The 72,089-nt window shown below is 42.7% G+C and overlaps 2 protein-coding genes and 2 long non-coding RNA genes across 4 annotated transcripts in view; 1 reads left to right on the top strand and 3 right to left on the bottom strand.

The window, feature by feature from the left end:
• The window catches only part of cygb2 (cytoglobin 2), a 116,326-nt gene extending 115,329 nt beyond the window's left edge, over nucleotides 1-997 (top strand). Inside the window, exon 3 of the mRNA XM_077199056.1 lies at nucleotides 135-997. Within this exon, the coding sequence (XP_077055171.1) occupies nucleotides 135-299 (165 nt within the window). The 3' untranslated portion in view covers nucleotides 300-997. The remainder of the gene's footprint in view (nucleotides 1-134) is intronic.
• Nucleotides 998-6,707: 5,710 nt separating this feature from the next.
• Nucleotides 6,708-9,301, bottom strand: LOC143707249 (E3 SUMO-protein ligase ZBED1-like). Its single transcript, XM_077199973.1, has 5 exons — nucleotides 8,508-9,301; nucleotides 8,178-8,322; nucleotides 7,721-7,952; nucleotides 7,374-7,625; nucleotides 6,708-7,252 (listed from the first exon to the last, which is right to left on the bottom strand). Exons 2-4 carry the CDS (start codon nucleotides 8,261-8,263, stop codon nucleotides 7,464-7,466), a joined length of 480 nt encoding a protein of 159 aa, XP_077056088.1. The 5' UTR covers nucleotides 8,264-8,322; nucleotides 8,508-9,301; the 3' UTR covers nucleotides 6,708-7,252; nucleotides 7,374-7,463.
• Nucleotides 9,302-13,695: 4,394 nt separating this feature from the next.
• Nucleotides 13,696-34,805, bottom strand: LOC143707248 (uncharacterized). The gene is made up of 3 exons (XR_013193131.1): nucleotides 34,573-34,805; nucleotides 14,394-14,513; nucleotides 13,696-13,934 (listed from the first exon to the last, which is right to left on the bottom strand). It is a non-coding gene; the product is annotated as an uncharacterized LOC143707248 (long non-coding RNA).
• Nucleotides 34,806-38,874: 4,069 nt separating this feature from the next.
• On the bottom strand, nucleotides 38,875-39,512 carry LOC143707247 (uncharacterized). Its single transcript, XR_013193130.1, has 3 exons — nucleotides 39,435-39,512; nucleotides 39,201-39,269; nucleotides 38,875-38,956 (listed from the first exon to the last, which is right to left on the bottom strand). It is a non-coding gene; the product is annotated as an uncharacterized LOC143707247 (long non-coding RNA).
• Nucleotides 39,513-72,089: the final 32,577 nt, after the last annotated feature.

Here is a 72,089-nt window from a genome sequence, read left to right as displayed (position 1 = left end):
TAAGCAGCTTTACCTATATCAATATCCACTGTAAACCAGGGGAATGCTAGATTCCTTAACAAACCAAGCAATTATCTATCTGTGCTCTCTTTCAATCCTTTTTCAACATTTTACTTTATTTCTTTTCACAACAGATCTTAAGTGGGGTTATTCTGGAGATACTTGCAGAGGATTTTGGAGAGTGCTTCACCCCAGAGGTGCAGACATCCTGGACCAAACTGATGGCAGCATTGTACTGGCATATCACGGGGGCCTATACTGAGGCGGGGTGGGTCAAACTCTCCAGCTCAGCAGTCTGACAAGGCCTGGAGCATTTGTTCCCACTGCACATGAACATTAGTTATGAACCATCAGTTTGGCTAGCCAAAAGACTGAATTATAAAGAAAAACATAAATTAAATAGAAATGGAAAGAAGTGAGGCTGAAATCTAAAATGTTTTTCATCATAGGTGTCATTTTCTTTTACCCAATTTTATACATATTATTTTTAGTATATATAATGCCAACCTCAAAGATGTTGTCTTTGCTGTATAGTGTAATGTGCTTGTGTCTTTTAGGGCTAGTATCTTGTGTTTCAATATATATCATAAAAACAAATCACAATTGAACACAATACAATTCATTATAACATTGCACCTGAATCACAAAACCTATACTAAAGCCCAATGAAAGTGAATAGCATAAACCTGCTGTTAATTTTTCACCTTTATCAAGAGTTCTTGACTCTTTCTCCAAACTGCAGACCACAAAATTCAAGATTTTTTAGTGCTTTATTCATGTTTATTGAACTTAAGCTTCTCAAATATTAGAGGTACAAGAGATCATATTAGGGTTCAACAGGGCTAAAGGCGCACCTGGGTAAATTGCGCCTTTTATTTTATTTTCCTAAAAACCACTAAATGGCACAAAAGCTTGCCATAGCAGTTTTCAAAACATCCGCTTTTCAAGATGCACGTGGAAATTTGGCTGATCGTTGACGCAATTGCGGGCAGCAGCGCAAAGTTGATTCTGTGCTTAAAAGTTGATTAAAAATGTTGTAGATTTAACAAGCAAATGAGAATCGCTGAAAGTATTGAAAATATTTTGAAACAAAGGTCTTCTTAATGATTTTTAGTTTTGTTCAAGGTAATTAAAGCACCAGGTTTATTATTATTATTATTCTTTTTAATAATGGAAGAATATGTAAAAGTATGGAATCTGGGGTAAAAGGTGGCCCTGCTGTTGGGGCTAAAGGCACAATAAATAACATGATAATAAATAGCTGGCTGACTTTTCCATTTGTTGACATGACATGGTTAGATTCAGAGGGTAAATATCATATATTAAGTTGGGTGTCCAACTTAGAGATAATCACAATATTTATGATGAAACCATATTTTAAAATGTGATATTAATCACATCATATAATAAAATAAAATATAATTTATTGTTACTACTATAAATCTATATTAAATTATTATGGGATCTCCTTCAATGCTTTCAGAAACTTTAGTTTTTAAAATAATGTTGTTTAGGTATTTTTTAAAATAGATTTTAATGTTAACATACTTTAAAGCGGCACTATGCAGGATTTCCGCTTTTGTCAAACAGCGACCCCTAGAGTTGCTGTAGAGTAATTGTATGTAATGTTGTAAATACCACTCACGCAGAGCGTATCTGCACTCATGGCCTCTGCACTTTATAATAAAGTAGCCTACTGCGTTAGGCTTACCTGAGCCTAAATGCCAGATGACATTATTAATAAAGTTACATGTACGTCGCATTATTTCGTAACAATGTCTGTTATGATGTTGTTAGACATGATTATTGCAATTTATCATAATAGTTTGCAAATTGCGCTCATTTACACTATATACAACGTGTAGGCTTATTTATGTCCTGATAATTATTTGAGATATTGACAACTGTTCTCACGATAATCGCAGGAATCAACTTTAACAGTGAAAGCCTGACCGAGTAGGACTCTTTTCCGGTTTCTCGCGCTGTCAGATTCTTGTCACCTTTTTCTAGACTCTTCCGACCGCGCTTTTTTCTTTTTTTTCCGCCATTCTGGAAACGCAGGTTCGATGTTTACTCGTGTCTGACTCCTCGCTCTGTCAGTCTGCCGTTTCCACTTTCTCTGTTCCTCCGACAATGCTTTCCTAGCTCTCTGCTTCTTATATGCCGGCTTAGCCATGATGATAGTTGTTCTTATAGCTAGCTGGATCCTGGATGGGGGTGTGTATCTTTCTTTTACTGTCTATGGCTGGCGTGTATGCGTGTATGTGTGCAGTGCCGTAAAGCAATTCGTTACATCGCGAGAGCTGATATCACGTGATACTTCCTGACGCTGAGGCCCGCGGCCCGTGCAAATGCAACTTTACAAGTTTTGCAAGTTTACAGATTTGATTTCGTCATTCAGTTCAAGTGTGTCATTGTCATTGTCATCCTCATTTATATAGCGCTTTTAACAATGTAGATTGTTTCAAAGCAGCTTTACAGAGATAAAGATATAATTTAAGGTAACAGAGATTGGTTTGGTTTTATAGTGGCTCTTGAAAAATGTTTTTTCCAGCTAAAGTTAGTTTTGATTGATTCACTTCCGTCTAAATGATAGTTTGTTATTAAATTAGGGTCCGCTAAGACGGCACCGTTCTCTCTAAACAGACTTTAAACGTGAACCTGTGATAGACGCTGATGGCGTTCACATGCGCATTAAGAATGGATTCTATAGTTATGTGCGTTTGAATATATGTGCGCAGGTTTATAATTCCTTACAAACCATGCCTAAACAAACTACTTGTCTATAAATTTTGATGCAGAATTTTTATTTTATCTTATCACTTTGGGTAGGTACGCGAACCGAAAAATTCCACAACGCTTTATCTGTAGAGTGGTATAGGGATCCTCCATAGGGAGAGGCTAGTTGTGTGTGTGTGTTTAATCATCATTGTTTTCAGTTGTGTATAAGTTCTTGTGTGCTCCCTTGTCTTTTTTATCAGGCCTTGTGGTGTGTTGCTTTGCTCTTGGATTTGGATTTACCTATGGGTATTATTAAACACTGTTTTGAACTTTAATCTTCTTCTTCGTGTGCTGCTACACAACCGTGACATAATGACAGTTTATTTATTGAACAAAAAAGAATTCTTTATTTATCAAAATAAACAGAAAATAGTACAAACTTTGCTAAAGCGATTGTTCTGAATGAGTATTAACTTAGACATTATTAAAAACATATTTTAGCTAAAGTATTTGTAACAATACTTTGTGCCTTTTGCCCCATGCTGGTGAGCCTTTTACCCTGTGTGTGTGGTGATTTATTTTCACACAAAATCTGTTTCTCCAATACAAACATACACACACACACACACACACACACACACACACACACACACACACACACACACACACACACACACACACACACACATATATATTTATATATATATATATATATATATATATATATATATATATATATATATTCTGCAATCATACACTATGGGAGTAGTGAAAAGCACTTTTTAAGGTGTGCCTTTAGCCCCGTTGTACTCTATTTAAAAAAATGTTATAGCCAAGAGGCGACCCAATATTCTCAGATTTGCACTGTAATATTTTCAACACAAAACACAAATTTCATTATTATTAAGTATTTATTGCTGATAGATAAAAATACATACACATTCCAATGCACTCACAAGACACAAGTCTTGTGCAGACACAAGTCTCACACACACCATTCCAAATAGTGGTGCAATAATACACACATATGCATACCTGACTCCATCTCCAGCAAAACAGTCTCTTTCTTTCTAAGACGACCTACTTCACTTTACCAGCTTTTCCATCACATTTCTCGTCTTCCTCCTCTTTGTCTTCACTTTCTTTCTTTTTCTCTCGTATTACCATGACATATTTTTCCATTATCTAGCCAATTCCACCTGCTGGCTGTGAGACTGTATATGTGCAAAGGGCTGTGCCAGGTTTCCTTTGAATCACACACATCCACAAATGCACACAAACAATGGTCCAGCTGTATAATATTGAAAAATGCACTTGGTACTAAAACTGACAGCAAACAAAAACCTGTTTTTCTGGGCTTATACTCATCATAGTATTTATATATTTCCCAAAATCTCACGCGCACACACGCGCACACACACGCACACACACACACACACACACACACACACACACACACACACGCACACACACACACGCACAAAAATACAGGCTACAGGACCTTAGCAGAGGGATGACATATTTCAATTTTAGCCACCTAACATGGATGTTCTGTGGTAAACTATATTTTTCTAAGTGTTATAGTTTCTGTAGCTATCTAAATTTATTAAGATGTATCAAGTATCGCAATATCGACAGACTGTGCTCTTTTATTTTCTTTTGGTACATAATACTAATCTTTGAGGAGTCATATTACATTATACAAAATAAAATGAAGATATGAGTATTAATATAATAAATACTATCTACAAGCATGTGATGTGTCATCTGTTATTACAAATTATACAGCCTTTGAATTATACAGCTCTTTTCTTTGACTTCTGCCACGTTATGAGCTACATCAAGTGGTCTTCACTCTTATCTTAGTCTAATCTTTTCATTGCTGACTCAACATTTTCAGAGAGTTAGAGAGATTAAAAATAGCTCTATTAAGAGTCCAGACAAAAATAATGTTTGGCTGCATAGCCTACTAGTGTGCAACTAAAATCTACAACCTTGTTATCTCAAGATACATGCGTACAATATCGGTTTACATATAAATTTGTATCTAACACAAAATGTAAATCAATTAAATTTTCTTTTCTGTTCTAAGAACACATATTACGGTCTGAGATGTGAAAACTGACACAAACAAATATGGAGACCCCAGGTTTCAGAGAATTTAAAAAATGAAAGATGCTTTTTATTAAGACTAACTGCCTGTTATGTAATCTTTTCACATTTTCATCTAAAAAAATTCTGTTTACTTGGACACTGAAACAATTTAATTTAGAAAATGATTTCAAATATTTGATCTGAAAAGAACACACATTCCTGTGTCAACAAGATAAAGGTGTTAAAGAACCAACACAAATATCTGATATTCAGATAAAGCAATTTCTTCTTATTATTTTTATAACCTTTATTTTACCAGGAAAGAAGCACATTGAGATTAAGAATCTTTTACAAGCGCGTCCTGGCCAAAACTGACAGACACAGCACGTTTGAGTGTAACAAATAACATCCAACAATACATACACATATACACACACAAGCAACTCTAATACAATTTCAATATCAAATACATAACTAGCTAAAACATCTACAGCTCGATGTTTCATTCTCCAAATCATTTAAAACTATTTTAAAAGTGTCCAACGAGACCAGATTCCTCAGTTTCAATGGGTAACTAAGATTCCTCAGTTTCAAAGGGTCTTAAAGGGTAACTAAACACTAAAACAACTTTTTTAGTAAATTATCTGTAAGAATGTAGCTTCATAAATGCTGTTCATTGATTCGAGTACATTTTTTGACATTTGAGTATAAAGTGTTTTAATTTTCAAATATATGGTGTAAAAACATCTGAGTTATATATTTAGTACAGTGGTTAGGATGGTACGTAGGTAGTGGTGCTGGTTGCAACCAGATTTGGAAATTAGGCACCAGTGGTTCCATGCACTTGGCCTTCAAGAACGAGAGTTCCCGTCTATCGCTCAAGGGTGCAACCTGCATTTTCCCCGGGATTGGTTCTCCAACACAATAGAGGTGGAAATGGTCTTCTCCACACAGCTCGCGCTGAAAAGCGACGCAGTGCCAAACGCTGCATGGACTCCACCACCACAGCGGCGTCATGATGTGAGTGAGCATATATTATTAATCACAATTTATGTTCCTTCCTAGGCTAAAGTTAACCCTCTGGTGTCGACAAACGCGCGTTTTGCTGGATATTTTTTTCATATAGCAGCAAAATATACTGAATGTAATAGTAATAATAATCCTGGAAAGATGCAGATCTAGATGTGGGAGTTAAGACCCCAGTTTGAGCCAGCGGCTCGAATTGATATGGCTCTGGCCCTGTGTCCACAGACAATTCAACATCCTCCACTTCAGGTGAAGGTGGGGGAGAAAAGTCCTCGACTTCAAACTCTTTTTTTTCACAGAACAAATATATTCTGACCATTACTTGAATATGCTTGTGTGTTATCTTTGCTTGTTTTTTTCATTTGCGATATTATTCGTTTGATTAAGCTATGAAAAAGACACTTATAAGCCTGGCGCGTTTAACCTCTTAACCTCGCCCTTATTTTTGAGAATTTTCTGAAAACGACATACCCAAATACAAATGTCTGTAGCTCCTAAACCATAAGGTCCACATTCATAACTCTGATATTTTTTTAAACTAGACACTTGAAACTTTGTTACCCAAGAGTCATAATAACTAGGGTTGGGTATCGTTTGAATTTGAACGATTCCGATTCTGATTCCGATTCCTTACGATTCTCAATTCCGATTCTTTTAAGAGGCAGGGTCAAAAAAGTTTAGCTAACCAGCGGTCTTTCTGAAGGAAATACTCTGACCTTCTCCATCAATTTTAATTCTATGAACTTTTTACTTTTTATTAACTTTACTATGAATTTCTCACAGGGCTGTTTTCAACTACAATATAAATATCAAATCTATGAACTTGAATATAAATATTATAAATTATGAATATATTTTCACAGGCGTACACTTTCCTCAAGAGCTTTATTTTTGAAAACACATTTACACGAGTGTATGATGCTGCAGGTACATGTAACCGTGCTCCCACTGATGGGCTAACCTGGTGCAGAATAGCAAATAAACAATAAGAAACAAACAACTTGTAAAAAACAGTCCAGATTAGCAGCAGGTACAGTCTAAATCAAAAACAGTTCTTGTTTAGGAAAATGATCATATCTGCCTTCTCAGGCAGGATGCGTGAACGTTCTGAACAGATAGTATCTCCTGCTGTGGAGAAAACACGTTCGCTGGGTGTAGAAGAAGCTTGAACGCATAAATACGAGAAAGCGAGATTTGACAGCAAAGGATAAGTATTTTGTTGGTTCCACCACCATGCAGCAGGGTCCTCAGACATAAGGACCGGTGGAACTTCCTGGTATATCTGCAGCTCTCTCTCCACTCGTTTCTTGATGGACGTGGAGCTCTGCTGTGACACTATGTTCTGTGCCTCTTCCTCAGCGAACAACTCCTCCAATGGAGTCTTCCTGGGCAGTTTGCAGGGAGGCTGTTGCTAAAAAACAAAACAAAAGGTTCATCAGTATTATCACTAAAAAAAGGGAAAACCTCCATTAAAAGCATGATCATTATTTAAATTGAAAACCTATATAATATCAGCTATATCGTACACTTACACTCTCCTGCTCATCCTCATTCTCAGACTGCATGGTGTCCCCATCAGCTCTACTGTCTTCCTCGGTTGACTACAAAGAACTTATTAGCATTTAGATCTTAGATTTTAATAGCTGAAAAAGGACAGTTGTGCATTTCACCTGTTCAATCAGATTTCTCTGGATCTGGTCCCAGATGGTGTCATTATCCAATTTATGTTTAAAGCGTGGATCCAACGCAGTGGCCACTTGGAGAAAGTTCCTGATCTCATCATTCTGCAAAACACATGTTCTTTAAATGTTTCAACAAGCCACAGGATATTTCTATTCTAGAACAATTTCTTTCCAGGTGCCCTGCCTCAGTCAATTACCTGGTAGCGCTTGGATAGGTTTGCCCAAACCTGTTTTTTAAGGTTTGACACAAAGACTGTGTCTCCCTCTTTTACAGCCAAGTGTGCCTCAAGCTTTTTGAGGATAGGCAGAATCTGTCCGCATGTGGGACTCTTTTCGGAGGACACACAGAGTGTTGAGGTGTAGAACACCTTCATCAAGTTGAGGAAATCTTCAGCTTTCCTAAAATCCTCCTCAGTTAGCCGAGCAAGTCTGTAAAATAATTAATAACATATAGATTGGAGATATAAATATTCTCTTTTTTTCTTAACAAAACACTTAACATATGACTTCCTACATTAGCACATTCACTCTAATACTGTTCTTTGAATTCGTATTTTGTGTGTACTGATATTTTTTGTCTAAACTTGTCTTAGACAAGTTTAGACAAAAAATACCAGTACACACAAAATACGAATTCTGTCTATCTATCTCTACCTGTCCATATCCATATTTTTTCTCAGCCGTTGATCCAAGCTGGCTGCTTGAATTGCAGGGTACTGCTCTGTGAATCTCTCCAGCATTAGATACAGAGAGTTCCATCGTGTTCTCACATCTAGTATGAGTGAGTGTCGGGGCAGCTCTGACAAAAACAAGAACATCAATTTTAAGTCATATAACAGATGCTTTTCATCCTAGGAGACAAACAATACTTTTGTAAAATTTAATTCTGCAGAGCTGATAAATAATAATAAGATAGATCAGACATATAAAGTCATTACGTGTCAATGCACAACAGTTAAATAAACTGAACTTTGTGTGTCTTACATAGAAGTTGTTGCTTCTCTTGGAGAACCACCTTGGCCATTGAGCACCTCTTCATCCACACAACAATGGTTCGGACCTTGGCCACCCACTGACTCACTGAATTTAGGGAGTATAGACTTTGTGCTGCTAAATTAAGTGTGTGGGCGAAACAGCACAGTTTCACAAATCGCATGTGCTTAATAGCCACATCCATGTTGGCAGCATTATCTACAGTGACTGCTACAATTTTATCAGATATGCCAAACTCTGACAAAACATCACTAATTTCCTCTGCAACAACACAACTGGTCTGTGCTTTGTACACAGTAGGGGTGGGCGATATAGCCTCAAAATTCTATCACGATATTTCAAGAATATTTGCGATGATGATATTTATGACGATATAAACATTTTTTTTGTTGTTGTTGAAAATTTTCTTATGTTTATCTCACCTAAATGTTTGCTCACTCATTGCGTTTTTTACAATGTGGTAATTTTGTTGTTAAGAGTTTACACAACACAAGGAAGCTTGATTTCAATCTTTGAATTAAATGTTAAATGTGTGTAGGTCTAACACCAGTATTCAGAAATACTACAGAAACATAATAAAGTAATCAAATGTAAAATAACACAGTCTATTAGTTCTGTTTCCTGATTAAATTAAATACATAGGCTAATAATTCTCAGTCATTACAATTAAAGCTATCTTTTGTTGTTTTGACGACAACATTAATGACAGACTTGCATAGCCTATGGCTGCGTCACTTTTACAGCTAGTGCACGGATCCATTGCTGTTTTCATTATACTGTCTGTCACATGCGTTTTATATAACCGACTGTGTTTATGAGTATACTTACCAAGACCGGAAGTTTGACACAATTTTGTGTTTTTCCCCCCATTAAAGCGATATAATCCGCGAAAAATTACTTTAATTTCTCGCGAGCTGCACTCTATGTATGCACGCAGTGCAACTCTCTCAGAGAGTGCGCGACTAGCTTACTGGATAGTTTAAAACCGCTTGAATGTTGAAACTGATACGAATTAAGAAGACTTGAAAATTATAAACTTTAGTTACGATGCACTGATGGCCCGATTGTGCAAGAGACCATTCAGTCATGTCCCGACTCCTAAACGCGCGCGAGAGAAGACGCGCGTCGGCAGCCCCGCTGAACACTCAAGCTGTTTGCGAAATTGCTAAATCGTCATCGGAGGCTGACAGGCTGCTCTCGCGCTCAGACAGGTGTTGTTGTTGTGCGTGCTAGGGAACGTAAATGCGCCATACGTCATTGCGTCGCTATATCATTGATATCGCGATATGACACTTTTTTTATCATGTAAAAATGTATACCGGTATTATCGTGGACGGTATGATATGGCACACCCCTAGTACACAGCCTTTGTTTTTAGCACTTTATGCTGCATTTTGCCCCCTGCTATGTAGTGTGCTGTGATGGTGAGGTAGTGGTCCTGTGTCAGAATCAGAATCAGAATCAGAATCAGAAAGAGCTTTATTGCCAAGTGTGCTTGCACACACAAGGAATTTGTTTTGGTACTGAGGCTTCCAGTGGACATATACAAATACAACATGAAACATAATACTACAAATTATAAGAATAAAAAATAAAAATATAAATATATGAGAATAAAACTATCACAGTTGGGTTTAGTCAGAATAGACATTTTCAGATTTACTGATTATTAACCTATTTACAGTGTTTTGAATATTATAAATAAATAAATCTACATATAAGTATCACCTGAGTTGTGGGATATTGCACTAAACAGTGGGAGTATTGCACTTACAGCCATATGCCTTGGGAGTAGTGTTAACTGTTCAGGAGGGAAATGGCCTGTGGGAAGAAACTGTTCCTGTGCCGAGATGTTCTTGTGGCCAGTGATCTGAGTCTCCGTCTTGACGGTAACAGTTCAAACAGGTGGTGTCCAGGGTGAGTGGAGTCTGTGATGATTTTACCTGCTCTCTTCCTCACTCTGGAAGAGTACAGGTCCTGGAGGTTTGGCAGGGGGGCACCAATAATCCTCTCCGCAGTCCGGACTGTCCGTTGTAGTCTCCTGATGTCTGATTTGGTAGCTGAACCAAACCAGACAGTGATGGAAGCGCACAAGACAGACTCAATGACGGCTGAGTAGAACTGAATCAGCAGATCCTGTGGCAGGTTGAACTTCCTCAGCTGGCGAAGGAAGTACAGTCTCTGCTGGGCCTTTTTCACAGTGGAGTCAATGTGATTGTCCCACTTCAGGTCCTGAGAGATGATAGTGCCCAGGAACCTGAATGACTCCACTGCTTCCACAGTGCTGTTCATGATGGTGAGTGGGAGGAGTGCTGAGCTGTTCCTCCTGAAGTCCACGATCATCTCCACTGTTTTGAGCGTGTTCAGCTCAAGGTTGTTATAACTGCACCAGGCAGCCAGCTGTTCAACCTCCAGTCTGTAAGCAGACTCGTCACCGTTTCGGATGAGACCGATGACAGTGGTGTCGTCTGCAAATTTCAGGAGCTTGACAGTGGGGTCTTTAGAAGTGCAGTCATTAGTGTACAGGGAGAAGAGCAGTGGGGAGAGAACGCACCCTTGGGGAGCACCAGTGCTGATTGTGAGTGTCTTGGATGTGTGTTTCCCCAGTCTCACTTGCTGCTGCCGGTCCGTCAGGAAGCTGGTGATCCACTGACAGATCGAGGATGGTATGGAGAGCTGGGTCAGTTTGGCTGTGAGAAGACCAGGCATGATGGTATTGAAGGCCGAACTGAAGTCCACAAAGAGGATCCTTGCATAAGTCCCTGGTCTGTCGAGATGTTGCAGGATATAATGCAGTCCCATGTTGACTGCATCATCCACAGACCTGTTTGCTCTGTAAGCAAACTGAAAGGGATCCAGCAGGGGTCCAGTGATGTCCTTCAGGTGGGCCAGCACCAGTCTTTCAAACGACTTCATGACCACAGACGTGAGAGCGACAGGTCTGTAGTCATTAAGTCCAGTGATTTTGGGTTTTTTGGGGACAGGAATGATAGTGGAGCGTTTGAAGCAGCAGGGAACTTCACACTGCTCCAATGATCTGTTGAAGATCTGCGTGAAGACCGGGGCCAGTTGGTCAGCGCAGGCTTTTAAACAAGCAGATGAGATGCCGTCTGGGCCTGAGGCTTTCCTAGTCTTCTGTTTTTTGAAGACTCGGCTCACGTCCTCCACACAGACCTTAAGCTCAGGTTGGATGGCAGGAGGGGGGAGTGATAATTGGAGAACAGGAGGTGATGCTGAATGTGTGAAGTGCAGATCAGACCGGGTGTGTGGTGTGAATGAGGGCTTTTCAAACCGGCAGTAAAATGAATTTAAATCGTCAGCCAGGTGTTGATTGTCCACAGATCGAGGGGATGGTGACTTGTAGTTGGTAATGTTCCTCAGGCCATTCCAGACTGATGATGGGTCGTTGGATGAAAACTGGTTTTTCAGTTTATCAGAGTAGTTCCTTTTAGCAACTCTGATCTCCTTTGTCAATCTGTTTCTGGCCTGGTTATACAAGATTTTATCCCCACTTCTGTAAGCATCCTCTTTGGCATGACGAAGGTGTTTGAGTTTCCCAGTAAACCATGGTTTATCATTAGTGAATGATAAGAATGTCCTGGTAGGAATGCATGTATCCTCACAGAAACTTATATATGATGTTACAGTATCTGTGATGCTACTCCAGCCATCACATGTGAGTGCAACAGCGCTGACTTTACTGAGCTGTGTAATAACATTAGACTTATCAACCTTGTACCACGATGGGATTAATGTGTTTGACAGGTAGTCCCTGGAAGGTGGTGTGTATTTGGGGTTTAGAGTTTTCACCATGTTCCTGCACACATAAACAAACATGTAATGTTGCTGTTACTGTTTAGGGGAGAGTTTCCCAAAACGATAGTTGCTAACTAAGTTAGCAATTTTGTTGGTTGCAATGCAATTTCCCATTGCCTAGCAACTATGCTTTTGGGAAACGCACCGTAGCTCAGTATCAATTACCTTAGCTCTATCGTTATTGCTTAACTAACCTAAATGTTGGTGATTCCACCTCTGAAAAGGGATGCAGCCTTTTCACGATGTGTGCAGTGACCTTTCTGTGGCACTCTTCTTTTTGCTGCACCGACATCTTCCCCCTTGCCGCTATGGCGAACGGATTAGCCTCAGCACATCGCGGAGTCGTGGAGTCTTGGCTAACGTTCGCGATCTCAGGTCGTAAATTGTCTATGAAAAATACGTGGGATAATTTGGTAGCTGCCTCAATGTTGGCGCAAGATTATTATTTATTGTATATGTATTGTTTTACTTACCGGATTCGGACTGCAGTGCAGTCACTGCGGTGCCAGGCTGGGAGTCAGAGCCAGAGGAAGAGGCAGCAGAGGAAGAGGCAGCGGAGGACGGTCGGCGCAGCGAGTCAAAGACAGGGCACACATTTATTTGTACTCCATGCAATCGGAGGTGTTTTATCATGTTCGTCGTGCACCCTCCGATGCACGAAACATTCTTGTCACAAATGTTACATTTTGCCGAGATTTAGTTATTTTTTGAAAAGTGAAGCCACACTTTGGACCGCCGACGCGAGCTATCCATGTTGGATTCGCGCGGTTATGCCAACACTTCCGGTGGACGCTTCTTCGTTGGTGTTCAACGGTTTCTTCTTCCGGTCGGCGGACTGTGAATATCGAAACTAGGAATCGAAATTTTAACTTTTGAACGATTCCGGGAAAATCGAAAAGTTAGTCCCGGTTCCAATCGATACTCGATACCCAACCCTAATAATAACTCAAAGTTGCACAGGAATGGAGTAAAACAAGGTAGAATTTACAGTAAATTGACTAATGATTTCTTTGAATGAACTTCATTTAGGGAAAAAATGATCAGACTTTTAGGTTAGTGGCCTGAAAACACCATAAAGATAAATTTGAATGTCTGACCATGTTTTGATTCAAATTTGAAGATGATACTCCCAAAAATGTAGTTTCTGTAAGCTTTTATTCAAGCGTTCGTCCTTTGCAAAAGGCCATTTGGAGACTCCAAATGGACACCTGGTAACCAAATGACATAAGGAGTAAACACTACATACAACACACATGTTGTATGAATATCAATTCAGAACTGTTCTGCCCATCAAAGCACACAAGAAAAAATTATTACAGCACAACATTTGAACATTTGAACAAAATACTCTTCATTCTGAACAATTCTAATAGCAAAAACATCCTCATCAACATTGTGCCATCTTTCACTGTCTTAGCACTGTGAGGTGCTAAGAGACACAGTAGGTACTGACTGGCTCCCTCTCTCCCTCTCCCTCTCCCTGTACCTCTGGTAATGTTAGCTGAAGCAGATTCAGATGGAGATGAAGAAGACTGCTGTGGTCTCTTTCGTCGCTCAGGACTGGACTCTGGATTCCAGTCCGGATCTGTTTCAGTTGAAGGCCTATTTTACAGCACAGGAACACACACAAAAGAGGATTTCAGTTTGAGTCAAATATTAGAGACAAACTATTATTAGGAGCATCAAGATTACATCATATTACAATAACAAATGCCTATTTGTCAAATACCTTAAGCTTATAATGCTCAGCAATATAAATGCTTTGTAATAATTATATATTTTTCCACATATCTTTACCTGACATCTTGTAATAATTTCCTTCCATTGTTGTTATATTCAATGCACCATTCATTCATATAAACCTATCACTGTTGTTACATATCTTGCTAGTCATCTCCACTGTAATTTTATAATCAAAACATCTTCACCTGACTTGTAATCCTTTCCTTCCATTGTTGTTGTAAGTTATTCAATGCACCATTCATTCATATAAACCTATCACTGTAGTCACATATCTTGCTAGTCATCTCCACTGTAATTTTATAGTCAAAACATCTTCACCTGACTTATAATCCTTTCCTTCCATTGTTGTTATATCAATGCATCATATGTGCGTGTGACATAAATATTATGTCTTTATGTATAATATACAGCCCTTTTTAATTTTTTTATTTCATTCAACTTTCATAAAAGCTTACAGTGACATTTAACATCAAACAGAAGACAAACAGATATTGGGGAAAACATAACAGATCATACATTGTACATAATACAGCCCACGAGGCTGACTCCAGCTCCTTTTTCGCCAGCTCCTTATTCGTCGAACTATTCGTTCCACCTTAAAAATGTTGGACGGTTGTTAACCCCTCCCTCTCGGTGCTTTTGGCCGTATTTCTTAAAGGAACAGTTGTATGTGAATTACAAGCCTGGGGATCGGGCAGCATTTTCCATTTAACAGTTATTTTCATTTAACAGTGAAAATAAATAGCCTATTCCTGAAAAGATTATCTTGTCTGCCTCTATAAATGGTGTAAGCTATGTGGTATATTATTATTTTGTAATTACTAAATGTTGTTTTTAAAGTATGGAAAAACGTGACATTATGTTTCCAATGTAATTTCTGTTCTTTATTAGAAGTTATCCATTACTCCAGTCTAACATATATATATATATATATATATATATATATATATATATATATATATATATATATATATATAATGTATGTTTATATATGTATATATTTGTACACACACATACATGCATACATACATATATACATTTATATATATATATATATATATATATATATATATATATAAATATATATGTATGTATATAGGTATGTATGCATGTATCTATATATATATATATATATGTATATTATATATATGTATATATTATATGTGTGTGTATACTGGACAAAGCATACTGGAGGTGTCATTACTTTAGTATTTCACAAGTTGTCAAAAAAACGGGAACGTAGAGGCATAGATTAATTCATTCTTAAACGAAATCTTGCATTACAACATTTTCTGATGTGTTATTGTTGAAATATGGTTCCCAGAACATGCCCCACCATTGCAGCTTTGTGTGCCGACAAAGCATACTGGAGGTGTCATTACTTTATTATTTCACAAGTTCTCAAAAAAACGGGAACGTAGAGGCATAGATTAATTCATTCTTACACGAAATCTTGCATTACAACATTTTCTGATGTGTTATTGATGAAATATGGTACCCAGAACATGCCCCTCCATGCAACTTTATGTGCCAACAGAGCATACTGGATTAGTCATTTCTTTATTATTTCACAAGTTCTCAAAAAAAGGGGAACGTAGAGGTTTAGATAAATTCATTCTTAAACGAAATCTTGCATTACAACATTTTCTGATGTGTTATGGTTGAAATATGGTACCCAGAATATGCCCCACCATTGCAGCTTTGTGTGCCCACAAAGCATACTGGAGTTGTCATTACTTTAGTATTTCACAAGTTCTCAAAAAAACAGGAACGTAGAGGCATAGATTAATTCATTCTTAAACGAAATCTTGCATTATAACATTTTCTGATGTGTTATTGTTGAAATATGGTACCCTGAATATGCCCCACCATTGCAACTTTATGTGCCGACGAAGCATACTGGAGGTGTCATTACTTTATTATTTCACAAGTTCTCAAAAAAACGTGAACGTAGAGGCATAGATTAATTCATTCTTAAACGAAATCTTGCATTAGAACATTTTCTGATGTGTTATGGTTGAAATATGTTACCCAGAACAAGCCACACCATTGCAACTTTATGTGCAGACGAAGCATACTGGAGGTGTCATTACTTTATTATTTCACAAGTTCTCAAAAAAACGGGAACGTAGAGGCATAGATTAATTCATTCTTAAACGAAATCTTGCATTACAACATTTTCTGATGTGTTATGGTTGAAATATGGTACCCAGAACAAGCCCCACCATTGCAACTTTATGTGCCGACGAAGCATACTGGAGGTGTCATTACTTTATGATTTCACAAGTTCTCAAAAAAACGGGAACGTAGAGGCATAGATTAATTCATTCTTAAATGAAATCTTGCATTACAACATTTTCTGATGTGTTATGGTTGAAATATGGTACCCAGAAAATGCCCCACCATTGCAACTTTATGTGCCGACAAAGCATACTGGAGTTGTCATTACTTTAGTATTTCACAAGTTCTCAAAAAAACAGGAACGTAGAGGCATAGATTAATTCATTCTTAAAGGAAATCTTGCATTACAACATTTTCTGATGTGTTATTGTTGAAATATGGTACCCAGAACAAGCCCCACCATTGCAACTTTATGTGCCGACGAAGCATACTGGAGGTCTCATTACATTATTATTTCACAAGTTCTCAAAAAAACGGGAACGTAGAGGCATAGATTAATTCATTCTTAAATGAAATCTTGTATTACAACATTTTCTGATGTGTTATGGTTGAAATATGGTACCCAGAAAATGCCCCACCATTGCAACTTTATGTGCCGACAAAGCATACTGGAGTTGTCATTACTTTAGAATTTCACAAGTTCTCAAAAAAACGGGAACGTAGAGGCATAGATTAATTCATTCTTAAACGAAACCTTGCATAACAACATTTTCTGATGTGTTTTTGTTGAAATATGGTACCCTGAATATGCCCCACCATTGCAATTTTATGTGCCGACGAAGCATACTGGATTAGTCATTACTTTATTATTTCACAAGTTATCAAAAAAACGGGAACGTAGAGGCATAGATTAATTCATTCTTAAACGAAATCTTGCATTACAACATTTTCTGATGTGTTATTATTGAAATATGGTACCCAGAACAAGCCCCACCATTGCAACTTTATGTGCCGACGAAGCATACTGGAGGTGTCATTACTTTATTATTTCACAAGTTCTCAAAGAAACGGGAACGTAGAGGCATAGATTAATTCATTCTTAAACTAAATCTTGCATTACAACATTTTCTGATGTGTTATGGTTGAAATATGGTACCCAGAAAATGCCCCACCATTGCAACTTTATGTGCCGACAAAGCATACCGGAGTTGTCATTACTTTAGAATTTCACAAGTTCTCAAAAAAACGGGAACGTAGAGACATAGATTAATTCATTCTTAAACGAAATCTTGCATTACAACATTTTCTGATGTGTTTTTGTTGAAATATGGTACCCTGAATATGCCCCTCCATGCAACTTTATGTGCCGACAGAGCATACTGGAGGTGTCATTACTTTATTATTTCACAAGTTCTCAAAAAAACGGGAACGTAGAGGCACAGATTAATTCATTCTTAAACGAAATCTTGCTTTACAACATTTTCTGATGTGTTATTATTGAAATATGGTACCCAGAACATGCCCCACCATTGAAACTTTATGTGCCGACGAAGCATACTGGAGGTGTCATTACTTTATTATTTCACAAGTTCTCAAAAAAACGGGAACGTAGAGGCATAGATTAATTCATTCTTAAATGAAATCTTGCATTACAACATTTTCTGATGTGTTATGGTTGAAATATGGTACCCAGAAAATGCCCCACCATTGCAACTTTATGTGCCGACAAAGCATACTGGAGTTGTCATTACTTTAGTATTTCACAAGTTCTCAAAAAAACTGGAACGTAGAGGCATAGATTAATTCATTCTTAAACGAAATCTTGCATTACAACATTTTCTGATGTGTTATTGTTGAAATATGGTACCTTGAATATGCCCCACCATTGCAACTTTATGTGCCGACGAAGCATACTGGAGGTGTCTTTACTTTATTATTTCACAAGTTCTCAAAAAAATTGGAATGTAGATGCATAGATTAATTCATTCTTAAACGAAATCTTGCATTACAACATTTTCTGATGTGTTATGGTTGAAATATGGTACCCAGAACATGTCCCACCATTGCAACTTTATGTGCCGACAAAGCATACTGGAGGTGTCATTACTTTATTATTTCACAAGTTCTCAAAAAAACGGGAAGGTAGAGGCATAGATTAATTCATTCTTACACGAAACCTTGCATAACAACATTTTCTGATGTGTTTTTGTTGAAATATGGTACCCTGAATATGCCCCACCATTGCAATTTTATGTGCCGACGAAGCATACTGGATTAGTCATTACTTTATTATTTCACAAGTTATCAAAAAAACGGGAACGTAGAGGCATAGATTAATTCATTCTTAAACGAAATCTTGCATTACAACATTTTCTGATGTGTTATTATTGAAATATGGTACCCAGAACAAGCCCCACCATTGCAACTTTATGTGCCGACGAAGCATACTGGAGGTGTCATTACTTTATTATTTCACAAGTTCTCAAAGAAACGGGAACGTAGAGGCATAGATTAATTCATTCTTAAACTAAATCTTGCATTACAACATTTTCTGATGTGTTATGGTTGAAATATGGTACCCAGAAAATGCCCCACCATTGCAACTTTATGTGCCGACAAAGCATACCGGAGTTGTCATTACTTTAGAATTTCACAAGTTCTCAAAAAAACGGGAACGTAGAGACATAGATTAATTCATTCTTAAACGAAATCTTGCATTACAACATTTTCTGATGTGTTATTGTTGAAATATGGTACCCTGAATATGCCCCTCCATGCAACTTTATGTGCCGACAGAGCATACTGGAGGTGTCATTACTTTATTATTTCACAAGTTCTCAAAAAAACGGGAACGTAGAGGCACAGATTAATTCATTCTTAAACGAAATCTTGCTTTACAACATTTTCTGATGTGTTATTATTGAAATATGGTACCCAGAACATGCCCCACCATTGAAACTTTATGTGCCGACGAAGCATACTGGAGGTGTCATTACTTTATTATTTCACAAGTTCTCAAAAAAACGGGAACGTAGAGGCATAGATTAATTCATTCTTAAATGAAATCTTGCATTACAACATTTTCTGATGTGTTATGGTTGAAATATGGTACCCAGAAAATGCCCCACCATTGCAACTTTATGTGCCGACAAAGCATACTGGAGTTGTCATTACTTTAGTATTTCACAAGTTCTCAAAAAAACAGGAACGTAGAGGCATAGATTAATTCATTCTTAAACGAAATCTTGCATTACAACATTTTCTGATGTGTTATTGTTGAAATATGGTACCTTGAATATGCCCCACCATTGCAACTTTATGTGCCGACGAAGCATACTGGAGGTGTCTTTACTTTATTATTTCACAAGTTCTCAAAAAAATTGGAACGTAGATGCATAGATTAATTCATTCTTAAAGGAAATCTTGCATTACAACATTTTCTGATGTGTTATGGTTGAAATATGGTACCCAGAACATGTCCCACCATTGCAACTTTATGTGCCGACAAAGCATACTGGAGGTGTCATTACTTTATTATTTCACAAGTTCTCAAAAAAACGGGAAGGTAGAGGCATAGATTAATTCATTCTTACACGAAATCTTGCATTACAACATTTTCTGATGTGTTTTGGTTGAAATATGGTACCCAGAACATGTCCCACCATTGCAACTTTATGTGCCGACAAAGCATACTGGAGGTGTCATTACTTTATTATTTCACAACTTCTCAAAAAAACGGGAACGTAGAGGCATAGATTAATTCATTCTTACACGAAATCTTGCATTACAACATTTTCTGATGTGTTTTTGTAGAAATATGGTACCCTGAATATGCCCCACCATTGCAATTTTATGTGCCGACGAAGCATACTGGAGGTGTCATTACTTTATTATTTCACAAGTTCTCAAAAAAACGGGAACGTAGAGGCATAGATTAATTCATTCTTAAACGAAATCTTGCATTACAACATTTTCTGATGTGTTATTATTGAAATATGGTACCCAGAACAAGCCCCACCATTGCAACTTTATGTTGCTATATGACCAGAAATAAGTAATTTATTATTATAATTATTATTATTAAGTTTTATATGTAATATGATAATATTTGTGTGTGTTGGTGTGTTGGGGGTGTTGGTTGGTTGGTGTACAAACAAACGTGTATGTTAAATTTTTACAGAACAATAAACGGTCATTTAGAAAATGTGGCATGGATTCAGTGCAACACATGTGCTGGATGGCTCCATAATGACTGCGCAGGTGTTGGTAATGTCGACTCTGATAGTCGTTTCTACTGTGGATGCAAAATGCAATATCCCCATCCATTTGTAAGGTTAGTTAGCACGCGAAAAAAATAAATAGATAATACACTTTGAGTAAATATGCTAAATAGTTTTTTTTTTTTTTTTTTACTTTTTATATGTATTTGTAGAACCAGAAAAGTAATCAGAAGGGGATTGGTAGCAGATGTACTAACAGATGAGGAAATAAAGGTATGTCTCATTTGTTTGGGTGATAAAGTTAAAAACATTGATAATGACAGCCTCACACAACAGTCACATATAATTTGCACTAATAATATATTGCATTGTGCTATTTCAATTTTATAAAAATTTCACAATTCATTTAAAATAAAGCTAACTTTAATTATTTTTGGGGGGTTACCAATGGCACAAAAAAAGGGAAAATACATTTAAATAAATAAATCTCTTGTCTTGATAACCAGTGTTCAAATTTGCTGTTTGTGTTATGCATTTATTAAATGATAAAAAAAAATTTCCAGAAAGTTGCTGATGACCTTAAAAAAGGAGTTTTGAGGTCAAACAGAATGTTTCTCCATCAACATCCGACATTTGACCCAAAGTTCAAGTTTAAGAGAGATTGTTTTATTTCTGTTTTTAATGAAGAACAGGTATTATTATTACTATTAACATCATTATTATTTAATATATAGTTAACTTTATATTCACAATGCATATATAATCTGGCACGTTTAACAGACTGAAGCTTTAGCAGAACGCATTAAAGGTGCTCTGGATAAAGAGGATGCACATAATGTTTCGTTTGTCCTTGAAGTGCTACTACCAGAGGTAAGATCCTTTGACCACACATAATTACTATGCAGATTCTGTTTATATTTGCTGTCAGTGAACATAGAAAGTTTATTCTGTTTGTTTATTCTCTTTATTGTTTTAAAGCTTACCATAATAATTCTGATTAAGCTTGAAGAATTTAATAGATTTCAAGCAGAAAGATGTTTCAACACTGGATTATCCCGTTATTTGTAGTAAGTAGAATATGATGTAGCCTATTAAGCAACATCCATTGTAGTTTGATGACAACTCATTATCGGTGCCATAGATTCATTGTCTGTGTGAAATAATTTATATATTTTATTATCAGATGGCTTCTGAACATGACTGCGCACAAGATGTTTGGACTACGCCTATACGCATTTATTGACTTGTTTCTTCATAAAAGATTGTGACTGTTAATTGTGTTACATTCAATATTTGTTTTATTTGTTATGTTCAATATATTTGTTTTATTTGTAATAAATGATTATGGTAGTGCAGTATTGTCTAAATTATTCTTTATTGCCTTAGAACTGGTTAGGTATATCGCTGGTTTGTGGTGATAAATATTATACAAAAAGTGTCGTCTTTCTGGCTCCTTCATGGATTCAGTGCAACACATGTGCTGGATGGCTCCATAATGACTGCGCAGGTGTTGGTAATGTCGACTCTGATAGTCGTTTCTACTGTGGATGCAAAATGCAATATCCCCATCCATTTGTAAGGTTAGTTAGCACGCGAAAAAAATAAATAGATAATACACTTTAAGTAAATATGCTAAATAGTTTTTTTTTTTTTTTTTACTTTTTATATGTATTTGTAGAACCAGAAAAGTAATCAGAAGGGGATTGGTAGCAGATGTACTAACAGATTAGGAAATAAAGGTATGTCTCATTTGTTTGGGTGATAAAGTTAAAAACATTGATAATGACAGCCTCACACAACAGTCACATATAATTTGCACTAATAATATATTGCATTGTGCTATTTCAATTTTATAAAAATTTCACAATTCATTTAAAATAAAGCTAACTTTAATTATTTTTGGGGGGTTACAAATGGCACAAAAAAAGGGAAAATACATTTAAATAAATAAATCTCTTGTCTTGATAACCAGTGTTCAAATTAGCTGTTTGTGTTATGCATTTATTAAATGATAAAAAAAAAATTCCAGAAAGTTGCTGATGACCTTAAAAAAGGAGTTTTGAGGTCAAACAGAATGTTTCTCCATCAACATCCGACATTTGACCCAAAGTTCAAGTTTAAGAGAGATTGTTTTATTTCTGTTTTTAATGAAGAACAGGTATTATTATTACTATTAACATCATTATTATTTAATATATAGTTAACTTTATATTCACAATGCATATATAATCTGGCACGTTTAACAGACTGAAGCTTTAGCAGAACGCATTAAAGGTGCTCTGGATAAAGAGGATGCACATAATGTTTCGTTTGTCCTTGAAGTGCTACTACCAGAGGTAAGATCCTTTGACCACACATAATTACTATGCAGATTCTGTTTATATTTGCTGTCAGTGAACATAGAAAGTTTATTCTGTTTGTTTATTCTCTTTATTGTTTTAAATCTTACCATAATAATTCTGATTAAGCTTGAAGAATTTAATAGATTTCAAGCAGAAAGATGTTTCAACACTGGATTATCCCGTTATTTGTAGAAAGTAGAATATGATGTAGCCTATTAAGCAACATCCATTGTAGTTTGATGACAACTCATTATCGGTGCCATAGATTCATTGTCTGTGTGAAATAATTTATATATTTTATTATCAGATGGCTTCTGAACATGACTGCGCACAAGATGTTTGGACTACGCCTATACGCATTTATTGACTTGTTTCTTCATAAAAGATTGTGACTGTTAATTGTGTTACATTCAATATTTTTTTATTTGTTATGTTCAATATATTTGTTTTATTTGTAATAAATGATTATGGTAGTGCAGTATTGTCTAAATTATTCTTTATTGCCTTAGAACTGGTTAGGTATATCGCTGGTTTGTGGTGATAAATATTATAAAAAAAAGTGTCGTCTTTCTGGCTCCTTCAGACACAGAAACCGCTGATTAAAGAGAGTCATATGCTGTGTGTGCATACTCTTTAGTGAAAGTTTATCTAGACCTGTACAGGCTCATTTTTGAGAATATATGAAATCATTAATTACTCAGTCGGCCCATACAGTTGCATGGAGAGGCATGTTCTGGGTACCATATTTCAACCATAACACATCAGAAAATGTTGTAATGCAAGATTTCGTTTAAGAATGAATTAATCTATGCATCTACGTTCCCGTTTTTTTGAGAACTTGTGAAATAATAAAGTAAAGACACCTCCAGTATGCTTCGTCGGCACTTAAAGTTGCAATGGTGGGGCATATCCAGGGTACCATATTTCAACAATAACACATCAGAAAATGTTGTAATGCAAGATTTCGTTTAAGAATGAATTAATCTATGCATCTACGTTCCCGTTTTTTTGAGAACTTGTGAAATAATAAAGTAAAGACACCTCCAGTATGCTTCGTCGGCACATAAAGTTGCAATGGTGGGGCATATTCAGGGTACCATATTTCAACAATAACACATCAGAAAATGTTGTAATGCAAGATTTCGTTTAAGAATGAATTAATCTATGCCTCTACGTTCCTGTTTTTTTGAGAACTTGTGGAATACTAAAGTAATGACAACTCCAGTATGCTTTGTCGGCACATAAAGTTGCAATGGTGGGGCATTTTCTGGGTACCATATTTCAACCATAACACATCAGAAAATGTTGTAATGCAAAATTTCATTTAAGAATGAATTAATATATGCCTCTACGTTCCCGTTTTTTTGACAACTTGTGAAATAATAAAGTAATGACACCTCCAGTATGCTTCGTCGGCACATAAAGTTTCAATGGTGGGGCATGTTCTGGGTACCATATTTCAATAATAACACATCAGAAAATGTTGTAATGCAAGATTTCGTTTAAGAATGAATTAATCTGTGCCTCTACGTTCCCGTTTTTTTGAGAACTTGTGAAATAATAAAGTAATGACACCTCCAGTATGCTCTGTCGGCACATAAAGTTGCATGGAGGGGCATATTCAGGGTACCATATTTCAACAAAAACACATCAGAAAATGTTGTAATGCAAGATTTCGTTTAAGAATGAATTAATCTATGTCTCTACGTTCCCGTTTTTTTGAGAACTTGTGAAATAATAAAGTAATGACAACTCCAGTATGCTTTGTCGGCACATAAAGTTGCAATGGTGGGGCATTTTCTGGGTACCATATTTCAACCATAACACATCAGAAAATGTTGTAATGCAAGATTTCGTTTAAGAATGAATTAATCTGTGCCTCTACGTTCCCGTTTTTTTGAGAACTTGTGAAATAATAAAGTAATGACACCTCCAGTATGCTCTGTCGGCACATAAAGTTGCATGGAGGGGCATATTCAGGGTACCATATTTCAACAAAAACACATCAGAAAATGTTGTAATGCAAGATTTCGTTTAAGAATGAATTAATCTATGCCTCTACGTTCCCGTTTTTTTGAGAACTTGTGAAATAATAAAGTAATGACACCTCCAGTATGCTTCGTCGGCACATAAAGTTGCAATGGTGGGGCTTGTTCTGGGTACCATATTTCAATAATAACACATCAGAAAATGTTGTAATGCAAGATTTCGTTTAAGAATGAATTAATCTATGCCTCTACGTTCCCGTTTTTTTGAGAACTTGTGAAATAATAAAGTAATGACTAATCCAGTATGCTTCGTCGGCACATAAAATTGCAATGGTGGGGCATATTCAGGGTACCATATTTCAACAAAAACACATCAGAAAATGTTGTAATGCAAGATTTCGTTTAAGAATGAATTAATCTATGCCTCTACGTTCCCGTTTTTTTGAGAACTTGTGAAATTCTAAAGTAATGACAACTCCAGTATGCTTTGTCGGCACATAAAGTTGCAATGGTGGGGCATTTTCTGGGTACCATATTTCAACCATAACACATCAGAAAATGTTGTAATGCAAAATTTCATTTAAGAATGAATTAATATATGCCTCTACGTTCCCGTTTTTTTGAGAACTTGTGAAATAATAAAGTAATGACACCTCCAGTATGCTTCGTCGGCACATAAAGTTGCAATGGTGGGGCTTGTTCTGGGTACCATATTTCAACAATAACACATCAGAAAATGTTGTAATGCAAGATTTCGTTTAAGAATGAATTAATCTATGCCTCTACGTTCCTGTTTTTTTGAGAACTTGTGAAATACTAAAGTAATGACAACTCCAGTATGCTTTGTCGGCACATAAAGTTGCAATGGTGGGGCATTTTCTGGGTACCATATTTCAACCATAACACATCAGAAAATGTTGTAATGCAAGATTTCATTTAAGAATGAATTAATCTATGCCTCTACGTTCCCGTTTTTTTGAGAACTTGTGAAATAATAAAGTAATGACACCTCCAGTATGCTTCGTCGGCACATAAAGTTGCAATGGTGGGGCTTGTTCTGGGTACCATATTTCAACCATAACACATCAGAAAATGTTGTAATGCAAGATTTCGTTTAAGAATGAATTAATCTATGCCTCTACGTTCCCGTTTTTTTGAGAACTTGTGAAATATTAAAGTAATGACACCTCCAGTATGCTTCGTCGCCACATAAAGTTGCAATGGTGGGGCTTGTTCTGGGTACCATATTTCAACCATAACACATCAGAAAATGTTCTAATGCAAGATTTCGTTTAAGAAGGAATTAATCTATGCCTCTACGTTCCCGTTTTTTTGAGAACTTGTGAAATAATAAAGTAATGACACCTCCAGTATGCTTCGTCGGCACATAAAGTTGCAATGGTGGGGCATATTCTGGGTACCATATTTCAACCATAACACATCAGAAAAGGTTGTAATGCAAGATTTCGTTTAAGAATGAATTTATCTAAACCTCTACGTTCCCCTTTTTTTGAGAACTTGTGAAATAATAAAGAAATGACTAATCCAGTATGCTCTGTTGGCACATAAAGTTGCATGGAGGTGCATGTTCTGGGTACCATATTTCAACAATAACACATCAGAAAATGTTGTATTGCAAGATTTCGTGTAAGAATGAATTAATCTATGCCTCTACGTTCCCGTTTTTTTGAGAACTTGTGAAATAATAAAGTAATGACACCTCCAGTATGCTTTGTCGGCACACAAAGCTGCAATGGTGGGGCATGTTCTGGGAACCATATTTCAACAATAACACATCAGAAAATGTTGTAATGCAAGTTCTCTTACGAGAGGTTCTCTCGTATTGCGTAAGTTTAGCTTACGCTACGGGAAAGATTCATCTTCTCGAGATACTGAAGCCAAAAAATTATCCTTAATTTTGTATTCCTTGTCAACGCAGTGCAGCAGCTAGCAGACCTAGAGCAGGCCATCTCGCGTGCTCATTGGCTGCCCTGCGGGCAACTGCTGCAGCCTACCAGTGAGCCCGGCGTGACGTCACGCCCAATGAAGGGTGCCCGCGCCTTCATAGCGTCACAGCCCGCCAGAATGGGCGTGGCTTAGCGTATAACACTAGGGGCTGTAGGCTGAATTCCCTGATTTTCGTCTCTTCAGCGAGCTCTTCGCATCGCTGGATCTGAGAGAAGCCACCGCCGCCGTCGAACAGCGGACAGCCAGCTTAGGAGAGCGATGAGGAAGCCGGCCGTCTTCGCCACCTTCAGCCATCCGTGCGAGCTACGCTATCCGGCGACGTATCCTTTACCTTGCTAAAACCTATTCTAAAACCTATTCTAAAAGAGCAGCGAGTGTCTTTTTTAAGACGCCTCGCACTTCCGGCTGTGAAGCGCTTCCGCTGTCGACCCTGCGGACTCGACTCGAAGCCTTCAACACCCCCCGCCTCTCATCACCGACGCGCAGCTGCCGCTCACGAGCCTCACTGCCGTCGCATCTGAGAATGAGGCCGAGGGACACGTACGAGCACGCGGCTAGCACTCTTTACGTTACAAGAGAGCTACCCCGCCCTCGTGTCCCCGTTCGCGCGTCATGCAGAGCCCTCTCGAGCTCTCTGCATGACCCGGACGGGCATCATCTGTGTTACATGTAGGTCCCGTGCCCACTACTCGTGCGCGCGCCCTCGTACAAACACTGTTCCAGTTCTGCTCCCGAGCACGCGGCTAGCTCTCTTTACGTTACAAGAGAGCTACCCCGCCCTCGCGTCCCCGTTCGCGCGTCATGCAGAGCCCTCTCGAGCTCTCTGCATGACCCGGACGGGCTTGCGCGCCGCCGTCGAAATGTCTCGCCATGTCAGTCCCCTTAGATAAGGCTACTGCAGTGGTGTATTTGGCAGCCAACGAGCCGGTAATGCAACCCGCTCGCCTGCACACATCCGCCGTTCTCGCGGCGACCCAGAGAAATCTCAAATGAGTATAATGTCAGATTAAGAATGTAAGTTACGTGCCCGCTCACAAGCGCTCACGCTTACTAACAGACACATCGCCTCCGAAAAGACGTGCGTGTTTAAGTTTATTCCCTGTCAGTCCCCTTCAAACAGGCTACTGCAGTGGTTCAATTAGCAGCCAACGAGCCGGTCTGCTGACCCTCTCGCCTGCACACAAACGCCGTTTTCACGGCGACCCAGAAAAATCTCAAAATGAGTAAAATGTCTGGTCCGGCTCATGCCGTCGGTGTTGTAAGTGTAATGAAAGTGCCCAGGCCCCAGTGTTCACCACTACACATAAGCACTCCGAACCTCGCAGAGCACACTCTCATGAAGCGCAGAAAAGCCGCTCGAGTGTTGAATGTAAGAAATGTGTCCACAAGTCTGTGCCCACTATCTGCCCGCTCTGTTACACGATCAAGAAAGCAGGTTATGAATGTAAGTCTCGTGCCCGCCAGAGTGCGTTCACGCTTGCTAACACAAACCTCCCCCCGGGCTCCGCCCGCGCGTTTAAGCGTTATCACAAAACGCAAGGCATTAATAAAACGTTCCCCATCCATTATGATCGGGGCGTCAAATACACTTGTAAGTCTAGTGCCCGCGCTCACGCTTACAGGAAGCTTTTCCACCCGGAGCGCTGCTCGCGCGTCAAAGAGTGAAAAAAGAATGTTCCCCATCCCTTATGATTGGGACATCTCACATAAATCAGCCGGTCTCGGCTTTCAGCGAGCAGCCATTGCCCAGGACCGAGAGCGCGCGCGCCGCGCTTTCGGCTCCGGGTCAGTTTCACAAAAGAAAGCAGGTTATGGATGTAAGTCTTGTGCCCGCCAGAGTGCGTTCACGCTTGCTAACACAAACCTCCCCCCGGGCTCCGCCCGCGCGTTTTAAGTGTTATCACAAAACGCAGGGCATTAATAAAACGCTCCCCATCCATTATGATGGGGGCGTCAAATACACTTGTAAGTCTCGTGCCCGCGCACACGCGCTCACGCTTACAGGAAGCTTTTCAGCCCGGAGCGCTACTCGCGCGTCAAAAAGTGAAAAAAAAAAAAAAAAAAAGAATGTTCCCCATCCCTTATGATTGGGACATCTCATATAAATCAGACGGTCTCGGCTTTCAGCGAGCAGCCATTGCCCAGAACCGAGAGCGCGCGCGCCGCGCTTTCGGCTCCGGGTCAGTTTCACAAAAGAAAGCAGGTTATGAATGTAAGTCTCGTGCCCGCCTGAGAGCGTTATCGCTTGCGTTCACGCTTGCGTTCACGCTTGCTAACACTAACCTCCCCCCGGGCTGCGTTTAAGTGTTATCACAAAACGCAGGGCATTAATAAAACGCTCCCCATCCAGTATGATCGGGGCATCAAATACACTTGTAAGTCTCGTGCCCGCGCACACGCGCTCACGCTTACAGGAAGCTTTCCCGCCCGGAGAGCTGCTCGCGCGTCAAAAAATGACAAAAGACTGTTCCCCATCCCTTATTATTGGGACATCTCACATAAATCAGCCGGTTTCGGCTTTTCAGCGAGCAGCCATTGCCCAGAACCGAGAGCGCGCGCACCGCGTTTTCGGCTCCGGTTCAGTTTCACAAGCCCGGAAATGGCGATTTCCCCCCTAGCGGCTCACATAGCTGCGTGGGAAACTATCCCAGGGATTTCAGAATGGGTGTTGAGCACAATAAAGCAGGGCTATACACTTCAATTCATTCGCCGTCCCCCGCGCTTTCAAGCCCGGACCGCGACGATTGTGAATGCGTAAGTAACACACCTACTTCACGCAGAAATAGCAAAGCTGCTGTGCAAAGGGGCTATAGAAAAGGTACCGCCTTCTCTGAGCGAGTCAGGCTTTTACAGCCGATATTTTCTCGTACCCAAGAAGGACGGAGCCTTCAGACCTATCCTAGATCTGAGATATTTGAACTAAGTGCTTGCGAAAAGACCGTTCAAAATGCTTACGACCAGGAAAATCCTCACGCACGTTCGCCCGAGGGACTGGTTTATTTCTCTAGATCTGAAGGATGCCTATTTTCAGATTCAGATAGTACCCCGTCACAGGCAATTTTTGAGATTCGCCTTCGACGGTCAGGTATATCATTACACGTCCTGCCGTTCGGCCTGTCCCTGGCACCCTGTACATTTACGAAGTGCATGGACGCGGCGCTCGCCCCCCTGAGAAGTCAGGGGCTGCGAATAATGAACTATCTGGACGATTGGCTGATATTGGCACAGTCAGAGACAGAACTGCTATCTCACAGAACAGTGCTTCTCAGTCATCTGGAAAGCTTGGGTCTCACGATCAACTGGACCAAGAGCTCATTACTGCCCAGCCAGTCAATTTCCTTTTAGGAATAGCACTGGACTCGGTGACCATGACGGCTCGTTTATCGACACAGCGCGCGCGCCGTGTTCGCCACCTAGCCGCATCTTTCCAGAAGGGCAGCTTTCTCCCTTTGAAAACATTTCAAAGGATGTTGGGCTGTATGTCATCAGCTGCAGCGGTGCTCCAGCTGGGCCTACTGCGCATGCGCCCGCTCCAACGCTGGTTGAATGCTCGCGTGTCCCGCCGGGTGTCTGGCGGCCAGAAAATCAGAGTGACTCAGGCCTGCATAGCAGCTCTGCAGCCCTGGTTAGTGGCCGACTGGTACCAGCATGGAGTAATGATGGGAACCATCTCTTATCGTAAAGTCATCTCGTCAGACGCGTCCAACTCGGGTTGGGGCGCACTGTTCGAGGGCAGACCGGCCTTTGGCCAGTGGTCAGACCAGGAGAAGGGTTTTCACATAAACTGTCTGGAAATGATAGCGGTCGAGAACGCGCTGAAGTGCTTCCTCCCGTTCATACAGGACCAGCATGTTCTTGTCCGCTCGGACAACATGTCTGTGGTATCCTATGTAAACCGTCAGGGCGGTGTCAGATCCAGAAATCTCTGCAATCTGACGGAACGCCTCCTTATTTGGTCTCCGATGCACCTGCGCTCGCTGAGGGCGGCGCATGTGCCTGGCCATTTGAACGACGGCCCAGACAAACTGTCCAGGGACAACGTTCCCCCAGGGGAATGATCCCTGCACCCCAAACGGTCCAGAAACTGTGGCGCCTATTCGGCAGAGCGGAAGTCGACCTATTTGTGTCAAAAGACAACGCTCAATGCCCGACGGTCTGTTCGAAGGATGAGGATGCGCTGGGCCAGGTTTGGCCCAGCCTCCCGCTATATGCTTTCCCTCCGGTCTATCTGTTGCCACAGGTGATCAAGAGAATCAGGGAAACGCGCCACTCGGTGCTCCTCATAGCCCCGCGTTGGGAGAATCAGATTTGGTTCCCGGAACTAGCAGGGCTGTCACATACAGCTCCGTGGCCGAATCCGGTGAGGGCAGATCTCCTCTCTCAGGCTCGCGGCACGATCTGGCATCCCAATCCAGAGCGCTGGTCTCTGCATTTATGGTTGATCAACGGGTACTCGTTGCCCTGCCAGAAGGAGTGATGAACACGATCACGCAGTCTAGAGCCCCTTCCACGAGAAGGCTCTACGCGTCTAAATGGTCGGTGTTCTCTGGATGGTGCACCGACAGAGATCTGGAACCGCGGACATGCGGGGTGGCGCATCTGCTCACCTTCCTACAAGAGCTGTTGGATAAGGGAAGTTCCCCATCCACGCTCAATGTATACGTGGCGGCCGTGGCAGCGTTCGCAGAATCGACGCACGGCCAGTTATTGGTAAGACACGAGTTGGCCATCCGCTTCCTTAGAGGAGTTAGAAGGATGAATCCGCCGCGCCCCCCGTCGGTTCCCATGTGGGATCTTTCATTGGTCCTCGAGGCCCTGAAAGCTTTTCCATTTGAACCACTAGACACCGTGGGGTTGAAATATCTATCACTGAAAACCGTCTTTCTGACTGCACTGTCGTCAGTAAAACGTGTAGGGGACCTGCATGTGCTGTCTGTCAGCGCGTCGTGTCTTGAGTTCGGACCGAATGACTCTAAAGTCATCCTCAGACCTAGACATGGCTATGTCCCTAAAGTGATGGGCACTCCATTCAGAGCGCAAATTATTTCGTTGTCAGCTCTCCCAGCATCTGACAGCGAAGGTGATGTGAATCTCCTCTGCCCTGTCAGAGCGCTGAGGTTTTACATTACGCGCTCCGCCTCCTTCAGGCGTATGGAACAGCTTTTTGTTTCGTTGGTGGGCGCACCAAGGGTCTCGCCTCCTCGAAACAGAGCCTGTCCAGATGGACAGTAGACGCTATAGCGGCCGCTTACGCGTCAAAAGGTCTGCAATGCCCTCTGGGCATCAGGGCTCATTCCACGAGAGGCGTGGCCTCTTCGTGGGCATGGTCCAGTGGAATTTCTATCCATGACATATGTGTAGGGGCGGGCTGGAGCTCCCCGTCTACCTTTATCAGGTTTTATAACCTAGAAGTTCCTGCCTTGCAGGCTAAACTGTTGTCAGTCTGAAGGAGAGGTGTATTCTGCCCAGATCTCCTGCTCAGATCACTCTCACATGACTCAGCTCTCCTGGTTGAGCTGCACTAATTAGGGTATGTGCCATGTGCCTATACAGACCGGCGCGTTGCTCTGTATTCCCTATGTGTGCTTATGTACAAGTGATGGCCCGCGTGGCTGGCCACCTTATTTTTTCCACTTATGGGGTTCCCCTGAAAGCTCGGGGTCTCATATGGATGCTTGGCGCGCACGGCGTTGACAAAGTGTTCCCGTAGCGTAAGCTAAACTTACGCAATACGAGAGAACCTCTCGTAAGAGAACGATACTCGGTTACTAACGTAACCTCGGTTCTCTCTAGAGAGGGAACTAGTATTGCGTAACCGGCCGTGCTCGCGCCACGAGCGACTTCGCTTCAGTCGACGAAAACCAGGGAATTCAGCCTACAGCCCCTAGTGTTATACGCTAAGCCACGCCCATTCTGGCGGGCTGTGACGCTATGAAGGCGCGGGCGCCCTTCATTGGGTGTGACGTCACGCCGGGCTCACTGGTAGGCTGCAGCAGTTGCCCGCAGGGCAGCCAATGAGCAAGCGAGATGGCCTGCTCTAGGTCTGCTAGCTGCTGCACTGCGTTGACAAGGAATACAAAATTAAGGATAATTTTTTGGCTTCAGTATCTCGAGAAGATGAATCTTTCCCGTAGCGTAAGCTAAACTTACGCAATACTCGTTCCCTCTCTAGAGAGAACCGAGGTTACGTTAGTAACCGAGTATCGTTTTTCCATACTTTAAAAACAACATTTAGTAATTACAAAATAATAATATACCACATAGCTTACACCATTTATAGAGGCAGACAAGATAATCTTTTCAGGAATAGGCTATTTATTTTCACTGTTAAATGAAAATCACTAGGGCTGCAACAACTAATCGATAAAATCGATTATAATCGATTATGAAAATCGTTGTCAACGAATGTCATTATCGATTAGTTGGTCTGCTTACGTCACGGGGAGCGTTTACTGGTACGCACACACACGCAAGGTCTCTCTCCCTCAGGCGCTCTGCCGAGCGCGCGCGCTACACGGTTTGGAGCAGTCTCTTCTGTCTCGCATGCGCGCTCTTGCTTGCGCGCTCTAGATTTCGGGAGTTTGAACTAATTCACGGGCATCAGGGAGCCGCAATCAATATGCGGGAGACTCCCGGGACTTCCGGGATCTTGGGATGTCTGTATTTTGTCTCGAGCATCAGGTTGCGCAATCAGTTCGCTCGCAACGTAAGTGATGGATTAAAATAGCGCTACCGCAGAAATAGGTTAAATTAAAACGGTCTTTACAAAGCGAAGCACTCAATATAAAGGCAGTTAATAGCAGCAGCAGTAAAATATTGTTTTTTAGTCACTGTACTCAGTGGTTTTCAGCGAATGCTTGTGCACTAATGCATAATTTCTCCTGTCCTTTACTCAAGCCTGTTAGCTTGCTGGGTAACGTTACCTCCATTCCGTTCTCTTTTTATAGCATTTGTCTACTAAGTTTTAATTGTTTTTCAAACCCGATCTACTGCGGCTCTACGTTCACACAATTGTTTTCAGTCTTTCTATATTTATTTAATCAATTTATCCTTATATTATTCTTTTATATATTATATATAATATATATTATATTCTTTATCCTTATATTCCTTATATATAATTAATTTTAAATAAAAATTAAATGAATTATATATTTTAGATGTTTTTAGTTTGTTTTTAGTTCAGATATTCACATCTGAACAACATGTCTGTGTAAATTTGTTTTAACAAAAATTGTGTTAAAACATAATATGTTGGATATCATTTTTTAACAATAATCATGTTTGTCAACTTGCCATCAGCAATTATCATTAAAAACAATGCAAATATTGATATTAGTAAAACTCAATGTGTGGCTTTTGCACTTTTTAAAGTACACTTTTACACATAAATACCCTGATTTACGGTTTTATTTAGTTATAATAAAAAAAAAATCTAATTTAATTTCCATCCAATTAATCGATTAATCGAAAAAATAATCGTCCGATTAATCGATTATCAAAATAATCGTTAGTTGCAGCCCTAAAAATCACTGTTAAATGAAAAATGCTGCCCGATCCCCAGGCTTGTAATTCACATACAACTGTTCCTTTAAGAAATACGGCCAAAAGCACCGAGAGGGAGGGGTTAACAACCGTCCAACATTTTTAAGGTGGAACGAATAGTTCGACGAATAAGGAGCTGGCGAAAAAGGAGCTGGAGTCAGCCTCGTATACAGCCCTGTATCACCTAACTACTCATATAGCTTCGTGTCTTTGCTAGTCATCTCCACTGTCATTTTATAATCAAAAACATGACATGAACAGGAAAAATGCCAATACTTCATAAACATAAAAAGTCAAGACAATGCGATGAAACTTACCATTCTAAAACTGGATCGAGTCCATTAACAAACAGGCCGAATCGACGCTCGACACCGTGTACTCTCTGTCTCCTCGCTCCTCTCTCCGCTTCTTTCTACTTTTTTCTTTACTGTATGTCGTCACCGCGTCCAATACACTCCCAACACCACAAAAACGTTTGTTTAGTCGACGATCCATGATGGAGACTGTCAAATTTAACGTTGGAGAAAGTCCGTGCGTTGAAACAAACTCTGTGTAGCAACCCAGCTAGAATTTTTTTGTTCTAAAAATGTTCTGAGAACATTACCATGCAGTATTCTAATAATGTTTTCAGCGGGTAGTTTTATTTTGATTCCCAGAATGTTCTCCTAAAAGCTAGGATAACATTCTCTAAAAACATTCTAAATATGTTTAATGCTAACATTGTTAGATCATTATTCGCTAATGTTCTTATAACATTTTCAGCGGGTAGTTTTCTTTTTGTTCCCAGAATGTTCTCTTAAACGTTTTAATAACATTCTTTAAAAACATTCTAAATATGTTTAATGCTAACATTGTTAGAACATTATTCGCTAATGTTCTTATAACATTTTCAGCGGGTAGTTTTCTTTTTGTTCCCAGAATGTTCTCTTAAAAGTTCTAATAACATTCTTTAAAAACATTCTAAATATGTTTAATGCTAACATTGTTGGAATATTATTCCCTAATGTTCTTATAACATTTTCAGCGGGTAGTTTTCTTTTTGTTCCAAGAATGTTCTTAAAAGATCGGATAACATTCTCTAAAAACATTCTAAAAATGTTTAATGCTAACATTGTTAGAACATTATTCCCTAATGTTCTTATAACATTTTTAGTGGGTAGTTTTATTTTTGTTCCCAGAATGTTCTCTTAAAAGATGGCATAACATTCTCTAAGAACACTCTAAAAATGTTTTGTGATGACCTTCTATAAAGGTTTAATCATAACATTTTTAGAACATTACATCCCCTAACATTCTTATAAAGTTTTTAGCGGGAAGTTTTATTTTTGTTCCCAAAATGTTCTCTTAAACAAAAAAAATGCTTAGCTAATAGCTATAACATTGTTAAAACATACAATTTTATTAATCTCAAAACTAAAACATCAGAATCTGATGCCATCTGAACCAAAGACAGGTTTATAAATGGCATCCACATAAATTATTAGAAGTTCTGCATACAGTAAATGCCCAACATTAAATGAAGAAATCAGTAAAGTCCAATGTGCAATCATGCGTCTTGACTGCAGTGTTTGCTCAGAGCGCTCATCATCAGTCTTTGCTAGTCTTGGTTCTTGCAGAAGAATAATACAGTCATCTGTATTAATATGTGTTCTACTGTTCTCTCTTCTAGTTGTCCAGCTGCTCTCCCAGTTAGCAGCAGTGAACTCTATTATCTGTGTGCATGGTAGGGTTTTTCCTCATAGCCTATAAAAGAAGATCATGCAACAGTGTAAACAGAAAGAATACAAATACATACATATTAAGATCACAAGCAATATTGACATTGAAAACTTTCTAAATTAGCCAGCCTAATTAGTAATCAGAAATTATGTAAAGACTAATTTATTGAAAGTATAAATATGATACCTTATGAGTATCTTTTTTGTTTCTGTAATTTAAAACATATACTTAATCCATATTAATAACGAAACTAGAGGCTAAATTATGTGAACAAAAGTTGATGTTGGCTTGAGAAGCCTGAACCTCGAACCAGGACTGGAACTCAGGTCGCCGTGAGCACAGCTCCAGCATGGCACAGCGCTGCCCACGAGGCTATTGCTCTGACTTAACAGCGCTTATATTGTCTATGGATCGTTACATTTCTTACAGATTTCTGCTTGTTTTAAATCAGATACAGATAAAGTAACACTGCATTTGAATGTATTGGCGATAGAACTATTTCTAGAGTGAATTAATCATACCTGTAAGTGCAGCATCTCTTTGCTATTAGTGAAGCTGTACGTTTTAGTTACTTCAAAAGCAGAAAGAAATATATGCTAAGCTAGTTATTTTAAAGCTAGTTATTTTAGTCAATACATTTTTAAATATGGATATTTTTCTTACACAAACGCATCGCTTCGCTTTAGTGCTGGGTGGTTTGACCAAAAATTTATATCACGTTTTTTTTTCAAAATGATGCCGGTTTTCCGGTTTATGACGTTTTTTTTTTCTCATGCATAATCAGGTGTTCAAAGCATTTTCTACTGGTTGAGAGAGGAATTACTGCAGTAAATTGACTTAGGATGGTCTATTTTACTGTCATTAGTGAATATTGTAGAATAGAATAGCGCCCAGTATAACCTAAAATTGTTATTTCTTAACGTTCTAACAACGTTCTTGTAACCAGGAAATAACGTTAATACAACGTTTATATAACGGGAGAATTGAACGTTCTTATAATGTTTTGAATTAAGTTCTTATAATAACCAAGAAATAACGTTAATACAACGTCTGGACGCTTTGAATGTTCCTATAACATTCAGAAATAACGTTTTTATAACTTAATGGGAACGTTATGAAAACGTTCTTATAACCTAAAATTGTCAGCTGGGGAAGAGGAGAGATTCGCAATTGCACTGAACACGTTTTAAGTCCAGGATTCTCTGAGCGAGTCCAGAGAAAATAGACCTATTCTAAAGCTTCGTACACACCGGGACGAATATCGGCTCGCGTTATTCGTCAGCGTTTTTCAACGCGTTTTTTGTGTTCACACCCAAGCGATTTTCGCTGACGATGAGCCGAGTGAAAATGCAAATTTATTCCCTGACATTAGATGGCGCTTAATGTAAAACAGAAATACCCCGGTCCACAAAGTGCTTCTGACACACGCTTGTCACTCAGAAGAAGAGAGCAAGTTTGTCGCGTTTGTCATATAGTTCTTTATTCTCGTTGGTGTCTCTTTATAAAGACACCAACAAGACCAGCAGCTCTACATTCATCTGGCCTTGCATCTTCCTCGTCTTATTTCTTCCCGGCAGAGTGTAGTCAGAGAATGTCTAATAAGTCTAATAATAATAATGTCTAATAAGAGAATGTCCGTAGACGGGCTTTGGTCATTAGACATTCTCTGCTTTGGTGTAGTAGACGCTGTATATCTTCTTCGCCATTACGTATGTGTGCTCGGCAATACCGTTTTGTGTTTGAGCGCCCCCAAGTTGTGTTTTACTGTAACTTCAGAAGCTCCAGACACGTGAGCAAAAGCGCCAATCTCATTGGTCGGATAGTTTTTGACGCGGCGCGTCAAACCAAAAAAACGAACCCGAGGCGTTTTAAAAAAAATGACGCTTTTACGCGTGGCGTTTTACGCGTCGGTGTGCACACTCACATTGGCGCCCATTGTTTAGTCACGAGGCGTTAAACGCTGCCGAATATCGCACGCGAAATTCGTCCCAGTGTGAACAGGCCTTTACGTGAGCAGCGTGTATCTGAGAGCGCGGCACATTATATTCCGCGCGTGAGCAGAGAGATTCGCGCTCGCGCATTATATTAATGTACTTTCGCGCTACAATAATGCGCTCTCGACATTTGACAGGAAAATAACGCCATAGTTCTGCAGCATCCATCTTCCCTGTAACGTAACACCAGAGCACTGCTGTTTACTCTCGCCTCGCAGTCGCTGCATAGAAGTGCAACATTGTAAAGGGTCCGTCTGAAACAGTGTCGCGTGGCGTAATGTCGTTCCGAACGTTGTGTAAATAAATACATCGGTATGGCGGTATATTAAAAATTAATATCATAACAAAAATATACACCGGTTTTCGGTATGAACCGGTATACCGCCCAGCACTACTTCGCTTCAAAAGGCCATTATAACCCCGCCAGAGCCATGTGGATTACTTTTATCATGGATGGATGCACTTTTATAGACTTAAAACAGAAACGGCCATTCACTGCCATTATAAAGCTCGGAAGAGCCAGGACATTTTTTAATATAACTCCGATTGTATTCGTCTGAAAGAAGAATGTCATATGCACCAAGGATGACTTGAGGGTGAGTAAATCATAGGCTAATTCTCATTTTTGGATGTCTTTTGGATGAGATCATTTATGGTCTGTGTTAGGTGCTTTTAGCACTAAAGCTCTAGGAGTTAAGAGTTGAAAATTTTTGTCTCAGAAAAATAATAATAATAATAATATTTAGTTCAAATAGATTAACAATATGTTGGCTTTCTTAAACCAACATAATTATTTCCTAACATTTGAACAAGATTACTATAATCTGTATTATAATATAAAGGTAATTCTGTGAAGATTTACAACAAGTTACAAAACCACCTACCAGTTACAAGTCTCTTTAGCTCCCATATCCATTCACCTCTGCAGGTTTATGTTTGACAGATTGTGTCCTTTACATTGACCATCAGCCCCAGAGTAATTACCTGAAATATTTTAAAACATGGTCTGTCAACATACAACGATATTACAAGCACATACAATATTTGCTAGAAACACAAAAGACTGAAAACGTTTTAGACTGAATGCTTTTTCCAATTTTCCCATTACCTCTTTATGAATTACTGAAATATTATTAACTTTTACTTTCAAAAGACAATAAGATTAACACTTTTAAGTTGCAAAAATAGAGTATTCATATACACAGAACACAATATTATAGTAGGCTACCTTTGTTGTAAATGGAGACTTTATTGCGTCATCGGTTTTATATTCATCTTCAAACAGGCAGTTTGGAGTCTGGATTAAAACATATCTAGCTGTTATTCAAAAGTAACATATACTCAGATTTAATGCGACTGTCATACAATTCTAAGAAAGTAAAATCTAACACTGAAAGACATATATCAAGGATAAGAGAAAGCTATATGTAAACTGAAAAATACACACAAAAAAAAAACTTACAGTTGTGAAAGAGCTCTTCCGTTGACCAGGAGTTCTGTTGTTTGGCAATTTGTCAATTTAGACAACGGGCATTTTGCGCCGATTTTTTCAACAAAAACGTTACTTTCTTTGCGCTGTTTGTCGATTTCAAATGTTCTTACGTCATGAGAAAATCACGCTGTGATTGGTAGTTTTAAACGTCGATCCACAGTGACCCCCAATCAGCTTCTCGTCTCTTCTAAACACATTTCGCGCAACAGTTCAAACAGTTCAGAGTAATATCCTCAAAACACTTTACAAATGCTGTTTTGATAATGTCCTCTTTTAATATGGAACATTATGCCAATATTTTATAGGTTAAAATAATTCTACAATCTGTTACCTAAACAGCTTCCCTAAAATATCCTTAAAATGTTATGAGCTTTTGTTACTCATCATATTATGAGATTTTGTCATCTCAGGCCAATAATGTCCTCAAAACATTTGATGAATGTTGCTTTGATAATGTTCCTCCTTTGTTATTGTGCTAATGATTTATAAAAGATAACAACATCCCTAAAAAAATCCTCAAAATGTTTCATGCAAAATGTTAAAAAGTAAATTGAAAGGAATGTTTTATTAAAAACATTTTATCATCTCAGGACTAAATAATATCCTCAAAACATTTTACGAACGTTGATTTGATAATGTTCCTCTGTCATTATGGAACATTGTACCAGTGTTTTATTGAGAACATTGTCTTATCTGTTATCTCAACAACATTCCCAAAACATCCTCAAAATGTTACAGTTGTAATGTTCTTGCTTTGTTAACACTTCAAATTACAAGAACGTTTTATAAAAAAACACTCCGTCATCTCAGGCCTCAATGATATCCTCAAAACATTTTGCGAACGTTGATATGATAATGTTCCTCCTCTGTTATTATGGAACATTGTACCAATGTTTTATTGAGAACATTGTATTATCTGTTATCTCAACAACATTCCCAAAACATCCTCAAAATGTTACAGTTATAATGTTCTTGCTTTGTTAACACTTCACATTACAAGAACGTTTTATAAAAAACACTCCGTCATCTCAGGCCTCAATGATATCCTCAAAACATTTTGCGAACGTTGATATGATAATGTTCCTCCTCTGTTATTATGGAACATTGTACCAATGTTTTATTGAGAACATTGTATTATCTGTTATCTCAACAACATTCCCAAAACATCCTCAAAATGTTACAGTTATAATGTTCTTGCTTTGTTAACACTTCAAATTACAAGAACGTTTTATAAAAAAACACTCCGTCATCTCAGGCCTCAATGATATCCTCAAAACATTTTACGAACGTTAATTTGATAATGTTCCTCCTCTGTTATTATGGGACATTGTGTCAATGTTTTATAAAAGATGATTCTACAAACTTTTACCTCAACAACATCCTGAAAATGTTACATATAAAATGTTCTTGCTTTGTTAACACGTCACATTACAAGAACGTTTTATAAAAAACACTCCGTCATCTCAGGCCTCAATGATATCCTCAAAACATTTTGCGAACGTTGATATGATAATGTTCCTCTCCTATTATTATGGAACATTGTGCCAATGTTTTATTGAGAACATTGTATTATCTGTTATCTCAACAACATTCCCAAAACATCCTGAAAATGTTACAGTTATAATGTTCTTGCTTTGTTAACACGTCACATTACAAGAACGTTTTATAAAAACACTCCGTCATCTCAGGCCTCAATGATATCCTCAAAACATTTTGCGAACGTTGATATGATAATGTTCCTCCTCTGTTATTATGGAACATTGTGCCAATGTTTTATTTTGAACATTGTATTATCTGTTATCTCAACAACATTCCCAAAACATCCTCAAAATGTTAGTTATAATGTTCTTGCTTAGTTAACACGTCACATTACAAGAACGTTTTATAAAAAACACTGTCATCTCAGGCCTCAATGATATCCTCAAAAAATTTTGCGAACGTTGATATGATAATGTTCCTCTCCTATTATTATGGAACATTGTGCCAATGTTTTATTGAGAACATTGTCTTATCTGTTATCTCAACAACATTCCCAAAACATCCTCAAATGTTACAGTTAAAACGTTATATCTTAGTTTACATTTAACCTTATAGGAACATTATTTGAAATGATAAAACATCCATAAAACATTCTTTTCTCTCGTATTGCGTAAGTTTAGCTTACGCTACGGGAAAGATTCATCTTCTCGAGATACTGAAGCCAAAAAATTATCCTTAATTTTGTATAACTTGTCAACGCAGTGCAGCAGCTAGCAGACCTAGAGCAGGCCATCTCGCGTGCTCATTGGCTGCCCTGCGGGCAACTGCTGCAGCCTACCAGTGCGCCCGGCGTGACGTCACACCCAATGAAGGGCGCCCGCGCCTTTATAGCGTCACAGCCCACCAGATAGGCGTGGCTTAGCGTATAAAATAGGGGCTGTAGGCTGAATTCTCTGATTTTTCGACTCTTCAGCGAGCTCTTCGCATCGCTGGATTTGAGAGAAGCCACCGCCGCCGTCGAACAGCGAACAGCCAGCTTAGGACCGCGCTGAGGAAGCCGGCCGTCTTCGCCACCTTCAGCCATCCGTGCGAGCTACGCTATCCGGCGACGTATCCTTTTTTGCAAATCATTCTAAAAGAGCAGCGAGCGTCTTTTTAAAGATGCCTCGCACTTCCTGCGGCTCGTGTAAAGCCCCGCTCAGCGCCGGAGACCGCCACCTGATCTGCGCTCTCTGCCTGGGCCTGGAACACGCAGAGCTCGCCCTCGCGTCCGGGGGCTGGGAGCTCTGTGAGGAGCTTCCGCTGTCGACCCTGCGGGCTCGACTCGAAGCGTTCAACACCACAGCAGTCACTCCGCCTCCTGTGGGACCGCGCAGAAAGAAGCGCCGTTCCCTGAGACAGCCGGAACCTGTGGCCACAGCGACGCGCTCGCCGGAGAACCTCCCTCGAGCCTCGCTCTCGCCTTCCCCACCTCTCCTCACTGACGCGCAGCTGCCGCTTGCGAGCCTCACTGCCGTCACTTCGGAGGATGAGTCCGTGGGACACGCCACAAAAGACTGCTGCTCTATCCTGGCATCAGACAGCGAGGAATGGTCGCTTCACTCCGCCTCCTCGTCAATCCAGGAATCCGCCCGTACCCGCGCTGGAGCTGACGCGGAACTTATGCGCCTGCTGACGCAAGCTGTCGACCGTCTCGGGCTCGAGTGGTCGCTGCCGAAGGAACCCGCGCCGAACAGGCTCGACGGCTGCTTCCTTCAAAGTCGCCGCCGCGCAGTTTCAGAAACCAGGCCCGCTCCATTCCTGCCGGAACTTCATGCGGAGCTGACTAAGTCGTGGAATTCGCCTTTTTCGGCTAGACTTCAGTCACAGGCCTCCGCGTCGCTCTCCCGAGTGGACGGCGCCGCCGAGAAAGGGTACACAGCGATTCCCCCTGTGGAAGAGGCGGTCGCAGCGCACCTTTGCCCGCCCTCCGCGAGATGGCGGTCACGGTCAGCCCTCCCGTCTAAAGCCTGCAGAGCCACTTCCGCCTTGGTCGGCCGCGCTTATGCCGCCTCCGGCCAGGCCGCGTCTGCTCTACACTCGATGGCTGTGCTTCAGATCCTGCAAGCCGACCTCCTCCGTGAATGGGATGAGAAGGGCCGGGACCCAGCTGCGGTTACGGATTTGAGAAGCGCGACGGATCTTTCTCTCCGCGCCACCAAAGCTGCAGCCCAGGCCATCGGACGAGCCATGGCCGCGTTAACCGTGACGGAGAGGCACCTCTGGTTAACGCTCGCGGATATGAGGGAAACTGAGCGAGCCACCTTTCTGAACGCGCCGCTTTCCCCCACTGGTCTCTTCGGCCCAGCGGTGAACGGGATTGTTGACCGCTTCTCTATGGTGCAAAAGACCACGCAGGCCATGAACCTCTTCCTGCCGCGACGCTCGAGTTCCGCCACAGGCCGCTCTCGCGAGAGACAAAGCCAGCCTCCTGTGCGAACCAGCACCCAGCGTCCAGCACAGCCTCAGCATCAGCCTTCGCAGCGACGTCAGGGCGGCCACCCTAGATTGCGCTCAGACAGCCGTCGCAGACCGCCGCCCCCCAGAGGGCCTCGGCAAAGGCTCACGCTGAAGTCTGAGCACGCGAAGCCCTCCTGACAGCGGGAGAGAAAAGACGCGCGTGTCCCGCTGCGGCCGGACCGCCGTCAAAGTTCATTTCCCTGTCAGTCCCCTTCGAACAGGCTACTGCAGTGGTTCAACTAGCAGCCAACGAGCCGGTTTATTCACCCTCTCGCCTGCACACAAACGCCGTTTTCACGGCGACCCAGAGAAATCTCAAAAAGTGTATAATGTCTGGTCCGGCTCACGCCGTCAGTGTTTTAAGTGTAGTGAATGTGCCCACGCCCCAGTGTTCACCCCTACACATAAGCACTCAAAATCCCGTGTCACTCACAGAGCACACTCTCATAAAGCGCAGAAAAGCCGCTCGAGTGTTGAATGTAAGAAATGTGTCCACAGGTCTGTGCCCACTATCTGCCCGCTCTGTTACACGATCAAAAAAGCTTATGAACGTAAGTCTCGTGCCCGCCAGAGAGCGCTCACGCTTGCTAACACAAACCTTCCCCCGGGTCCCGCCTGTGCGTTTAAGTGTTATCACGAAACACAGGGCGTTAATAAAACGCTCCCCATCTACTATGATCGGGGCGTCAGATACAGTTGTAAGTCTCGTGCCCGCGTGCGCGCGCTCACGCTTACAGAGAGCTCTCCCGCCCAGAGCGCTGCTCGCGCGTCAAAGTGTGGCAAAAGTATGTTCCCCATCCCTTATGATCGGGACATCTCACATAAGTCAGCCGGTCTCGGCTGTCAGCGAGCGGCCATTGCCCAGAACCGAGAGCGCGTGCGCCGCGCTCTCGGCTCCGGTTCAGTTTCACAAGCCCGCAAATGGCGGCGGTCTGAACCCAGAGGCCATTCGCCCCCTGGCGGCTCACATAGCTGCGTGGGAAACTATCCCAGGGATTTCAGAATGGGTGTTGAGCACAATAAAGCAGGGCTATGCACTTCAATTCGTTCGCCGTCCTCCGCGCTTTCAAGCCCGGACCGCGACGATAGTGAATGCGGAAGTAGCACACCTACTTCACGCAGAAATAGCAAAGCTGCTGTGCAAAGGGGCTATAGAAAAGGTGCCGCCTTCTCTGAGCGAGTCAGGCTTTTACAGCCGATATTTTCTCGTACCCAAGAAGGACGGAGCCTTCAGACCTATCCTAGATCTGAGATATTTGAACAAAGTGCTTGTAAAAAGACCGTTCAAAATGCTTACGACCAGAAAAATCCTCGCGCACGTTCGCCCGAGGGACTGGTTTATTTCTCTAGATCTGAAGGATGCCTATTTTCAGATTCAGATAGTACCCCGTCACAGGCAATTTTTGAGATTCGCCTTCGACGGTCAGGCATATCAATACACCGTCCTGCCGTTCGGCCTGTCCCTAGCACCCCGTACATTTACAAAGTGCATGGACGCGGCGCTCGCCCCCCTGAGAAGTCAGGGGCTGCGCATAATGAACTATCTGGACGATTGGCTGATATTGGCACAGTCAGAGACAGAACTACTATCTCACAGAACAGTGCTTCTCAGTCATCTGGAAAGCTTGGGTCTCACGGTCAACTGGACCAAGAGCTCATTACTGCCCAGCCAGTCAATTTCCTTTTTAGGAATAGAACTGGACTCGGTGACCATGACGGCTCGTTTATCGACACAGCGCGCGCGCCGTGTTCGCCACCTAGCCGCATCTTTCCTGAAGGGCAGCTTTCTCCCTTTGAAAACATTTCAAAGGATGTTGGGCTGTATGGCATCAGCTGCAGCGGTGCTCCAGCTGGGCCTACTGCGCATGCGCCCGCTCCAACGCTGGTTGAACGCTCGCGCGCCTCGCCGAGCCTGGGTGTCTGGCGGCCAGAAAATCAGAGTGACTCAGACCTGCATAACAGCTCTGCAGCCCTGGTTAGTGGCCGATTGGTACCAGCATGGAGTAATGATGGGAACCATCTCTTATCGGAAGGTCATCTCAACAGACGCATCCAACTCGGGTTGGGGCGCGCTGTTCGAGGGCAGACCGGCCTTTGGCCAGTGGTCAGACCAGGAGAAGGGTTTTCACATAAACTGTCTGGAAATGATAGCGGTCGAGAACGCGCTGAAGTGCTTCCTCCCGTTTATACAGGACCAGCATGTTCTTGTCCGCTCGGACAACACATCTGTGGTATCCTATGTAAACCGTCAGGGCGGTGTCAGATCCAGAAATCTCTGCAATCTGACGGAACGCCTCCTTATTTGGTCACAGACGGACCTGCGCTCGCTGAGGGCGGCGCATGTGCCTGGCCATTTGAACGACGGCCCAGACAGACTGTCCAGGGACAATGTTCCCCCAGGGGAATGGTCCCTGCACCCCCAAACGGTCCAGAAACTGTGGCGCCTATTCGGCAGAGCGGAAGTCGACCTGTTTGCGTCAAAAGACAACGCTCAATGCCCGATGTTCTTCTCGAAGGACGAGGACGCGCTGGCCCAGGTTTGGCCCAGCCTCCCGCTATATGCTTTCCCTCCGGTCTCTCTGTTGCCACAGGTGATCAAGAGGATCAGGGAAACGCGCCACTCGGTGCTCCTCATAGCCCCGCGTTGGGAGAATCAGACTTGGTTCCCGGAACTGGCACGGCTGTCACATACAGCTCCGTGGCCGATTCCGGTGAGGGCAGATCTCCTCTCTCAAGCTCGTGGCACGATCTGGCATCCCCATCCAGAGCGCTGGTCTCTGCATGCATGGTTGATCAACGGGTACTCGTTGCCCTGCCAGAAGGAGTGATGAACACGATCACGCAGTCTAGAGCCCCTTCCACGAGAAGGCTCTACGCGTCTAAATGGTCGGTGTTCTCTGGATGGTGCACCGACAGAGGTTTGGACCCGCGGACATGCGGGGTGGCGCATCTGCTCACTTTCCTACAAGAGCTGTTGGATAAGGGAAGATCCCCATCCACGCTCAAAGTTTACGTGGCGGCCATAGCAGCATTCGCGGAATCGACGCACGGCCAGTCACTGGGAAGACATGAGTTGGTCATCCGCTTCCTTAGAGGAGCTAGAAGGATGAATCCGCCGCGCCCCCCGTCGGTTCCCATGTGGGATCTTTCACTGGTCCTCGAGGCCCTGAAAGCTTTTCCATTTGAACCACTAGACTCCGTGGAGTTGAAATATCTATCACTAAAAGCCGTTTTTCTGACTGCACTGTCGTCAGTAAAACGTGTAGGGGATCTGCACGCGCTGACTGTCAGCGCGTCGTGTCTTGAGTTCGGACCAAATGACTCTAAAGTCATCCTCAGACCTAGACATGGTTATGTCCCTAAAGTGATGGGCACTCCATTCAGAGCGCAAGTTATTTCGCTGTCAGCTCTACCAGCATCTGACAGCGAAAGTGATGTGAATCTCCTCTGCCCTGTCAGAGCGCTGAGGGTTTACATTACGCGCTCCGCCTCCTTCAGGCGTTCGGAACAGCTTTTCGTTTCGTTTGGTGGGCGCGCCAAGGGGCTTGCCTCCTCGAAACAGAGCCTGTCCAGATGGATAGTGGACGCTATAGCGGCAGCTTACGCGTCAAAAGGCCTGCAATGCCCTCTGGGCATCAGGGCTCATTCCACGAGAGGTGTGGCCTCGTCGTGGGCATGGTCCAGTGGAATTTCTATCCATGACATATGTGTAGCGGCGGGCTGGAGCTCCCCGTCTACCTTTGTCAGGTTTTATAACCTAGAAGTTCCTGCCTTGCAGGCTAAACTGTTGTCAGTCTGAAAAGAGGTGTATTCTGCCCAGATCTCCTGCTCAGATCACGTTCATGACTCAGCTCTCCTGGTTGAGCTGCACTGAGTAGGGTATGTGCCATATGACTATACAGACCGGCGCGCTGCTCTGTATTCCCTATGTGTGCTTATGTACAAGTGATGGCCCGCGTGGCTGGCCACCTTATTTTTTCCACTTATGGGGTTCCCCTTAAGCTCGGGGTCTCATGTGGATGCTTGGCGCGCACGGCGTTGACAAAGTGTTCCCGTAGCGTAAGCTAAACTTACGCAATACGAGAGAACTTCTCGTAAGAGAACGATACTCGGTTACTAACGTAACCTCGGTTCTCTCTAGAGAGGGAACGAGTATTGCGTAACCGGCCGTGCTCACGCCACGAGCGACTTCGCTTCAGTCGTCGAAAAACCAGAGAATTCAGCCTACAGCCCCTATTTTATACGCTAAGCCACGCCTATCTGGTGGGCTGTGACGCTATAAAGGCGCGGGCGCCCTTCATTGGGCGTGACGTCACGCCGGGCGCACTGGTAGGCTGCAGCAGTTGCCCGCAGGGCAGCCAATGAGCACGCGAGATGGCCTGCTCTAGGTCTGCTAGCTGCTGCACTGCGTTGACAAGTTATACAAAATTAAGGATAATTTTTTGGCTTCAGTATCTCGAGAAGATGAATCTTTCCCGTAGCGTAAGCTAAACTTACGCAATACTCGTTCCCTCTCTAGAGAGAACCGAGGTTACGTTAGTAACCGAGTATCGTTTTCTTTAAAACATTAACCAAACTTGTAGGGAATGTTAGCCAAAGTTCTGAGAACGTTCCCTGCTAGCTGGGAAAACAATAGCAGCTAACCTGCGCACGCGGCTGTGGGCTGTGCGTAAAATCCAAGAGCGCACAGGGGATGAACTAGTTTTAGAAGGCTCTGCATACGTAAACTAAGCAAACTGTCATTCACTGATATCGTGTTTTAGTTGGTTAATACTCCCATCAATCAAAACTTTGCTGACCAGACATTGGTTGGCCTTTATCCACTCAAAAACCAGGGTGCGAGAGTGACAGGTCTGGCAGCCTGTAACTCCCTGATATTTTGGTCATTTCAAAGGCTCTGATTTGAAGGAGAGAAAGGTGGAAGGACTCATTTTATCGCCAACAGTCTAAACTACGGGGGAGAGATCGTTTTTGAACATTGGAATACAGATTAGAATTGTTATTTCATTGAAAGTGAACATGATGCATTGCTCTAACTTGAACCACTTATGTAAACAAAGGAGGATATTTCGTATTTTTCCCTATTTTTTCGTTGTTTTGGATTAAAAAGTGGGATGCATTTTGAAGAGTAGACCCTTACATTGAAATGTATGCAGGCAGTTCTTGACTGCGGTCAAGTGGGCCGCGCGTTGAAAATACACGGTCAAGCCAGCCGAACATTTTTTTTAGTATGCGCGTCTAAGTGTGTACTTACGGTATAGGTGCTGGAAGAGGTCAAAATTGATTTTTAGACTCTATTTTCTGCTGTTTTGCATCTTATTAGGATTTTTAAAAAAGATCATAACTTTTATTTTATTTTTTATTATTTTAATGTTTGTAGGCCTATATATGATTTACATTAATTATTACATAATTTATTTATGTCCATATTAATGTTAATTTTCATACATTCATTTTTTTACATTTTTATTGTTAATTTTAATGTTTTTATATATAATATATTAATTATTATACTTTATGCATGTTAATGAAATGAAATATTAATATTAATTATCATACATTTATTTTGCATTTTTATTGCTGATTTTAATGTTTGTATATAAAGCATACATTAATTATTATACATGTATTAATGTTTATTTATTATTTACTTACAGTTTTCATGTTAATGTAAATGACAAATATGATACAACAGGCTTTTGGGGGCTGTTAATTTTGTTAATTATAATTGAATTGGATTTATGAGCAATACAAACCTGATCTATGAAATATGCATTTATACCTATTATATGAAATATTATACAAAAAAACACACACACACACACACACACACACACACACACACACACACACACACACACACACACACACACACACACACACACACACACACACACACACACACACACACACACACACACACACACACACACACTATATATATATATATAGTTTTTTTTTACTTTACCTTCTAGCACTTACATGATGTCCCATTTTCAAACACTCATATGAGTAAACCTGACTACTACTGTATTTATTTTCAAGTCATTTTACTAGTTTTGTAGAAAAGTAAAGGCAAACTCAACTTAAACATCTAAGTGCCTTCTAGCACTTACCCCATGTCCCCTGTTCAAACACTCATAAAAATCTTTCTATTATAGGTTTGCTCATTATTTCAATATATTCCTGTTCCGAGTGACCCTGGCTATTACTGTTATCATTTTCATATAATTTTACTGTATAGTTTTGAAGAAAAGTAAAGGCAAACTGACCCAATCATTAGTACATTTTAGCACTTACACCATGTCCCATTTTCAAACACTCATAAAAAGTGTTTGTTAATCGGTTTGCTCATTATTTCAATAAATTCCTGTTCAGAGTGACCCTGAATATTACTGTATTTATTTTCATGTCATTTTACTGTATAGTTTTGGAGAAAAGTAAAGGCAAACTCACCTTAAACATCAAAGTGGATATTATCACTTACACCATGTCCCATTTTCAAACACCCATAAAAAAATGTTCCTCCGTAGGTTTGCTCATTCTTTTAATATATTACTATTCAGAGTACCCTGACTATTACTGTTATCATTTTCATATAATTTTACTTTACAGTTTTGATGAAAAGTAAAGGCAAACACCTTAAACATCAGTGCATTTTATCAATTACACCATGTCCCATTTTCGAACACTCATAAAAAGTGTTCCTTCATAGGTTTGCTCATTCTTTTAATATATTCCTTTTCAGAGTGACCCTGACTATTACTGTATTCATTTTCAAGTCATTTTGCTGTATAGTCTTGGAGAAAAGTAAAAGCAAACTCACCCCAAACATTACAGTCCATTCTATCACTTACACCATGTTGCAAATTCAAACACTCATAAAAAGTGTTCCTTCATAGGTTTGCTCGTTATTTCAATAAATTCCTGTTCAGAGTGACCCTGACTATTACTGTATCTATTTTTATGTCATTTTACTGGGTAGTTTTGGAGAAAAGTAAAGGCAAACTCACCCAATCATTAAAGGGCATTCTAGCACTTACACCGTCCCATGTTCAAACACTCATAAAAATCTTTCTATTATAGGTTTGCTCATTATTTCAATATATTCCTGTTCTGAGTGACCCTGGCTATTACTGTATCTACTTTCATGTCATTTTACTGTATAGTTTTGGAGAAAAGTAAAGGCAAACTCACCTTAAATATCAAAGTGCATTCTAGTACTTGCACCATGTCCCATTTTCAAACACTCATAAAAATATTTCCATTATAGGTTTGCTCATTCTTTCATTAGATTCCTGTTCAGAGTGACCCTTGTTACTGCTGGTTGTATATAGAATTATTAAAACATTCTATATACACTTGACTATAGCTAGCAATATATTCATTATTGATCAAAAGTGTGAAGTCTGTAAGATTTGTTCTAATGTTTTCAAAAGTCTCTTATGCTCACCAAGGCTGCATTCATCTAATCAAAAATGATCAAAAACAATAATATTTATTTAAAATACCTGTTTCCTATTTGAAGATATTTTCAAATTTAATTTATTCCCGTGATGGCAAAACTGAATATGCACATCACAATTTAAAAAATATATAAATTGAAACTCCCCATGGAATTAATGATTAAACATGATTACACAAAAAACAAAGTACAACATAACTGCATATCTATTCTCTGGCAGATGCCATAAAGAAGTAAATATTGTAGTCCTGACAGTAGGTGTAGGCGGCGGCGGCCATCTCGGGACGAGACTCTGGAACAGCGGCCATCTCGGGACAAGACTCTGGAACGGCGGCCATCTCGAGGCGAGACTCTGGAACGGCTGCGGCGGCCATCTCGGGACAAGACTCTAGAACGGCGGCAGCGGCCATTTTGGGGCCGGGCAGGAGTTGGCTGCTGATGATGTCAGTCTGGTTGAGACTGAACCATCTCAGCCCTCCTGCCCAGTGTACGCTGAGTTGGTGGATGTTATGGGGCGCGCCACCAACAGATTACAGCTACAGTGGAGGCGCGTCCGGGAGGAACCTGCTCGTGGTATTTTGGACGATCGGTTCCTCCCTTCCCATAAACCACCAGCCCGGACGAGCCTTCCATTCCTTCCTGATCTCCACTCTGAGATCGAGAAGGCATGGAAGAACCCGTTCTCTGCGCGTCTTCATCTGCATCAGCGGAATAATTTCGCTGCTGTGGATGGGGCCGCGGAGCACGGGAATGTGTCGATGCCACCAGTGGACGAGAAGTTGGCCAACTATCTCGCCTCTGGTCGGTCTTCGTCACTAGGAGCTCCGTCCCTGCCATCCAAGCCGCTTAAGACTACATCACGCTTGAATGGCAGAGCGTACACAGCAGCAGGTCAGGCAGGAGCGGTTCTGCACACCCTCGCGGTCCTTCAGGCCTACCAGGCCGACCTGCTGCGGGACCTCGATCAGGGGGCCGGTCTGTCCCCTGACGCGGTCGCAGAGCTGCGCCGCACCACGGATTTGTCCGTCCGGGCCACCAAACAGTCTGCTGCCTCCATCGGTCGTTCGATGGCGGCTATGGTGGCCACGGAGAGGCATCTGTGGCTCAACCAGGCTGACATCGGGGAGAAAGAAAAGACCTTTCTCCTCGATTCGCCGGTTTCGCCTTCCGAGCTTTTTGGACCTTCTGTCGACATGGTGGTCGATAAGTTCAGGGAGGCGAGGGCGCGCTCTGCGGCGTTTAAGAGCTGCATACCGCGGAGGTCCTCGGCCCAGCCCAGGCAGGCGGGAGGGCCTGGTCCGTCGTGGTCTGAGGATCACAGACAGGCCCAGAAGGCCAGTGTCGCTTCCCGCGCGCCCCTCCTCCTAGCAGAGGGAGCAGGGCGCGCAGGAGGCGTAACTCCCGCGTGAGGCACGATCTCAGGGAGGTGATCCAGAGCAAACCTTCTCAGACCAAACGTTAACCTCCCTGGATCTTGTTTCCTATCCACCATCGCTCCTCCTACATCAGGCCTGGGGCGGGGCCCATGATGAGCTCATGAATTCTCTGATGGCCCGCTTCAGCTTGGTTGATAGGAGCGCCTTACCTTTACTTGTGAAACAGTAAAAAAAAAGAAAGAAAAGAAAGAGGGGGTTACTGAGTTTCTGACTCCCGGTGTGCCTCATTCCGCATGTTGCAGGTTTTATGCTGAGTGAAAATGTTCTTTTGCGCAAATAACATTTTTCTCTTCTTTTTCAGAACTCGCCTCCTGTACAGAGCCGGGGACATGTTTGGTAAGCAAGGTTGTGAGTCGAGCTCCCACACACTGTGGTCGCCAGGTTGCAGGCCTCGCCAGGCCTTCCGGGTTATGAGCTTCCACATGTCAGGTTACAGGCCTTACCCGGCCTTCCTGAATGTGAGCTCCCACATACTGTGGTTGTCAGGTTGCAGGCCTCACCCGGCCTCCCTGAATGTGAGCTCCCACATACTGTGGTTGTCAGGTTGCTGGCCTCTCCCGGCCTCCCTGAACGTGAGCTCCCACACACTGTGGTTGTCAGGTTGTAGGCCTCACCCGGCCTCCCTGAGTGTGAGCTCCCACATACTGTGGTCGCCAGGTTACAGGCCTCATCCGGCCTTCCTGGTTATGAGCTCCCACACACTGTGGTCGCCAGGTTACAGGCCTCATCCGGTCTTCCTGGTTATGAGCTCCCACACACTGTGGTCGCCAGGTGACAGGCCTCACCGGCCTTCCTGGTGATGGGCTTCTACATGTCAGGTTGCAGGCCTCTCCCGGCCTCCCTGAATGTGAGTTCCCACATACTGTGGTCGCCAGGTTACAGGCCTCACCCGGCCTTCCTGAGTGTGAGCTCCCACATACGGTGGTTGCCAGGTTACGGGCCTCACCGGCCTTCCTGGTGATGGGCTTCTACATGTCAGGTCACAGGCCTCACACGGCCTCCCTGAATGTGAGCTCCCAGATACTGTGGCCCGGCACATTCTGTGGCAGGTGACAGGCCCCAGCCGGCCTTCCTGGTTATGGGCTCCCACATACTGTGGTCGCCAGGTTACAGGCCTCATCCGGCCTTCCTGGTTATGAGCTCCCACGCACTGTGGATGAGCTCCCACCTAATGTGGTCGCCAGGTTACAGGCCTCACCTGGCCTTCCTGAATATGGGCTCCCACATACTGTGGTCACCAGGTTACAGGCCTCACCCGGCCTTCCTGAATATGAGCTCCCACATACTGTGGTCGCCAGGTTACAGGCCTCACCGGCCTTCCTGAGTACGACCTACTGTGGTCGCCAGGTTATAGGCCTCTCTGGCCTTCCTGATATGAGCTCCCACCTACTGTGGTCGCCAGGTTACAGGCCTCACCCGGCCTTCCTGAATGTGAGCTCCCACATACTGTGGTCGCCAGGTTACAGGCCTCACCCGGCCTTCCTGGATATAAGCTCCCACATACTGTGGTCGCCAGGTTACAGGCCTCACCCTGCCTTCCTGAGTGTGAGCCCCCATGAGCTTCTACAGGTCAGGTTACAGGCCTCATCCGGCCTTCCTGAATGAGGGTTCCCACACACTGTGGTCACCAGGTTTTTAGGCCTCTTAAGCCTTCCTGGGTGTGAGCTCCCACATGCTGTGGTCGCCAGGTTACAGGCCTCACCCGGCCTTCCTGGTTATGAGCTCCCACATATTGTGGTCGCCAGGTTACAGGCCTCACCAGGCCTTCCTGAATGTGAACTCCCACTCACTGTGGTCGCTAGGGTGTAGTTGTGAGCTTTCACATGTCAGGCCTCATCAGGCCTTCCTGAATGTGAGCTCCCACCCACTATGACTATCAGGTTACAGGCCTCATCTGGCCTTCCTGATCATGGGTAAATTCAGGCCTCAAAACCAGCCTCCTGAATTTAGAGTGATGAAGTACATGCACATTTACTTCATCTATTTTCTTTGTACGCTCCGTACCTTCTAAATAAACCCATACTTATGGTAAGTCACACGACGAAACGTCTTGTGTACTTTCTAAAATCCATTTCTTATGGTAAGGGTCGTGCGCTGTACGCTTCAGTCCCTTCCTATGTGGCTAGACCCCGGTCTTTCACCTTGGGTCCCACTCTAGATGCGTCCTGTCATCAAAGTATGCTACGACAGACGCCTTTCTCTAGCTAACTTCCACTTTTGATGCAGGCCTTCCTGGACTCAGAATGGCTAAGTTCATGCACTTTTGTTTCATGTACTTTCTAAAAATCCATATTTATGGCCTTTCTGGAAGTAGCCCCACATGGTGTGGTTGTCAGGTTACAGGCCTCACCAGGCCTTCCTGAAAGTAAGCTCCCACAGGTTGTGGTTGCCAGGTTACAGGCCTCACCCGGCCCTCCTGAATATGAGCTCCCACATACTGTGGTCACCAGGTTACAGGCCTCACCCGGCCTTCCTGAATATGAGCTCCCACATACTGTGGTCGCCAGGTTACAGGCCTCACCCGGCCTTCCTGAATATGAGCTCCCACATACTGTGGTCGCCAGGTTACAGGCCTCACCCGGCCTTCCTGAATATGAGCTCCCACATACTGTGGGTGCCAGGTTACAGGCCTCACCCGGCCTTCCTGAATATGAGCTCCCACATACTGTGGTCGCCAGGTTACAGGCCTCACCCGGCCTTCCTGAATATGAGCTCCCACATACTGTGGTCGCCAGGTTACAGGCCTCACCCGGCCTTCCTGGATATAAGCTCCCACACACTGTGGTCACCAGGTTACAGGCCTCACCCGGCCTTCCTGGATATAAGCTCCCACATACTGTGGTCACCAGGTTACAGGCCTCACCCGGCCTTCCTGAATATGAGCTCCCACATACTGTGGTCGCCGGGTTACAGGCCGCATGGGCCTTCCTGGATATAAGCTCCCACATACTGTGGTCGCCAGGTTACAGGCCTCACCCGGCCTTCCTGGATATAAGCTCCCACATACTGTGGTCACCAGGTTACAGGCCTCACCCGGCCTTCCTGAATATGAGCTCCCACATACTGTGGTCGCCGGGTTACAGGCCGCATGGGCCTTCCTGAGTATGTACTTCCACATGCTGTGGTCGTCAGGTTTCAGGCCTCACCGGCCTTCCTGATATGAGCCCTCATGTACTGGAGCTCCCCACATAGGGGGTTATCAGGTCTTAGGCTTCAGAAGACCTTCCTGGTTTTGATCCCTCTTACTTTCTCAGTGTTCAGAACGAACACTGGGTAGGCCCATGGATTGAGTGGACGTCTTCCGTCATTTCTTGAGGTTGAGTCACACTCTCCGGGGAATCCCATCTCTGTGATCCGGAACTGAATGGTTTCTGCCAGCTTTGCAGGCCTTCAGTTTTGGATGCCTTTTCCAAGGCAGTTTCCAGAGGCTCTGTCTCGGACAGACAGGCAATTGTCAGACTGTGCGTCTTAGGATAGATCACCAGGCCAGCCTTGTGGCATGTCAGGAGGCATGCTCTCCTGAATAGTGACTGGCTGGGTGTCCCTTGAGTCCCCTAGCCACACTCCCTAGAAGGGACCCCTTCTATTAGGAAGTTGTGGTCCTAAGCCTTTGAGCTGGCCCAGATATTCCTCCCGTGAACTATGTTCTGGCAGTTTTCTCGGTTCATTAGCTTGGGCTATGATCGGTAGGGAGTGCTGTCACTGACAGCCCAACGTGACCTAGGGTGAGTGGTTTTAGTGTCCTTTGTATTACTGGTTCTGACAGTTGTCACTGCCATTGGGCATGCACTCCCCTCAGTATGGCGGCGTGGGTATTTCGTTCCCCATAGCGTCGATGACGTATTGTTGAGTTCCCTTCGAAAGGGAACGTCTCAGGTTACAACTGTAACCTATGTTCCCTGAGAACAGGGAACGAGACAATACGTCTCCCTGCCATACCTCGGGGCCTGCCTGCAACAGTCCCTTCAGACGATAGGATGTTGTCACGGTCTCAAGGCGCCCTTTTTATACATCCAGGTTGCGTGCTCATCATTCGAGCTGATGAAGCACGGGCTGTCGCCGGTCAACATGATTGTTGTGAGTTGATACTTGATTTCAGACATCTGTCACGCCTGCGTCGTTCCCCATAGCGTCGATGACGTATTGTCTCGTTCCCTGTTCTCAGGGAACATAGGTTACAGTTGTAACCTGAGACGTTTGCTTGCATGTCATTGAGAAATAAAACATGGATAACATCTAAAAAAATTCTTAAAAAGGAAAATGACAACTATACACTGCGGCAACTATAGTTGCCGGTGGGGTTAAATGGGAAACATGGTGTAATTGCTATAATGCACTTTGATGTTTGGGGTGAGTTTGCCTTTACTTTTCTCCAAAACTATACAGTAAAATGATATGAAAATTAATACAGTAATAGTAAGGGTCACTCTGAACAGGAATGTATTGAAATAATGAGCAAACCTATGAGGGAACACTTTTTAAGAGTGTTTGAAAATGGGACATGCTGTAAGTGATAGAATGCACTTTGATGTTAGGGGTGAGTTTGCCTTTACTTTTCTCCAAAACTATACAGTAAAATGACTTGAAAATAAACACAGTAATAGTCAGGATCACTCTGAATAGGAATATATTAAAGTAATGAGCAAACCTATGAAGGAACACTTTTTATGAGTGTTTGAAAATGGGACATGGTGTAAGTGCTAGAATGCACTTTGATGTTTGGGGTGAGTTTGCCTTTACTTTTCTCCCAAACTATACAGTAAAATGACTTGAAAATAAATACAGTAATAGTCAGGGTCATGCTGAATAGGAATATATTACAAGAATGAGCAAACCTATGAATGAACACTTTTTATGAGTGTTTGAAAATGGGACATGATGTGTAAGTGATAAAATGCACTTTGATATTTAAAGTGAGTTTGCCTTTTACTTTTCTCCAAAACTATACAGTAAAATTATATGAAAATGATAACAGCAATAGCCAGGGTCACTCAAAACATGAATTTATTGAAATAATGAGCAAACCTATAATAGAAAGAGTTTTACGAGTGTTTGAACATAGGACATGGTGTAAGTGATAGAATGCACTTTGATGTTTGGGGCGAGTTTGCCTTTACCTTTCTCCCAAACTAAGCAGTAAAATGACTTGAAAATAAATACAGTAATAGTCAGGGTAAATAAGTAGGAATATATTGAAAAAATGGGCAAACCTATGAAGAAACACTTTTTATTAGTGTTTGAAAATGGGACATGGTGTAAGTGCTAGAATGCACTTTGATGTTTAAGGTGAGTTTGCCTTTACTTTTCTCCAAAACCATATAGTAAAATGACATTAAAATAAATACAGTAATAGTTAGGGTCACTCTGAATAGTAATATATTACAAGAATGAGTAAACCTATGAAGAAACACTTTTTATGAGTGTTTGAAAATGGGACATGGTGTAAGTGCTAGAATGCACTTTGATGATTAAGGTGAGTTTGCCTTTACTTTTCTCCAAAACCATATAGTAAAATGATATTAAAATAAATACAGTAATAGTTAGGGTCACTCTGAATAGGAATATATTACAAGAATGAGCAAACCTATGAAGAAACACTTTTTATGAGTGTTTGAAAATAGGACATGGTGTAAGTGCTAGAATGCACTTTGATGTTTAAGGTGAGTTTGCCTTTACTTTTCTCCAAAACCATACAGTATAATGACATTAAAAGAAATACAGTAATATGAAGAAACACTTTTTATGAGTGTTTGAAAATGGGGCATGGTGTAAGTGCTAGAATGCACTTAGATGTTTGGGGTGAGTTTGCCTTTACTTTTCTCCCAAACTATGCAGTAAAATGACTTGAAAATAAATGCGGTAATAGTCAGGGTCATTCTAAATAAGAATATATTAAAAGAATGGGCAAACCTATGAAGGAACACTTTTTAAGAGTGTTTGAAAATGGGACATGGTGTAAGTGCTAAAATGCACTTCAATGATTGGGTGAGTTTGTCTTTACTTTTCTCCAAAACTATACAGTAAAATTATATGAACATGATAACAGTAATAGCCGGGGTCACTCAAAACAGGAATATATTGAAATAATGAGCAAACCGATTAACGAACACTTTTTTATGATTGTTTGAAAATGAGACATGGTGTAAGTGCTAGAATGCACTTAGATGATTGGGTCAGTTTGCCCTTACTTTTCTTCAAAACTATACAGTAAAATGATAGCAAAATGATAACAGTAATAGCCAGGGTCACGGGGAACAGGAATATATTGATATAATGAGCAAACATATAATAGAAGGATTTTTATGAGTGTTTGAACACGTGGTAAGTGCTAGAAGGCACTTTGATGTTTAAGGTGAGTTTGCCTTTACTTTTCTACAAAACTAGTAAAATGACTTGAAAATAAATACAGTAGTAGTCAGGTTTACTCATATGAGTGTTTGAAAATGGGACATCATGTAAGTGCTAGACGGTAAAGTAAAAAAAAAAAAAAAAAAAATATATATATATATATAGTGTGTGTGTGTCTGTGTGTGTGTGTGTGTGTGTGTGTGTGTGTGTGTGTGTGTGTGTGTGTGTGTGTATGTGTGTGTGTGTGTGTGTGTGTGTGTGTTGTTGTTTTTTTTAGTACAATATTTCTTACATTAGGTATGAATGTATATTTCATAGATCAGGTTTTTATTGCTCATGAATGCAATTCAATTATAATTGACAGAATTAAAAGCCACCAAAAGCCTGTTGTGTCATATTTGTCATTTACATTAACATGAAAAATGTAAGTAAATTATAAATAAACATTAATAATAATTAATAAACATTAATTATAAATAAACAATAAATAAACATAAAATAAAACAATAAAACTGCAAAATAAATGTATGATAATTAACATTAATATTTCATTTCATAAACATGCATAAATAAAGTATAATAATGAATGTATAATATACATAAAAACATTAAAATTAACAATAAAAATGTAAAAAAATGAATGTATGACAATTAACATTAATATGAACATGAATAAATTATGTAATAATTAATGTAAATCACATATAGGCTTACAAACATTAAAATAATAAACAATAAAATAAAGCTATGTTCTTTTTTTAAAATCATGAAATTGTATTAATTGTGTCCTAATAAGATGCAAAACAGCAGAAAATAGAGTCTAAAAATCAATTTTGACCTCTTCCAGCACCCATACCGTAAGTACACAATTAGACGCGCATACTAAAAAAAATGTGCGGCTGGCTTGACCGTGTATATTCAACGCGCGGCCCACTTGACCGCAGTTGTTTACTGGATTCGTCCGAACTGATCTGAACCATAGGAGATGAAAGATAAGTATTGCCGTTCATTTTGTTCATATTTACAGGGTCTGTCAGTCAGTATTTAATTTAACCCTTTCCTCTCTGGTGTATTGATTGCAAAAACTAGTTCAGAACGTGATTCTTGAGTGTTTTAGCTTTCAATTGATGCATAGTTTATGATAGTTGATTGAATATTTGTTATAAAACAAAGTTAATAAAAATATATACACGCCCCTACGGCCCGCCCACGGGCCGGTGCTAGATAACCTCCTCAACTGTCTGTTTCAAGCGACGGCTCCCAAAGTGTGTCGGAAAAATAAGATAATATACTCCTAACGTTTCTGTCCTTTGGTTCCTTATTTAGTGATCGATATAACCCCCTAATCTTGTTATAGTTGTAATATATCCGTTACTATGACTGTCGTGCTCGTGGTATCAAGTTGATGATGATAACTTTGTGGGTGTTGAGTGTCATCTTCCGTGTGAAACGGAGCTGAACCACTGACAAGTTAAAACCCACATTACTACTAAAACACATTCTACATGGAAAAATGTTGACTTATCCTTAACCAGCAGGTAGAGCAGATTCCGCCATAGTCGTTGCCTGGGTTACGGTCGCATACGTAAGTGTGAGGTGGAGCTATCAACTTAGGGGTGAGATCATTTTGGGGTAGGGGCGTGTTTGTTTTGGTGATTTCAAATATCAAAATTGGCCAAAAGTGTTTTTCAAAAACTATTGTACCCGCCTTTAACCTGGCCTTTGCCCAATTATAGGAAAAGCTAACATAGATTTCAAAAGGGTAAGCTATTTTCCATGTATTTTTTTCATGAGCCCATTAAGCCTTGTGTTTCTTTCAGTTCTATGTTGCATTTGTGGCAGAGCTGAAGCGACATTACAAAGAACAAATTAAATCAATGGCATCTCCGCCCATTTCCGTTGCCAAATGAGGAAAAAGGAAATGAGGTAATCATATAAAAGGAGGGATTTAACGGGAGGGAGAGGAGAAAGTGCTAAAAAAGACGTGTAGATTGTGGTTATAAAGTGCGCATCGATGAGGTGAACTGCTGGTAGTTTGACAGAGGAACAGCAAATGAGAAGGTAGGAGAACATATTTACACTTACCTGGGCAGTGGTGACGTAGTCGTCAGCGGGTAGAATGCTGTGCCACTGCTGAAGTAGATGCTGAAGAGTATAGAGCTCTCCACAACGTCATCTTCAGCGCAGAGCGTTTAAAACCACGAGCTGGGTTAACGACCGTCTGGATCGTCCCTATTGCTGTTTCTGTTCACCAGAAAACAGAAGTTCTCCATTGCTGAAGGTGGTGGCTTTGCTGGATACGTGGCATGGTCTTTCCCCAAACACTCACACAATTCACCTCTGCACTTTCCACACATGCCCTTTATCCCGTAGTATGGTTCCTCTCAAAATAAGCAGTGAGTAATGTTTTTTTTTTTTTATTTCACGGGTTACGAATGATCAGAGAGTAAATGGTTATGCGTATTTGGTGTGCTGTCCGGGGGAGGGCTCCGAGCTCGGAAATTGGGCCCGAACCCAGAATACCCCCCGTATCTCTGGTTAGGAAGATAACCAGGCAAGTGTGAGGACATGGGGTGGTGGAGGGATGCTGAAAACTGTTGAGGAATATGGGTGAATCGACTACGTATATTTATAGGCCTTATTCATGCTGATTGAGTGGACTTGTTGATTACTGATTGCTGACAGCTGGTTTGAATGACTTGAATCATTTGAATCTGTGGTCTTTGAAATGGAAATTTAAGCAGCATTGACCGTACTTCAAAGTTGTTGTTTTTTTTCGTGGTTATTTACCAAGGGTGAGTTTTTTTTGGTTTTTTTTTTTCATTGGTTCTTTCTTGAATGAAATACAAAAAAAATTCAAAACTGAATCCTATGTCCTTTTTTTGAGTTCATGTATGTAACGTCCTGGTTGCGTATGCATCCCACCGTTCCCTGAAGGAGGGAACGGAGGAGGTAGTCGACGTCGACTGAATGGGGATCACGCTAGGGAGCCAATCGTCTTCGAGTACTGTTGAATGAGCCAATGTAATTGGCGTGCGTGATTTACATCACACACTCCGCTCCCACGGCGCGGGTATAAATACGGAAGTGGATGCACGCACTAGTTGCTTTTCGCTGAGGAGACCAGCGTAACTCAGAGTCAGCAGTGGTCCAGTGGTAGTGGTATTTTTCAAGGGGACTACGTCCTCCATTCCCTCCTTCAGGGAACGGTGGGTTGCATACGCAACCAGGACGTTCCCTTTCAGTCGATAACCTCGGACGTAGTCGCCTGAATGAGGATCAACCATTGAAAACGCCACTAAAGCTGCCACCTTCCAGTGCCTAGACAAAAGCATCCTGATGCCCCTAAAATTTAAGGTGGGGAAGGACAGGGCTTAGGCCAGGGAAGTCACTGCTATTCCTACAGGACCACTGGGAAAGCGTTCCCTGTACAAGGAAGGAAGGGACGCTGTGGAAGCCACATCCTACCGAAGGGAGGTAATGTGGAGAATACACATATGAACTGGACGGATGGCAGTACGACATATGGAATGTCACTGTGGTGGCTCCAGCCTAAGATGGGGGAGACTCACCGGACAGTGACGGCAGAGCAGACTGGGAAAACACGGGCTCACTGTAGGGAGCCGTATCATGGAAGAATACACATATGGGTCCACTGTAGGGATCGCAACATATGGACCCAGCCTAACATAGGCAGCCATCTGTTCTAAACTATTTTTATGTTTAAGAGAAAATATATTTGTGTGTCTCGTCTGCATAACAGTGATAATTCACTTGATGTTTTCTAAAAATGGTGCCAAGGGGAAGCATGTATAAATAAAACAACATAGGGGCCAGAGTGGAGCCTTGAGGAATTCCACACGTTAACTTTGCAGAGGAAGATCGATGATTACCAATGTTAGCACTTAAGTCCAGAAGTACCAGTGCTGAGTCTCCAGAGTCACTGGCAAGAAAATGTCATTCAGCACTTTTATCATATATAAGCCGAGTCCAGATAGGATGTTCTTTGATTTTTCACCTTTTCTGCGAAGACACCACATCGCTGAATCTCTGTGGAAGCCCTGCGCTGCGGGACGAGCTATCTGCTTCGCAGAACAGGAGTTGGCCATCTTCGCCGCTTCACCGCCGTTCCTGCGGGGCTATCCGGCGCTCGTATCCTTTTCCATTGTTGCTTGTGTATTCGCCCGCGAACTCACTTTTCTAAAAGAGCCGAGGCGTTGTTCCAAATGCCTCGCTTCACCAAATGCGGCTCTTGCAGAGCTCCTCTAAGCGACTGGGATCGCCACATCCGGTGTGTTTCCTGCCTGGGACGGTCCCACGCCGGCTTCGTGCTTTCCCAGGGTGGCTGCCCTGCGGGCTCGACTAGCCACCTTCAACGTGGACCCCACTCCTCCGTCTCTCCTGTTCAACCTTCTCCGCACTATAGACGAGGCAGGCTCGGAGCCTGAGAACTTTACAGATCTCAGGAGCGCGACGGACTTAGCTCTACGAGCTACCAAGTCCGCTGCACAGGCCATCGGGAGGAATATGGCAGCACTCACTGTTACTGATAGACATTTATGGCTGACGCTGTCTGTCATGAAAGAGTCCGACGGAGCCACCTTCCTCTACGCGCCCGACTCTCCTTCCGGTCTCTTCGGCCCAGCAGTCAAGGGCTTTGCTGAGCGCTTCACGGAGGTGCAGAAGACGTCGCAAGCCATACAACACTTCATCCCCAGGCGCTCCAGCTCCGCGACAGGTCGCTCAAAGAACCAGCCGCCTAGCCGCAGCACAGTGCCTCCACCTCCTCCGCCACCAACCCGCCGACAGAGGGACTCTCAGCAGCGTTCGCGCTCTTCGAGCCGCCACAGGCTGCCTCCCCCCCGGGGACCCGGCCCAAGATTGACCTGAAAACCGAGCCCTCAAAGTCTTCCTGACCCCTCAGAGAAGACCAAGATGGCTGAGTTCCGCCGCGGCCGGACCGCCATCAAAAAAGACATGTCTCGTTATCTCAGTCCCCTCAACAGAGCCGGCTGGAGAAGTGTATTTTGCAGTCAACGAGCCCGTCACACGACCTGCTCGCCTGTACCCAAAGGCCGTTTTCAGGGCTACCCAGACATATCGCAAAAAGAGCGTTTTGTCTGTTTGTCCGGCTCACGCCAAATATGCTGTAATTGTAGGAAATGTGCCCACTCTCCAGTGTTCACCCCTGCACATAAGCACGGCCCGTTCAGTGTCACACACTCATTCACGGCCCACTCCAATAAATCCGGCTTACGCCGCACGTGTTCTAAATGTAGAGAGCGTGCCCACTATACAGTGCTCACCCCTACTCACAAACACTGTCTACCATGTGACACACCACCCGGCTCACACCGAGGATGTTATACATGTAGGTTATGTGCCCACCGTAGAGTGCAGACCCCTACTCACAAACACTGTTTGCCATATGACACACCACCCGGCTCACGCCATGGATATTATAAGTGTAGGAAAAGTGACCACTACCCAGTGTTCACCCCTACACATAAGCACGGCTTGCTCTGTCACACACGCGCACTCAGATTGAATTCTGTGTGTAGAGAGCGCGCGCCCCTCTCAGAGCGCGTGCCCACATGCAAACAGCGGCTCACTCTGTGACACACGCGCACTCAGGTTGCGTTCTGTGTGTAGAGAGCGCGCGCCCCTCTCAGAGCGCGTGCCCACATGCAAACAGCGCATGCTATGTGCCACACACACGCAGCGGCCATAGCCCAGATATCATTCTCCCCCTAGCTTTAAGTATGAAAACATGGGAAATGATCCCGGGCATTTCACAGTGGGTACTGAACACTAAAAAGCGAGGCTATTCGCTGCAGTTCGCTCGCAGACCCCCACGCTTTCTGGCCAGGGTCGAAACTACGGTAAAAAACGAAGCAGCACATCTACTTTGTGCCGAGATAGCGAAACTGCTGGGAAAAGGTGCTATAGATACCGTCCCTCTGACACAGAGCGCTTCGGGTTTCTATAGCAGATATTTCCTTGTCCCCAAAAAGGATGGGGGTCTCAAACCCCTCCTAGATCTCAGACGGTTGAACAGAGCCTTCATGCGGAGATCGTTCAAAATGCTCACGACCAGACAAATCCTCGCGCAAATTCGCCCGAGGGACTGGTTTATTTCAGTGGATCTGAAGGATGCCTATTTTCAGATTCAGATAACGCCTCATCACAGCCCTTTCTTACGATTCGCTTTTGAGGGCCAGAACTATCAGTACACCGTCCTGCCGTTCGGTCTGTCCCTAGCACCTCGTACATTCACAAAGTGCATGGACACGGCACTCGCCCCCCTGAGATTACGGGGGTTGCGAATACTGAACTATTTGGACGACTGGCTAATTCTAGCCCAGTCAGAGGCAGAACTGATAGCACACAGGGCTGTATTACTCAAACATTTACAAGCCTTGGGTCTCCAGGTCAACTGGACCAAGAGTTCGCTGTTCTGGGAACAGACTAAGACTCTGTATCAATGACAGCGCGCTGTGACGTCAGCCGCGCTGTCATTGATACAGAGTCTAATCTATACAGGTATCTATAGCACCTTTTCCCAGCAGTTTCGCTATCTCGGCACAAAGTAGATGTGCTGCTTCGTTTTTTTACAGTAGTTTCGACCCTGGCCAGAAAGCGTGGGGGGTCTGCGTGCAGATACAGCGCTCAATAGCAGTTTTCAAGGTCGGCATTATTCTCCCTCTCAAGAGATTTCAGAGGATGCTAGGCCTTATGGCTTCGACTTCGGCAGTGCTTCGGCTGGGTCTGCTAGGCTGGATCTAGGAACGATCTCGAAATGAAAAGTAATCTCGACAGACGCCTCCAACTAAGGTTGGGGCGCCCTCTACGAGGGATGGCCGGTCTTTGGCTTGTGGGCAGCCCAGGTAGGGCGCTTACACATAAACTGTCTGGAGATGAAAGTGGTCGAGAACGCGCAGGAGCACTTTCTCCCCTTCTTAAAGGGCCACAATGTCCTAGTCCGCCCAGACAATATGGCAGTAGTGTCATACATAAACCGCCAGGGCGGTCTCAGATCGAGAAGCCTCCACGCGTTGGCAGAACGCCTCCTCGTGTGGTCTCACACGTGCCGGGCTGTCAAAACGTGGGTCCGGACATGCTGTCCAGAGACAACGTTCCCCCAGGGCAGTGGTCAGCAACCTTTTCAAGCCCAAGATCCCTGACCTCAGTCTTGATGAAAGGCAAGATCTACCTATAGATACCCAATTCCGATACCAGCAGTCATTTCTTCTTCTTCTTTGTTTAAGCAAATGTATTTGTTGTTAGTTTGCTCTATGACAGTCCTAACTGGCCTTAAAAAACTGTAACCATTTAAAATTAGATGCAACAACTGCATTTTAATCACAATCCAAACAATGATGGACTGAATGAAAATGCAATATCACTCTGCTAAAAAAACGTCTTTTAGAGTACCGCTGTAAAAAAGCAGCTGCTCTTATAAACACAATTTATACGAAGGTAAGAGGCAAAGAAAATGCCATCGAAATTATTCTGAAGACAGTCAGTTTCCTTCAGAGATAGATTCATATAATTCCCCAACCCCAATTCAATATTCATATTTTTCTTCCTATATTTAGAGCATCATGAACAGTGATCTTGCTGTGCATGGTATTTTCTCTGCTGCATCTGCGCTATCCTCTTTGCGTCCGTGTCCCATCTAAGTCCTGTTAACGGACTTCATAATATTTTCACACAAATGAAAATTCAGGAAACGATTGCAATTCAGTTTGTGTGCAAATCTGGAATAAAGATCATACAAAAATAAACCACAACAATTATTTGTACCCTTACAAATGCTCCCAAATAAATTTTGAGGTCGCACAGATTCAATTTTGGGAGCATATGCGACCAAAATGGTCATAATTTCGAGCCGACGGGTTGGTGACCACTGCCCCAGGGGAATGGTCCCTGCACCCTCATGTGGTACAGTTGCTATGGGACTCGTTCGGCAGAGCGGAAGTCGATCTCTTCGCGTCATCAGAGAACGCGCACTGCCCAACATTTTTCACCAAAAACAGGGACGCGCTGGCCCACGACTGGCCCAGCCTCCCTCTCTATGCGTTTCCCCTGATCGCGTTGTTACCTCAGGTAATCAAGAGAATCAGGGAGAGCAATTGCTCTGTGCTCCTCGTGGCGCCACTCTGGAGAAACCAGGTTTGGTTCCCAGAGCTGATGCAGTTAGTGAGCACGGCCGAGTGGCCTGTTCCAGTGAGGAAGGATCTCCTCTCTCAGGCCAAGGGCGTGATTTGGCACCTGCGCCCCGACTTATGGGCCCTGCACGTGTGGGCCATCAACGGGTACCCGCTGATCTCCCAGTGAAAGTGATAAATACTATTACACAAGAGCGCCCTCTACTAGACGGCTCTATGCTTCTAAGTGGTCAGTGTTTTCCAGCTGGTGCTCAGCTTGAAACTTAGCCCCACAACACTGCGGCGTTACGGAGATCCTCTTTTTCCTACAAGAGCTTCTGGATGGGGGCAGGTCCCCCTCCACGCTCAAAGTGTGTGTCACAGCCATCACAGCATTTTTGAAACCCTTGCATGGCCAGTCACTGGGAAGGAATTATCTTATCATCTGTTTCCTTAGAGGTGCTAGGAGACTAAACACTCCTCGACCCTCTCTGGTTCCGGTCTTGGACCTCTCCACGGTTCTGGACGCTATGAGGGGCGGCTAGGAGCGTGGCGTGCATTGAGTTTGGGCCTAATGACTATAAGGTTGTCCTCAAACCAAGACACGGCTATGTCCCCAAAGTGCTCTCCACTCCGTTCAGAGCGCAAGTCATCTCCCTGTCAGCCCTACCTGGATCTGACGGGCGAAAGCGACGTTAATCTCCTCTGCCCGGTCAGGGCGCTGAGGATATACGTCGAGTGGTCTGCTGCGTTCAGGCAGTCAGAACAGCTCTTTGTTTCGTTTGGTGGCCGTACCTATACACCTCGAAACATAGTCTTTCCAGGTGGATAGTTGATGCTATCGCGCTGGCTTATAGGTCTAAGGGCCTGGTCCAGTGGGGTTTCACTCCAGGATATTTGTATGGCGGCAGGCTGGGCCTCACCCTCTACATTTATAAGGTTTTACAACCTGAAAGTTCCTGCACTGCAGGCTAGGCTGTTTTCAGTCTAATGCCTGACTGATAGGCTATAATAGTCAGTTGCAATACAGTTCAGGCCGACTTAGGTCCCTCCTGTCTATGATTATGTGCTAAGCATTTGTTACTGTAACTTAGGATTATGATATATTTTAGACCCACTACTCATTGGTCTGAATATCACTCACTAGTATGGTTCCCCAGGTGCACACCCCTGGGGCCATGTGTGGGATCTTCAGAACACACAGTGTTTTACATTGGGTTCCCGTAGCGTAAGCTAGCTTACGCAACACAAGAGTACTCTCGTAAGAGAACGACACTTGGTTACTAATGTAACCTTGGTTCTCTCTAGATGAGGGAACGAGTGTTGTGTAACCCTGCCGTGCTTGTGCTACATTCTGGTTTCGCTTCAGTGTGAAAAACCAAAGAACATCCTATCTGGACTCGGTTTATATAGACATAAGACACGCCCATTCTTTACATCACGAATAGTCCATCGATAGACAGCTGCAGTTGCCGCAGAGCAACCAATAGGTGCGCGAGCTGCATTGCCTAGGTCTGCTCTGTGCAGCAATGCGTTTTAAATTAATGCAAAATTAAGGATAATTTAAGCCTAAGGATAAAGGCTTCAGTATTATCGAGAAAAGTGGTTTTCCAATAGCGTAAGCTAGCTTACGCAACACTCATTCCCTCATCTAGAGAGAACCGAGGTTACGTTAGTAACCGAGTGTCGTTCATTTGGATGACTTGCCTGCCGAGGTAAATAATGCTATGTGACAAACTGTTTTATTGACGTCTTTCCACTGCTGAAACACTGAGCGATTACACAAGTTATGATACCTTTCACTAAGTATACTATATCTTTCAACATACCTTCAGGACGGTGTCCATTCATGTTTATTCTGTAACTGTGGAAGAGATGATCACGTTTACTCGCGCTCCACGCTGCCACTTGAAATGAGGAGTAGGGTGCATCAAATTTGAATGGGAAATTTTAATTTCAAAATATCAATTTGGCTGGCATTGCATTTTGTTCCAATTAACATAAAAATGACTTTTGCAATGTTTTGAGGAATTCCATTGAGATTTAGGGGTGCCACCTAACACATGAACGTTGGCGAAATTTCGAAAAATGTGCAATTTTTAGTCTAATTGCCAAAAGGTTGACCTGGAAATGTTGAGTTTTATACAGTAACATGTTCTATAGGGTTATCAAAGTAAAAGTTGTTTGTTTGCCTTTTGGGCAACTTGGTCCTATAGACAAAATGAATGAAGGTCAATGGGACACGTGGCCTTACCCTGATTTTTGTGCAGCTGTGATGGATGTCGGACACATACATAAATAATAATTCATTACATTTGTATAGCGCTTTTCTAGACACTCAAAGCGCTTTACATTGAAGGGGAAATCTCCTCAACCACCACCAATGTGCAGCATCCCCCTGGATGATGCGACGGTAGCCTTATTGGGCCAGAACGCCCACCACACACCAGCTTACTGGTGGAGAGGAGACAGAGTGATGAAGCCAATCAGTATATATATGGGGATGATTAGGAGGCCATGATGGACAGAGGCCACTTGGCAAATTGGGCCAGGATGCCGGGATTTTTTGTGACCATAGAGAGTCAGGACCTCGGTTTAACGTCTCATCCGAAGGACGGTGCTCTTTGACAGTAGGCTATAGTGTCCCAGTCACTTTACTGGGGCGTTAGGACCCACACAGACCACAGGGTGAGCACCCCCTGCTGGCCTCACTAACACCTCTTCCAGCAGCAACCTGGTTTTCTCAGGAGGTCTCCCATCCAGGTACTAACCAGGCTCAGCCCTGCTTAGCTTCAGTGGGCAACCAGTCTTGGGCTACAGGGTAATATGGCTGCTGGTTTATTTCAGTGCCAAAGCGCTGCTCAGGGATGTGTATGGGGAGATCAGTGGGCTTGTGCTCCAAGATCACTCTGGCAAGTGCACGCTTGTCATTATTGGGCACCTTGCTGCTGAAGAGAGCCAGGGGTAGCATCTCACCTGTCAGGTACCAGCGATGTCTTTCCAGTGCCTTGATCGCTGATGTTGCAATGCCCTCATCTACAGCCTTGTATGCCTGCAGGTGGTGGTAGAGTGTCAGGTCATTACAGGCAGCATCTACAGCTTTCTCTCAGGTCAACCACCACTTTGCATTGATGTGTTTAATGAAAATGGCAAATGCCCGAATCTTCAGCACCTGCTGCCGTGTGGGGATTGTGCCCCGGAGAAGCAACGCGATGTGCTGCTCCATCAAAGCCAGCTTGAGAGTATAGAGCAGCTTGGCCATTCATCGTGCCTTGTGGAGCGCTCCCGGTCGTTGTAAGGTCACTGCAGCCTGCTCTTCACCATCTGCATCCAGAAACACAAGACACAGCTGCACAAACTCATGGGAGTCACCTCGCTTGTGGTCAGTGACTTCTTTTGCGCACCTGACAAGTTCAGCACGTAAATTGCCCAGGAGTGGTTGCTCGTTGTTGCCAGGAATGTAGCAGGACCATTGGCTGGTGGATTCTTGTGGTAACAGGTTCCATTTCTCTCTCAGACGTGTGAACAAGGTAACCTCTGGCGAGCGTGATGAATCCACCTTCAGGTCTGTAAAAACCTGGTTCAGGAGAACCTCACCAATGTGGTGCCGGCACCCAGACCAAAGCAGTGGTCAGCCCAGTGAGAGCTGTGTGGCAATGCAGGCTGCTGTGAGATGGCAGGTGTTTGACGCAGTGGTGACAAATGCCATGTTGATAACCTGGTCAGTGCAGCACCAGTCCTGCAGCAACTTGCATGTCAACCGGGCAATGATCACTCCACATGCCTCATTGGTCTGCTTATTATACGCTGGGACACCAAGCAGTTTCAGCCGCTCTGCATCTCTAACCACCACTGTAAGACGCTCCTCCAACTGGCGCACATTGCTGAGCATCGGTGTTAACTTGCTGTCCCAGTGTAGGGTGCACAATGGAGGTGGTGTCCAATGCTTGTGCTGTTCCTCACTGACTGTCTCCAGCACTTGGCTTCTTGCTCGGTCAGCTGTAGCGTAAGAAGCAGAGAGATGTGTACATTCACCGCCTGACTCTGCAACAAGACCACGCGTGAAGACATCTTCAACCTTGTAGCCAGTGACACGACACTTGGTTGGCTAAGGATGTCATATGGTATGAAGACGTTTGTTCCAGTCTTCTTATGCTTATGGGATGGTTCGCCCTCAGATGGTGGATACACTGTGTTAGTATCCTCCTCTGACTCCTCATCACTCTCCGACTCCAAGCTGAACATTGCCGTCATCTCCTCCTGCTCCTTTTCACAGCGGGACTGCCTGGCTGCTGCGGCATCTTGACGCTTCTCTCGCTGCTTCACGTTGAGCTGCAGCTTTTTGTCCAATACACCAAATGTGGCCACTCTCTCAGTCTTCATGCTGGCCAAGAAAGCTAGGTCACAACTACAGATATGATAGTAATATGTAATAATACACAGAAATATCACCTCAAACAGAAAGATCACCTCAGTTTTCTTGAGCTGTAGTATTGTTAACCTCAGATCTCCATGGCAACCATTGAGCACTGTTAACCACTTTATCCGACAAAAACTGATGTGCGGTGGCACCCCTAAATCATCATGTACTGGAAAAATATTTTGCATGTGTTGTTTCTACATATATTGGAACACTTTTAGCACTCAGCCATATCAAAATTCAAGAATTGTTTTTTTTTTTGATGCACCCTAATGAGGAGCCTAGTACAGTGATCTTTCACGCCACATCAAAGAGTGCCAAAACGGCATTTATTGTTTGAATTTCGTGAACAAATAGACAGAACTATTATCTAAAGTAACAAAATACGGAGCTTGCTATTATATGGTGTTAATGGTGGTTAGGCTACAAAACTGAATTCATTGTGTACACATAAGATTGAATACATACAGACGGTTGGTCTGGGAATGCCCCCGGGGACGCCCCGTCACGTGATGTGAATTTATTCCCATGGGGGAAAACATTGCCTTGGCGCTCTTTGAAATACACGCGACAATCATGCCGAAGAGGTGCTGTGTCGTTTTCTGTACCGCCAATAAACAAAACAAATTCCCTCAATTTCCCTCTTGGCTCTCAACGAAGGCGGTCGCATTTTCTCTCCCTCTCCCTCCCCTCGCCTCTCCTGCTTTGCTTCTCTCGTCACGTCTACTGTCTTGTACTTTGAGAGACTCTCGCTACACTGCTCTCCAAAACCAAGAAATTATGGATTTGATCAACTGGTCTCTCAACGCAATTGACACCATCTTCTCG

Source organism: Siphateles boraxobius, unplaced genomic scaffold (assembly GCF_051911475.1).
Source record: "Siphateles boraxobius isolate OS27281-9 unplaced genomic scaffold, OSU_SipBor_1 41, whole genome shotgun sequence".
NCBI lineage: Eukaryota > Metazoa > Chordata > Actinopteri > Cypriniformes > Leuciscidae > Siphateles > Siphateles boraxobius.
This window is presented reverse-complemented; position numbering and strand designations above follow the sequence as displayed.

Bases quoted from the DNA above. Each gene is read 5' to 3' on its own strand.
- LOC143707249 (XM_077199973.1), bottom strand. From the start codon at position 8,263: ATGCTGGAGAGATTCACAGAGCAGTACCCTGCAATTCAAGCAGCCAGC. The intron at 7,953-8,177 runs GTAGAGATAGAT...ATTATTTTACAG, and splicing joins AAAAATATGGATATGGACAG to ACTTGCTCGGCTAACTGAGG. The intron at 7,626-7,720 runs GTAATTGACTGA...TGTGTTTTGCAG, and splicing joins ACCTATCCAAGCGCTACCAG to AATGATGAGATCAGGAACTT.